General features: G+C 45.9%; 1 protein-coding gene across 2 annotated transcripts; it reads left to right on the plus strand.

Moving 5' to 3' along the window:
* The first annotated feature begins 9,284 nt into the window (after positions 1-9,284).
* On the plus strand, positions 9,285-50,859 carry tet3 (tet methylcytosine dioxygenase 3). Of its 2 annotated transcripts, none has more exons than XM_056295485.1 (10): positions 9,285-9,553; positions 19,024-21,985; positions 26,480-26,570; positions 30,036-30,129; positions 38,412-38,620; positions 39,537-39,687; positions 39,901-39,990; positions 42,855-42,992; positions 43,484-43,835; positions 44,321-50,859. In XM_056295485.1, exons 1-10 carry the CDS (start codon positions 9,530-9,532, stop codon positions 46,114-46,116), a joined length of 5,907 nt encoding a protein of 1,968 aa, XP_056151460.1. In that variant the 5' UTR covers positions 9,285-9,529; the 3' UTR covers positions 46,117-50,859. The 2 variants fall into 2 exon arrangements, with proteins under 2 accessions (XP_056151460.1, XP_056151470.1); XM_056295495.1 differs by lacking the exon at positions 9,285-9,553 and adding an exon at positions 15,266-15,644.
* Positions 50,860-72,089: the final 21,230 nt, after the last annotated feature.

The following is a 72,089-nucleotide window of genomic DNA, read 5'->3' on the forward strand; positions in this document are numbered from 1 at the left end:
CTCACTGTCCCACTGTCTACAAACACATCCCTGCTCACACACACGCGCGCACGCGCACACACACGCATACATAGTCACACACACGTGGCTCGGCTGACGTCACAAGAGGGGATTTCCCAGGCCACACCAGAGGCTCAGACAGACACTACAAATGCTGTGTCACCGCTTGGCTGCCTCATCACGCCATTCTGCAGACCCACAACCCTGCACTTTACGTTCTGTTTTTTTTTTCCTGGGTTGTTTTTTTTTTTTTACCCAGTCTCTCATTTTGTCACCAGCCTGAACTCTCGCCAACTCCAACTTCTCGTCCAGTGGTGATTTAGCGGTCTCTCTGCTTCTGAAGCGCTTATTCCTTTTTTAATAGTTTTGTTTCCTCTTTGTTATGCTTTGTTCAACATCTTCCATAAATGGTTGAAAAGTGACATAGTTTTGGAAGCACATTTTTTTCAGACAAGAGGAGCGTATCTGGGCCGGGCTGCTGAGAGTGGCTGTTGTGGTTAGGCCTTGACCTTTCAGCTTGTGCACTGCCAAACATTTTGGACAAAATGAATTCCTGTTACTCATCATGTTAATGTTTAGCACCGTCACCGAACTGGGGGCACGGTTCTAGTTTGAACAGTTACAAGCTGAGGATATCTGCTCAGCTTTTGCAGTATGGGCAGAATGAGTACAATGAGTACATAGTTTTTCCCTTGAGTTATGGACGGAGGCCATATGCGCCGTTTCCCTCTGTTTTTCCGAAAGGTTTGCAGTTAGTTGGCTGTTGTCCTCCACCTGACTATTACCAGTTTACCCAAACACACACTTGAGTGAATTACTTTTCACGTAGGCTGCATTTCAAAATTGGTCTCTCTAAACAGTATTGTTGTGATAGCGACAAAACCGATGGGTATTGCTGGACCAACACCTTGAGGTGTATGGCAGATACAGTAAATTATAATCACTCTTGTTCACAAGCCTAATTCTAGAGCTTAACAGCGTAAAACCTTTGTTTTGAATACTATATTAGGATGTAATGTCTGGACATTGATGCCCATGTAGCATGAATGACCAATACAACAATGGGAGTGTCACTGTGCATTCCAAAGTTCACACTTATTGGAGTAACAGACTGATTTCTAAGTCAGCACTGATCACTTGCTTGGAGTCAGCGTGTCAAATAACCGGCTCTGCAGCATAATTGTTTGCTTTCTCTGTCATGAGGAGAGTGTGTGTGTGTGTGTGTGTGTGTGTGTGTGTGTGCACTGTGCAGTCCAGTCCAGTTATTGCAGGCAGCCCTGACACAGATGGTGCTTAGCGATACCACATACCAGAGGCATTGTTTAGGGAAAGAGAGCTCGAGGAGATAATTGACAGGCAAAGAGAGAACCCATCCCCCTCGTCCACCTTCCCTCTGTCTTTCTTTATGTCAGCTACTCTTTTATGGTGCTTCACGCACGCACGCACACACATATTGTGGCACACACACAGACACACATAAACCCGTTTTTTACTATTATCCTCTCAATTATTTTACCGGCTCCCATGTCTTTCCCCTTCTACTTTTCCTCACCCTCTTCTTCTTCTTCTTCTCGCCTCTATATCCCTACCTTACTCTGTCACTCTCATGCTTCTCATTACTCACTTACCCTCTATATTTCTCTCTCTCTCATGCTTCTTGTTACTCACTTACCCTCTATATTTCTTCCTCTCTCGCTCTCTCTCTCTCTCTCGCCCTCCCTCTCCCTTCCCCCCCTTTCTTCCTCTATTTCGCCCTAGCAGCAGAGCCCAGCCTGGCTTCTGATTGGTGGAATGGCTGTCTTTGTGCACTATCTATGGAGTGATGTCTCGCCGGCAAGCAGCGTGTGTATTATCGTGTATTTGTTCATGAGTATACATGTTTAGGTATGGGGAGGGGCATTCACATCACATATGCAGTCAGTTTGGCTGAGAGAGTGAGAGAAGTCAGTGTAAGGAGTTAAAAATGAGCGAGTGGGTGGGAGGTTCCGTATAGTGCAGCAGTGATAGCGATCACAGAGGCTGGCTTTGAGGAAGAAAAAAAATCCCTATCATGTGTGCGTGTATGTGTAGATGAGCGCGTGTGTACGGTGGACCTATTGATGTACTGGCAGGAGAGAGAGAGAGAGAGAGAGAGAGAGAGAGAGAGAGAGAGAGAGAGAGAGAGAGAGAGAGAGAGAGAGAGAGAGAGAGGGAGGAAAGAGAGAGCGAGAGGGGGAGAAAGAGAGAGAGAGAGGGAGAACGTGTGTACTAGGGCTCATGTAAAACAGGATTAAAAACACAAGATGGCTTCCTGAATGGGTCTGAATACAGACAACAGAGAGAGAGGGACAGAAGAGAGAGAGAGACGGGAGAGAGAGGGATAGACAGGAGCAAGAGATAGAACAGAAAGGGATAGAGGGATAGAGGTGAGACGAAAGGGAACTGGAGTCTTCTGATGGGGATACGCTCAGCGGATGCACCAAGGCAGCTCAGAGGCTTGGAGGGTAAATATTAAACACTAAACCTGGATGAATAGCCAGGCGAGGAGCACAGACACACAGCCTAGAGAGAGACTAAGAGAGAGAGGGGGGGGGGACTATTTTGGGATTGATGGGGGGTTGGCGGACCAAGAATCAGCTTGAGACAAAACACAGCCGGCACGTTCACCATCTAGACAAGGAAAGCCAGAGCCAAGGGGGGGGCATGCTGAACTAGATAAAGACAAGCTATTTTTTTACCAATATAATAATCAGACCTGATTTGAATGCCCTATTGAGCTTCTGTCTGTTCCCCTCCTGTTAGTGCCGTTAACATCTACCAGTTGTCTGTTACATTTGCATTTTTCTTCTGTCATAACCATAAACTGGGTTATAGGCTTGTGCCATGCATACATTGGGGAAGGCAGCACCAAAATGTGTTCAGAGGCATTACATAACTCCATAATTGAAATTGAATCTTTGCTGGCTGTCTGATTCTTTTCCCCGGCAGTAGAGGGAAGTGCTGGTTCGCTGTTTGAGGAAAAAAAAACAAATCGAAGAAAAAAAAAAGCTAGAGAATTTTTGGTTGCTATTCCACAGGATGACAAAAACGATAAGGGCTTTGTGTTGTGAACGTTACGCATGTTTGCAGAATAGTCCTGCTGTTTGGTTTTTGGTGAGGCTTTTGAAAGGACTCTTGTCGCATTATTCTATTGATTGTCATTCTCTCCCCCTCCTGTCTGTCTGTCTGTATGTCTGTCTGTCCCTCTCTCTCTCCCACTGCCTCCCTCTCTCACTTTCTCCTTCATATCTTTCCTTTAATTGGCTGTTAAGGCGGGATATTTTAAGGACAACAGTAAAAGCTGCTTGTTAAGGCCAGAACTGTCAGTTGAGGTAAGAGAAGGCAAGAGATTTTTGCCAAACTGTGTTTGCATGCTTTTGTTGTGCACGTGTTTGTTTGCATTTGTTTGCATAAGCGTATATAAAAGACTGTATTGTTATCTGTCATATGTGTGTGATCCATCATCTGTGTCCGTCTTTTCTCTCTGAGACCCAGCTATTGGTTGATTACACTGGAAATACTAAGTAATTTTGCAGTTGGTGGTATGGAGCTGGTGGTACTCATTCATTGACTGTAAGTTTGTGCGTGTGTGTGCATTCTGTGCAGTAACATGGGTGTGTTTATGTGCACGTGCCTCTGTGCGTCGGTTTATTCATATATACAGATCAGTGTGTATTCCATATTCCAAGAAAAAAAAATGCAACTGCAACCAACGACACTAGACACCCCATTCCAGTCACCATTAATGTCATTTGACTGTTTGTGGTTTTCAGCGGCGTGTGCGGGCCGTTGTGTTTTTACTCTAAATTCCTTATTTGAAACTTGCTGTTACTGAGCAGAAGAGCGATAGCGGGCAGCACAAGTATCTTCCCAACAGAGCTGCCTTGATCTGAGGTGACAAGACCATGTATTTAAGCTTCATCTCCAAGTTCTGCTCAGATGAGATGAGTTGAGATGAAGTGGCGGCGGCATCCTCGGTTTAAAGCGTCCCACGCTGCCCGCTGATTGGCGCCAGAGCCAGGCAAGTGTTGAGCAAGCAGAGGGAGGGAGTTGGAGGAGGAGGAGGAACCCTACGCTCTGGATCAGGAGCCAGGGGGCTGTCCTTCCTTTCTCAAATTCTGGAGTCAAATGAGGTAAAGAGAGTAAAAGTTAGTGGGTCACGCATGCGTTATGTGCGATGTGTGTGCAGGAGCGTACGTTTGTAGACTGTAGTAACCTGTGGCGCGTGGCCGTGAAGCGTTGCTGTTCCCTGGCTGGCCGAGTCGGGGCACACTTGTGTGTTTATATGAAAGGGAACTTCTGCCGCATGTGCTCGTACAGGAATATTTTATGTTGGTGCCAAACAAGCCACTGCCAGTTACAGTGTACTGCATAACAGGCTTGTGGCGTGTTCTCTGGGAACTAGAAAGAAAACTTGTATTTAACATACTATCAGATGCACTTACCACCTGAAGCTTGGGGCTAAATATTAAAATGCAATTACTGTATTAAACACAGGTGTGAGGAAATGACCATGTAAATTTAACCCGCGAGTTATTCCGTTGTAGTTCACGTTTTCAGTCATGCATCGTTCAGCCAACAGTTGGTTATATAGATTAATCAATCGGTTTTAGACCTCGAGACCTAGATTAGCTCAGACTTGCTGACAAATAATTTACTTCTTGGATAGTTCTAGTCCCCAACCATGCGTAGACTGGCTCTTTATCTGCAAGGTTTACCCTTTACCTACCATCTGGTCTATGGGTAAATAATTGCTGAAGACAACCCTCTGTTCATGAGAGGTCCTTTGCGTTGTATTTGACTTGACTGTGCTTCCTGGTTTTGTGGCTTTTCTAAGCTATTATTTGTCAGATGGAAAGGTTGGTGTGGTTGTTCTCAGTGGAGCAGCCTTTGTATGTTCCGATGATCTACTTCCCTTTCAGACAGTTCCCTGCTCACAGCATAAACACAAACACTGTCTATAGCCAGGAGGAGGAGTCCCATGACATTAGAGCACAATTATAGAAGGTTGTACTGGTAAGCCTACAATTAAGTATATTTATTTAAGATCAACACTGTCCCTTTGGACCAGACAGCTTAGAATATGTGTTGTGTTGACAGTATGCTTGATTAAAGTCATCAGCCATTTATTTTATTACAGTTTTACAGCAGTCCCCGGGCTGTGTCTGGTAGGTTTCCTTGCTGTTTGGGAAAAAAGAGTGAGGTGGAAGACTACCCGAATAGGATACAAGACACACCGCTTTACCGGCATCTTTTTTTTCGCACTCAGGATTTCCACTTCTTGTATGAAATTAAGTGAACACAGTAAACAGGTAGGTGGAAATACACTGAAATAGAACATAAATGCCGTCAAGTTACTGATCGCGTAACGACAGATGGAAAGTTGGATGATTATATATTTAGCCCTGCGCCGAAAAGGTTAACAATGACCTAGTGTCTGTGGCAACAATGAATGACTCATGACGTTATTGTTGTAATTTAAGCACAGGCCCAGTCTCCAACATCGGTCACATGACGAGCTAGCCCGTGTGCTGTGTATAGTAAATTGCAAGACGTATGTCACACAGGAAGTGGATAGTTTGACATCACCTTTTCCATTTAGTGTTTGCTTTCACCAAGCCACAGTGACTGCGCTGTAGTAAAGTGGATTTCCAGTAAGTTGGTAACGTAGTGGTAAATCTGCAGTGCTGTTTATCCACGTGTCAAGACGTCTTACCCACAGAGTGAGCTTGACTACAGCACATCATGTCCTCTGGATGTGGCTGTGGCTGCCACTCAGGTTTTCTTTTGTGTCTAAATGAAGCCATCCTTTCCTTTCAAATGACACCCCGAGTGACTTGAGTATGTTAAAAATCCAAGAAAAAAAAGGACCCTTGCCCCCTCGAGGGGTCCCAAATGATATTTCTATGTTTGCTTTCACAAACAATGACCTTCCATGCCGGGGCCAGAGCTTTCAATTAAATATCAAGGTGGGTCTTAATAAGGTCTGCAGCGGTGTCATGGTTTTACTTGTAATTAACGGCACCAAGCAGACATTTGTCTCTACACCGTCAGCCCCGCCTCACTATTCTTGTCCTGCACCAATTCCATTGGCATGGCACAGTTTAAGAACCGATCTGGATCGATGCCCATTGTGGCACAGTGAGCCGTGGGTGGTCAGACGTGGGTTGGTGTCCATGGCAGTGTCTGCGTTAGATGACAGAGAGTGGCTGTCAGCCGCCCGGTGCCGCAGTTAATAAAAAATGAATGGACGGAGAGATGGGGGAGAAAAGGGGGAGGCTCCCTCAGCTGTTGTGTGAGTTGTTTAACTCTCACCTTGCTGGTAGCTGCTCTGCTCCTGCTGCTGGAAACTCCAGCTTTCACACAGTCCAGAATCCCACCCTCAAAACGGGCATGCCAGATTTTATATAATACAGTGCTACAGCTGTTGGAAGTTCACAATATATAACTGACATATCAAATATCAATTTACAAAGAGGCAAAAGCATTTTTTTGTGTCAGTTGTTGCTGTGGCAGGTTGACCTCAATCCAACTGAAAATTTCAGAGTTTTACAGCACCAACTATATTTGTGATTTACTTAATATGAATCATGAGGAATGGCTTTCTAGTTGGTAGTTAACAGTTTTTTTTTCTGTGTTGCTACAGGAAAGCACTGGCCCTTTAAGATGGGCTACGCCTGACTTGAACATATGGGGAGCTAATCTTAGCCCATCTCCTGAGAGAGACAGGGCTGGCAATGCGCCACTGTGTAGGACCACGAAGGATTTCTCTTGGTTCTCTGTCTCTGTGTCTTTCTCTGTCTCCATCTCTCTTTCTTTTAGGCTGCAATTTCCTCACTCCAATCCCAACAGCTATTTTTGTTAACTCTCGTATATATATTTCCTTGACTACCATTACTATTCTGTAAAAAATTGTGCTATTGTTGAAACGATAATCTTTTATTCCTTTGTGGTTACATCATCCAGTCAGTCTTTGCCTCTCAGGTTTTTTCATGACCAGGCACACAATTGCCAGGCAATGGTACAAAATGTTCCAGTTCATCAAAGCTGCACTCTGTTCCTTGTCTTTTCCTTGTCTCTTCCTCTTCCATCCATATATGTCTCGCCTTCTTTTCTTCCTCACTATCCTCTTCGTCCCAGCCACTCTACAAGACTCTCAAACCAGATTTTTTTAAGTGCACAGAGCAGCCTCTTAAAAACGGCGAGCCCCCTCTTTTCATGTGTCGCTGGAGTGTTTTTTGGTATTTCTACTCTCCCCAAACGCATAAACCCCCCCCCCACTCCAGTTTTCCCTGCCTCTCCCTCCTTCACTCCTCCCCTCCTCTCCATCGCTCAGGTTCTCTTTGTGAAGAGCTGTTAAGTTGAAAAAAAAAGGGGGCTGGCCTTCCCAGCGAGGCAGTGCGTGCTGACTTGCACGTGCCGAGTGTCAGGAGGGGCATAGTCAGGAGTAGTGACTCAGAGAAGACACCCTACACTACTACTACATGCTCCACACCCAGATACATCCGTAACTGCATGACACCCTGGCCAAAGGTGGAGGCACACAGTAATGTGTTGGTTGAGAGAGAGAGAGAGAGAGAGAGAGAGAGAGAGAGAGAGAGAGAGAGAGAGAGAGAGAGAGAGAGAGAGAGAGAGAGAGAGAGAGAGAGAAACAAGCGTCACACACAGAGATGCAATCATAATGCTGTGCAGTTGTCACAGTGGTGTTTGTACATAAAACACAAAAGGAATCCATCTGCAGGCAACCAATAATATCTCTTATACATGCACACAGTAAAACTCAAAATGCAACATGTAAGTCAAACACAAGCTAGTAACACATATTTAAATCTTAATATAGATCTGTCAGTGTCTAATTGGTGCTTAATGATGGTCTTTTTTTAAGTCAAGCTAGAATGCTGTTGTTGCTACTAACCTGGTGTAATAGTATGTGTTCCCTCCTATTCTGCAACAAAGTCCCTCCCTCCAATAAACCCACTGACCCTCCGTGACTGCGTGAGCATGAGCGAACAATCCAACACTGTACATAGGACTCGTCAGAGTAAAATTGTCCGAGTCTGCCTCCATCTGTATTCTCCTGTTTTGATGTAATGGAGCGTCAGTGTGTTTGGCTGTCTTACCCCTACTTTCCTCTATGTGTGTGTGTGTGTGTGTGTGTGTGTGTGTGTGTGCGTGTGCGTGCGCGTGCGTGTGTGCGTCTGACAGAGAGAGAGAGCAGAAAAGCTGAAGAAAAAAAGGGAGATGGTTAAAGATCACGCAAGGGAGAGACAGGAAGAGCAAGAGCTAGTGAGATGAGATGATAAAATGAAAGAGGCGAGAGAGAGAAAAAGAGAACTAGCTGAAGGGTTTGGGTATAGAGGGATAAAGAGACAGAGAGAGAGAGAGAGCAAAAAAAAATTTTTTTTTTTTAAAAATGGAGGTAGCAGAAATGAAGACAGCCAGTGGAGTCAGAGCGAGCTTTAGCATGAGATCAGATGACCTTGATGTCATTAGACTGCAGGGTAATATGGGTCGCGGTGAGGGGGGTGGTTGTAATAGGGGGAGGGTAAGCATATGACAGGAAGAGATGAGAGGTGGGGGAAGGGCTCTCTCTTCCCTGTCAGGACCACGATGCTCTTCTTTACTCTGGGTCATGTGAGTTGTTTCAAAGCTGCCAGATGTGGTATGCATTGCTCCCATGACTGCTTTGTGTGTTTAGGAAAAAAAAAAAGAAGAAAAAGAAGAAGAAAAAAAACAGGACTTTGGAGTAAGAGGTGTTTTCTCACTGAGTAGCACAAATCCTCCTCCACAGCAGATGAAGTGATTGTGTGAGTTCGGTCCCATCAGGTTTACATGAAACCCATTTCCTCGATTCTTAGAAAGATTCTGCTTCAATTACAGAATTACAAAATAAAACAGTACACAGTAAAAATGATAAAAACACATAGTAGACCACAGTAAAATTAGTATAAAAGCTAGTAAGAATGATTGATAAACAACAGCATATGGCACATGGGATTAGCACAAGCCCACAACTCTTACATAATGGCAACAAAGTCCATTGCTTCATACTGTTTAAAAGGTTAAAAGATGGTATCCCCCATCTGTGCCCATGAGGCAGAACAATCCGTTCCTCATTGTGGGGGGTTTTTGTGCGTTACCTTACAACCCTCCCACTGCCTGTGTTTTTGGAATGCATGTGTCGGCGTGCGAGGTTGTGTTTGTATGCTTCAAGAAGAAAAGAGAAAGATGACTCAGGCTTAGTCATAAGCGCGAGAACTGAGCACACTAGCGATGATGGTCTTCTGTTGTCAGTCATCCCTCCTACATCTGAAGCATTTCTGTGTGTTGCTGTGAAAAGCAGCATAGGAGATGGACAGAAGTGAAATAGATGGTGAGAGGAGACAGAGAGGTAGTTGAGGGAGTGAAAGTAACTCATTTGGATTGTATCTTGCTTAAGTTTGTGAACTGGAGTGACTGAGCGTGTGCCAAGTGCTGAGCGAGCTGGAGTCTGTGTGATGCGTCTCTCCTGATGCCGGGCTACGTCAGGTATACAGTAAGTGCTCAAACATACTTTACCCTCTAGCTCTGCCCAGCTGATTTTCACGGCGTATTTCAAAATACATGGGTTGTTTTAGGGATTCATTTCAATGTCCATGAATCAGATTCACAATTCTCATTGCTTGTTGCCATGGAAACTCCTCAATGGATTTTCAGCTCAAGTTATGTCTTCAGGGAGGCAGGGCCTATGTATGTCTTCTGAAGTTATACAGAAATATGTCGTGCTATGTCAGAATTTGGTCAAAAAATAGGATAATGTATTATTCTGGTATTGGTACATAAGATATTTCTGAAGGGGGGGTGGTGGCTGATTCACGAGAAAAATATCTTTGGGAATACTGCTGAAGTTGGGTTGTAATTTATTCTTCCTTTGGGTTATTGTATGGGCACATGGAAACCATTCACAATTTCGCCACCTTCTTAAAATAATGGCCTAAGTCATATTTTCAAGTTTTTCAAAAAACAGAATAAACTGAAACAAATATAGAAAATATGATATTTCTTAATCATTTCACACAAAAAGGTTATGACAATATATGACTATTGACATACAAATAACACTGTCTGTCAATTAATAATATATTTGTTTAAGTTTATTCTGCTTTTTGAAAAACTTGAAAATATGACATAGGCCATTATTTTAAGAAGGTGAGGATTTGTTCAAAATGACATGTGCTTATGCTAATTGTCTTTTATACTGATTGAACTATGATGTTTTGCAGTCATGTCTTCAAAGTTATTTTTTACTTCATTATTCTGCACTGTATTTTAGTTTTATTTTGCTACTAACAGCCATTCACATACATCCATGGAATATATCCATCATCTTTATTATTTGTGCCATTTCACTTCTATGCTGGAGAGAGGACATTGTTGTGGCAAGGTTGTCGATAAAAATCATAAATGTAAAAAAAAAAAGGTACAGCAAATAATACATCGATGAGCAGCTGGACTTGGCCCTAGCTTCAGTTGTGCTGAAGTCAATGAAAAGAAAAATACTTAGGACTAATTTAATTGAAGTTTGAGCAAAATCTGAAATAACAATGCAATAATATCCACAGGACATCAAAATTTCTTCCCCCAAGACTTCTAAAGTGACAGTTGAGTGAGTCAATTCATTTTTTACCACCACCCTTGGTGTCAGCCCCTTCCACTGTTTGTTCCATGGGTCTGTTCTGTTGAGGTCAGGTGTTCACAATTGTTTTCAAGTCATAGACCTTTACATGGGACACAGAGCTTCATTTGATAAGAATTTGTCCCTGTGACCCTCAAATGAAAAAGACATTTGCCATTGCTGATTTAATACAGAACTGTCTTCCTTTCTACATTGTACATAGTGAGATGATAGTGGTGAGAGTGAAACTTCTGACTTGGATCATCCATATCTATAAATTCTGGATATTTGATGGTTTCTGGTGAATTAAATCACAGTAAGATGAAACTATTCCCCATTTTGCTAGGGACCCTTTAAGAACCCTGGATGTCTGTAGATCCCACTTTGAGAGGCACTGCTATAGGACATATACACTAATCAGCCAAAACATTAAAACCACTGACAGGTAGGTGAATAACATTGATTATCTCATTACAATGGCACCTGTCAAGGGTTGGGATAGATTAGGCAGCAAGTGAACAGTCAGTTCTTGAAATTGATGTGTTGGAAACAGGAAAAATGATGGGCAAGCATAAGGATCTGAGCGACTTTGACAAGGGCCAAATTGTGATGGCCAGACAACTTGGTCAGAGCATCTCCAAAACAGCAGGTCTTGTGAGGTGTTCCCCGTATGCAGTGGTCAGTACCTACCAAAAATGGTTCAAGGAAGGACAACCGCTGAACCGGCAACAGGGTCATAGGCGCCCAAGACTCATTGATGCGCATGGGGAGCGAAGGCTAACCTGTCTGGTCCGATCTCACAGAAGAGCTACTGTAGCTCATATTGCTTAAAATTTTAATGCTGGCTATGATAGACAGGTGTCAGAACACAGTGCGTCGCAGCTTGTTGCATATTGGGCTGTGTAGCCGCAGACCGGTCACAGTGCCCATGATGACCCGTCCCCCTCTGAAAGCACCGACAATGGGCACGTGAGCATCAGAACTGGACCTTGGAGCAATGGAACAAGGGGGCCTGGTCTGATGAATCACATCTTCTTTTGTATCATGTGGACGGCCAGGTGCATGTGCGTCAATTACCTGGGGAAATGATGGCACCAGGATGCACTATGGGAATAAAGCAAGCCAGCGGAGACAGTCCTGTGATGCTCTGGGCAAAGTCCTGCTGGGAAACCTTGGGTCCTGGCTATCATGTGGATGTTACTTTGACATGTACCACCTACCTAAACATTGTTGCAGACCAAGTACACCCCTTCATGGCAACAGTAATCCCTGGTGGCAGTGGCTTCTTTCAGCAGCATAATGCGGCCTGCCACACTGCAAAAATTGTTCAGGAATGGTTTGAGGAACATGACAAGAGTTCAAGTTGTTGCCTTGGCCTCATAATTCCCTAGATCTCAATCTAATCGAGCATCTGTGGGATGTGCTGGAAAAAACAAGTCCGATCCATAGCTGCCCCACCTCGTAACTTACAGGACATATAGGATCTGCTGCTAACGTCTTGGTGCCAGATACCAGAGGACACCTCCAGAGGTCTTGTGGAGTCCATGCCTTGATAAGTCAGAGCTGTTTTGGCAGCAGAGGGAGACCTACACAATATTAGGCAGGTGGTTTTAACGTTTTGGCTGATCGGTGTATGTTCAGTTCACATGTGAGGTCATTTCTCTGTTTACTTTATCTGATGTTTTGATGTCAACTGAAAACCAGTAGAGATTCCATAGACACCAACTGCGCCTCAACAGTATTGACACATAGACCTGGGCCTAATTAATCAAAGGGTTTACTTGAATGTAATCCGAGCTGTCTGGCTCCCTAGTTCCGTTCAGATGTCTTAATCCCTTCTCTTGAGAATCATGTAGCATAAGTGTACTTAGCTTGCTAGTTAACATCAGCAAGTATTACATACTCTTGTCCGAGTGTAAATATATAAGTATGCTAGTGAACTTGTATTTTAATCTACTGGTTGTAGCAACAAACAACAACAAACAATAAAGAATCTGTCTGTCTATTTGTAGAGTGTGCCATCATTGCTGGTCTTTGAGTACTGGTCTCACTTGACCTAAAAAGGAACTATACTGAACATTCTCAGTAATCACACAGTTAATGAGCTTTATGTGCTATAATATCAAATGTTTATCGGTAGCAAAGCGGTCAGTTTAACCAGGAAAGTCCACAATTCTGTCCATGAATAGCTACAACTGCTTGGATCAAAGTCAGTCATTACGCTTGGGGAAAAAGTTATATTTTATTAATTCTCCTATTTCAGTGTATTTTCTTAAGAGTTTGGAAGTGTGCGTTTATCTAGCAATTCAGGGGTTAAGCTAAGTCTTGAAAAGAAATGCTGTGTCACTCCAGCGGGGGAGAAAGTGAGGGCTAGTCAGGAGGGTGAATGAATGAGTGTATGTGACGGTTGTGGTGATGGTAGAAGGTGGGGGTTGGCAACTCCACGCTATGTCTTGTAACACATGTGCCCACCCTTTGCTAGCAGGCGGTAGTGGGAGACTCTGTGATGTAGCAGCTACGTCATCACCACATGCTTTCTCTACCTGTCTTGCTCACGCCTACTTCTCTCATTGGCACTTCCTGGTCATGTGACTTAACTCGCCTTTCATTGCCTTAGTCAGCTGGAGCTATGCTGTGTTTGTCTTTGGAGCTGAAGCTTGTGTATTGTTTATAGCAGTGTGTGTGAAATGAGGCCCAGTATGCGATTTACAGCACCAGAGATCGAGAATATCAGAAGGTGTTGGAATGGAAGAGCAATAAACCTGGCTCAAAGGACAAAAAGGGATAGAAACCAAGACAGAGAGAAAAATCGAAAAAATGGGGGGAGCGAGGGAAATTGAGAAAGAGAGAGAAGAAGCCTGAGAGAGTGTGCGAGATTAGAAGAGACGGAGTGAGACCGAGAAAGCTGAAGAGAGAGAGAGATAGAGAGATGTTCTCTAAATTAATCCAGCCATAGCGCAGCGTAGACGGCACATGCTCAGTCATAAAAAAATAAACTAACACTGCGCAGGAGCTGACGAGGAACTGTATGGGCAAGACGGTCATGTTTTTGCCCTCCTCTTCCTGCGCAAATCTGGTCCAAAACTCCGGCAATTTCAGAGACCCGAGAGAATGCAAAAGGCCATTCAGCAAATGGAAAAGTGGGAACATCCAGCAAGTGGGACGAAGATGATTCAAAGGCAGAGCGATGGTGTGGCAACAGCAGCAGCAATAATTTAAGAGGGGTCGGCAAGAGAGGCAAAGAGGAAAGGCGAGCAGAAGGAGAGACGACAGCGTGTTCTGTCCTCGGCGAATGACAGCGCCTTAACACATCGCCTTTGGTTCCATGTGGCAGCCGTGTCCGCCTAGCAGAAATCTGCCAATCCTCCATGTGTTTATGTCCTTTTCTTCTTCCTCTTCTTCCTACTCCCCACTACAGAACCAATGTCATATGAATAAGCGAGCGACTTGTCTGCCTTCCCCTTTTACTGTTTTTCTACAGTGATCCCCTGCTTCCCTTTTTATCTCTGCTGTCCCCATGGTGTTGCTGTTTCCCTTTCTCCCTATTCCTCTGGCTTGCTGTTGTGAAACTGTCATCCGTTGCTCGCCCTGCTTAGTCCTTAGTAGCTTAGTCCTCCTGCTTATCCCTGTGTCGTAATCATATTGCCATCTTTCCATACTCTTCCCCCTCCTAGGCGAATGAATATGGAAATAAAAGACTGTTTAAGGATGTTGAATATAGAACATCTTTGCACCCTTGGTCTGCTTGAGCCAGAACCCTCACCCTCGTCTGCATCCTCCGGCTTCTCGAAGCAGTAATGACAGCAAGGGGAAACAACAGGCGATTGCGTCCCTTCTTTCCTCTGCAAACTCTTCTCTTCCCTCTCCATTCAACATGACCAGCAATGGCACATTGTCAGCCACAGGTGTAGAGATGAAAGCTTTTTGCTTTAACTGAGAGATGGGCAAGTGGCATGGGCAAGAACGACCAGGAGGTGGAGGGACCATCAGTTGGATTCCTCTGGCCCTAGGCTCAGTCAAAACCAAATGCTCGAACATGGAAGGAGACCTAGGTGAGGAAGATCAGGCGCTTGGTGCAGATGGACAATCTAATGTCGCTTTCTTTCCTCTTTTTCGTTTCCAGTTGATGTTGTCGCAAGTCAAGATTGTATTCACCCGGCGGTTTCAGTCGCTGCTGTGCTCGAAACCAGAGCAGCTCCCCATCTGAAGTTACCAGGCTTTTCTGATCATATTTAACGTGTAATATATTGTTAGGCATGATATAATCTATTCCAGAAAAACACTTTAATGGCCGAAGAATGAGTGCAGTTGACAGAGAGAGATTTGCTCATTGGTAATAGCTTTGCTGCAATGTGCTGTTTCCTAGGCTGCCGCTAGCGTCCATCCCCCAGCGTACTCTCTCTCTTCCTCTCTCTCTCTCTCTCTCTCTCTCTCTCGCGCTCTCTCTGCTCAGTGAACATTCCTCCATTCCATCGTACGTGCCCACTGTGGCTCAGATAATGGCCTCTCGCTCTGCACACACAGAAGAGAAAGGGGGAGGGAGGGAGAGACTGAGCTAGAGGGAGGGGAGCAGAAGGAGGTAGAGCAACTGAAAGAGAGAGAGCACAAGCGAGAGGGAGAGAAAGAAGGAAAGGTGGGGGCTCAGTGGAGAGGCAGACTGCAAGCATAAGAGAAAGAAAGGGGATATTGAAAAGGGAAGGGAGGAGCAGAGAGAGATAATGAGAGAGGAAAAAGGAGAGAACAGAAAGCGACGGCCGTAAGAAGAGGCAGGGGACGACAACGCGTGTGGTGGGGGGAGGTGGACGTGTGTGTGTATGCGTGTGTTTCAGTGCTCGCTGTGTCTGTGTGCCGCACAGACGGGGAAAAATAATAAAAAAGATAACGCTTCACCGGAACGCTTGTGGCTGCTCTCCCGGCAAGGGAATCTCATGCTCCCCTCTGTCTGTGCCTCTTTCTGGACCTCTGGTACCGTGTAAGTAGCCATCGTTCTCCCTCGCCACCAGCCTCATATTATCACGGGCTCTCCTTCACGTCTCTCCTCTCTGCATGGCAGGAAAGGAAGGGGTGGGGGAGGAGGGTGGGGGCATTGTGTATCTGTGTGCGTGTTGATTTAGGTTTCAGCTACTTCCAGGCTCACGCCAACCCCCCACCCCCACCCCCACCAACAACCATCATTTCATACCCCCTTTTTTGTTCATTTGGGCTGTCAATCTTGATGCCGTCTGTTATTCAGAGGTAAAGGGTTGTCGGCATGACTTGTTGGCTTGTTGGCCTGTTTTGTGAGCAGGGTTGTTTAAAGGGACTGCCAGGCTGAAGTGTCTGCCCTAACAGGTTCCGCAGTCTCTTCTAGTCAGGCGTGTTGATAGTGTGAAGGCGCTGTGTGTACATGTGTGTGTTTGTGTGTGAGAAAGAGTAAGAGAGAGTGAGTCTTGGCTTTAGAGTAGGTTCTGGCACTTTGTAAATATTTGTCGTAGCACGTGGTCTGCACTGTCAGTGGTACCCGGCTAGGTGCCTGCAGGTGTTAGCACGGCATTTATATGGAGCAAGAGAATCAGTACTCCAATGCTGCTCCATCATGTCTGTATACATGTCCAAGTTCACACTAAAAGCCTTGATGAAAGTGTCATTATGGTATTTTGCGGTGTGATAACGGTCGCATCTGCAACATTTATTTTACAGTGTGTCAAAAAGTGTGTCAGCTTGAGCTGTATTTCACTTTAATTGTGCTATTTTTCTGGTTGTGTCTGTGACATGATTTTAATGACACAGTATGTAACTCAGAGGAAAAAAAAAAGAGGAAAAGAGAATGACGCGACTGATAATGTGTGATTGTGTCAGGCTGTGCAGGCTGTTACAGCCACACTGTTTCAACACCGCAGTTCTCATAAATGCTGCACCTAACTCCCCCTCTCTTCCTCCTTGTCTGATCCCACCAATAGTGCAATCGTGGGGCCTCTCACGTATTGCATGCCGGCTGTTCACTGTCCCCCGCCACCCCCTGGGACCCCCACCAGACACCGTGCACAGAAGGTGGATTCAAAGGGCTTGTTCGTGCTGCCCGTCCAGTAATTAGCCACTTCAAAGGCTCATTTCAATATATTCAAATGATGAGGAAGCTGGACGTCTAGCCCACTTCTACTGTCAACTGCTGATGAAACTGCAAACAGCAGCTTTCTTTTTATCTCTGGTATAGAGATAGCACACTGGATGAAACAGGTTTACATCTATTGGGGCCAAAGAAAACTTCAGATATGTGACAGGGTGTAAGAATGTTGGCTAGCATTTTCTTTGAGACAGACTGTGGCTGGGCTCAAGGTTTGTTTGTGTAAATCTTACTTCAGTCAATTTACTATGTTCTGTTTGGATGAGACTGTTTTTAACCTTAATTGTGGTGAATGTTTGGCAGTAACCTCTCTAGTTTTTTTTGCGCGGTTTGTAGCATTTAAGACGTCCTCAGTCTTGTTTTTTGGTTGAGTGTCCTCATTCAGTGCTGCTGAAAGACAAAAATGCATTCAAATAAGATGAGTGCTTTAGTTAAATACCAACCAGAACTATTCAACGTGTTGAAATACACTGCAAAGCAATAATGTGAGCTCTGTCAATGATTTCTATGTATGGCCTTGAATGAGCCTTACTTGGTGTCCCTCAGACTCCTTTAACAAGAATCTAAAAGGAGCAGACCAGGATGAAATATATCTAGAAATACATATTATTTATTTATTTACTTGCGCTAATCAGACCAGTTTGATGGGTTTAAAAAAATCCTGGACAATATACAATATGACAGTTGAGCATTTTCACAGCGAGATACTATTGAAACGTAAAAGTATACTTGAGGCAGGCTAAAATAAATACTTATTAGAAGTATTTGACTTTCACGTGGTCGTTCTCACAATGTACCGACTCTCCCCATTTAAAGCTGAGGAATTGAGCTATAACAGCTATCAAAGCTTGCTTAATGCCAGGAAAAATGTGTAAACTTTCTAGTGTGCTGAAAAAGATAGAGGCAATGTAAAATCTACAGTCTGAAAGAATCACTTGAAACTTTGCATGGGGCACCAGCACTGACTATTCGATCTCTTTGCTGGTAGGTCTGGAACTTATCCCTTCTATATTTGCTTAGGGATTTTAACATTTCTGCCTTTGTTACCCTACTGTACTGAAGGCAGCCTCCGCTAATGCTCCTTGACTCTCCTATTATTATATTCAACATCTTATTATCATTTATCACATTGAACAAAAGGATGAAGCCATCATGAAAATGCAGACTACCATCATGAAACCATATATGATCCCAATTTCCCAGATAAATCTGGCAGAGGGGAATGTATATGAAAATAATGTAAAAAGTGTCTTGGAACTGTTTTCAGCTATAATGTAGTATTGATAGGTGTTGTCAGTGTGTAGTTGAACTTGAACTTGGGTGACTGCAAAAGCTTGGAATCTTGTTAGGTAGCTAGGTCCTTTTGTAACTTTTGTTTCACACTCTGAGCTGTTATCATCATCATCATCATCAGCTTCTTTAATAACTGTACATCTCTAAAAGTCATTCATTACTATCTCTTATAGGAACAACTCCCCACAAAAGTGGGGCTCCAGCATGCAGCAGGTGACACAGGCTGGGGAAGTACAGCTGGGCCATTATAAAATGGTTATAATCAGTTGTTGTTCTTATTTCGCCTTTGAAAGCACTGATTTGGTTGCAGGGCTCAGCAGAACATTTTCTGATTGTGTGTGAGATCACGAGAGGGAGATTTGTGAAGGAGCCCCTCAGAGAGCAATATACTAAATGATTACTTAAGAACTATTACCTTTATCATACACTGAGCCCCTACAATCCATGGAACATATTTTGTATACTCCATTTTGTGTCCATTTTCTGTAGCCCAATTGATCTGTAGCTGATCCGAAAGTTATATTTATGTATGACAGTGAAACTACATCACGACCTGTGACTTCAACTATTTGGTGTTGTAAAATCACTGTTAGAATAACAGTTAGTTCAGATCCCTAGCCCCACTGTCCTAGAAGTGCAGCATTATATATTTTGTATGTGTGAAAAGTGATGGAGAAAGAAACCCTGGCTTAGACCAGGGAATGGTCTCCATCCTTTTTTCATAGCTGTTTGTTTATCTCTGTGGGTAAATGTTGATATGTTCTTGGAACATGATGTATAGTAATGAAAATAGAATATTTTTTCATGTGTTGACATTGATTACTTGATGAGATTATACAGGAGTTGTAACTGGAACTTCAACTTCATGTTTTACACTTTAGCAATAAAACTTTACATATCTGCTCTTGTCTGTGTCCTCACAAACCTCTCCTATTCTTCCTTATCTCTCTTTCAGACTGTTTTGGAAGTGGGTTCGGTGGATGGCCCCAGAAGAGAAGGCCAGATGGAAATTGGGTCACATGACTGCCTCCAGGAAGGCACGTTGAACCTGGAACTGACCAATGGGGTGAGTTGCCTCTCAAATGATGGGGAGGTGTCCATGGAAACAGAGCAACAGCAAGCAGGGACCATGCCCCCTGCGCAGGGCAAGATCAAGCAGGGCAAGATCAGTGACCCTCAACAACAGCTGCCGTGCATGAACAGCAATGGTGGCACAGCTCCTGGTGAGCCTGTCCATCATGCAAACATGGAGGATGCCCACAATCTAATGGCATTCTCTACCAGTACTGCCTCACTGCGTCCCTTCTCCCCTACCATGCTCCACCAGGCGAAGCCCAACACAGCCCAGCTGTATGAGAGGTTCACTCAGGAGATGGACTCTGTGGGGGCTGAGACCAGGCCTTCTACAGGGACTCATGAGAGAGGATGCCAGCCCACAGAAGACCTCCGCACCCTACAGGCAGCGCTGAGTCAAGCCAAGCATGGACACAAGCCCCCCAACTGTAACTGTGATGGGCCTGACTGTCCAGACTATCTGGAATGGCTAGAAAAAAAGATCAAGCTGGCATCCAGTGATGATAATGGGTTGTGTAAAATGACTGACTCACCTCCACATTCACAGCCTGGTCTACAGCAGCCCCACTCACATCATCATCCCCAGTCCTCCGCCCAGGTGAATGGGAGCCATCACCCATCTGCTCCATATCCCCAGCAACAACAGGGACCTCGAGGTGCAGACCCAGAACCAGTGCCCTTTTCCCCAGCCCCCATCCCCTGCTCTCCCCAGGTTCTCTCCATAGCCAAGGAAAAGAACATTAGTCTGCAGACAGCCATTGCCATAGAGGCCTTGACCCAACTCTCTGGCACTGGTACCCAGGCTGTCGGCCCAGCCGCCTCCAGCAATCAACTCCATCAGCATCACCAACATGGTCAGAACCAGCCCCAGAATGGCACTTGCCTGACCCCGTCCTCACCTGGTCTTCTCTCGTCTTCCTCACGCTCACAATCCGTCCCCCCAGGACTACATACCAGCCAGCAGGCCTCCATATCCTGGGAGCAGCACAGGCCCCAGTCCCAGGGCCAGCCACCCCACACCTCCCCTTTCCCATCCTCTACCTCACCTTTCCCAGGTCAGGGAAAGCCCACAGGCATCGGCCCCCATCCCCAGCAATGGAAGCAAGATTCCTCTGATGAGTCTGGCCAGAGGAAGCAGTGGATTTCTCTGAACTCTGAGGGTCAGCCCCACTACTCTGCACTGCCCCACAGTAGCTCAGATCCCATGTCAGAGCTCAAACAGCTGCTTGGGGACAAGAGTGGGAAGTTTAATAGTGCTCCCTTCAGGCTCCCAGTACCCCACCAATACAGCTTGAATGAGACTGGAGGTGTCCCGATCCAGGCCCACACTCAGCCAGGTATGGTCAGGATAAAAAAAGAGCCAGACTCTGATGAGTTCTACCACCAATTTGCCCCCACGGGACATTATGGCATGGTGAATGGCCAGCAGCGGGGCCAGCACTATCCCGACTCTCCCTTGTCTCCTGGCCAAGCCACCATACGCCATTCCACTCAGGCAGCTCTGCAACAGCACCTTCACTATAAGAGGAACCTCTTCTCCAATCACCCACCTGGCTATGGAGCTGCAGGCCAACGGATGCCTCAGGCTTGCCAAAACCTGAAGAAGTGGTGGCCACAGGGGAGGGCTGAAGGTCTGTCCTCTCTATCCATCAAACAGGAGCCCAAAGAACCCAAGAAGAAGAGAAGCAGTCAAAGCTCTCCTGCTATCAAAGCAACAAGTGGGATGCTAGCAGGCCCTCCCCTGCCCAAGCCCAAACAAATAGTCATCAAAAAGACCAAGCAGAAAACATCAATGCCAATCTTCCTGCCTCAGACACAGATCACCATACAGAAACCATCACCCCTCATTCTGGACAGATCCCCAGCCCCAGCCAGCCAGCACCCAGGTTCTCTCCCTTCTCTACCCCTCCTCAGTAATTCCACTCAGGCTGCTGCTGCTGCAGGCCCCCCTGCCCAAGCCCAATCTCAGGTATCCATTTCCAATGCCTCAATAACTCCCTTTTCCTCTGCTCCTGCCTTGTCAGAAAATATTCCATCCTTCATAGGTCCTCATCCCCAGCTTGTGGGCCCTATTGCCCATGCTAGCTCGGCGGGAGAGGGCAGTCTGGCCCCCAGTGATACCAGCAGCACCACACCTTTGACCTCCAAATCTCCATCCATCACCTCACAGATAACAGGCCTCACCAATGTGGATCCTAAATATGAAGAGCTGATCCGCCAGTTTGAGGCAGAATTTGGAGACTCAGTCCAAGAAACAGCTGCAAGCCAACCAACGGAACAGGCTTGGACACCCTCTCAGCTAGTGGTGGCTAGTGAGTCCCAGCCTTGTGCTAACTCAGGACCAGACAGGCCCTTGTCACCAGTCACTACCCAGTCTGCCCCCTTCATTCTCTCTGCTCCACCCAGCTCTTCACCTCTTCCATCTGACCATAAGATGGACATTGACAAGGACAAAGAGTCATGGAGCCAAAGAGGAGCCTTGAACCAGGCCCCAACTGATAACCCCATGGAGGAGCAGCATGAGGCCATGCCTCGGGCTGTGTATCAGGTGGCCCCCTCGGACCAGCAGCAGCTCCAGCCCAGTGTGCTGCAGGAATCTTTCAGCATGCCATGCTCACCGCTGCCCAAACGTATGAAAATTGAGGCTTCAGGGGGAGTAGCAGTAGTCTCCACTACGTGCTACTCTGAGGAGGACACACCAACCAAGGACAGTCTTCCCTGCTCTCCCTCACTTCGAGGATTCCTGGAGTCACCTCTCCGCTATCTAGACACTCCCACCAAGAGCTTGTTGGGCACCCCTGCCAAGGACCTGCAGGCAGAGTTCCCCACCTGTGACTGTGTTGGTGAGTGAGTTAGGGTGTTTGTATGTGTGTGTGCTAGTATGCAAGTGTGTGTTTGTACATAAGTATGTCAGTATTTGTCCCATAAGCAGTATAGCAAATGGCAGTAACACTGACATCCCATATTCATTGGTTCCTTACCAAATACCACACCACTCTAAACATATCACATTTATAATCCAATCCCAGACCAATATGGAGACTCAAGTATTTAACATAGCATATAGAATTTAGTGAATTATTTTCCCCAAATCGCTTAACACTATTGTGTGTACAGTTGTTTCTAGATGTGTTAGCCCCAGTGGTCAAACAAATCTCTGACTCCCAAACCTAGCAGTGTTAGCACAATTTTCTTCAAAAGAGCTACAGAGGGAATAGAACTCACAAGCTGGACAGCATTAGGGCCATGCTCCACCAATCATCCTACATGAGAATTGGGCATAATCCTGGCAGCATTACAGTTGTGCTTTACCTATTGAGCTACATGGGAACCACGTCAGGGGATTCAGACCCCTTATGCTTCAACTCCTCTGTCTGGACACTTGGTAAGTGTGTCTGAGAATGTGTGTGTTGCCAGGGTGTGTGGCTGGGCGCCGGGCTACAGTGCAGACCATACAGTCTGCTACAGTGTGAGGCGTTGAGGGAGGCAAGCAGGAACAAAAGGAATGGCAGAAGGAGCCTATTGTGTTGGTTTGGGTCTGGCAAGCAAGCAGAACAGAACTGGGCACTCAGTCAACCCTTTGTCAGATGGAGAGGGGCAGAGTCTGACAGCCTGGACAGGACACTTTTGAAGTTACTAGCTCACAGATAAGTAGCTATATCTACAGTAAAAGTTTTAATTTTGCTTAGACATACAGTCATACATTTAGCCACAGAACCAAAACAAAAAAGGTGTAACTTGCATGGAGAAATCGTGAAATACCAAAAATTGCAGATGAAACTTCCTAGTTAGGTGCTTTATGAAACAAATGCTGCACATGTCACCAGTAGTTATGTTCCAAATATATACATTTTGTTGAAACAGTTAAACAATTTGATTATATGCGTAATATGATATAGTGTGAGATAGTAAAATATTAACATTTAACCATACCCTGTCTATCCCATGAAACCTCACCTCACTGTCTAACAACAGTAATCCATTAGTAATACATAACCTAGTAGAACAGCCAAATTGTAGTTGGCCTTAGCGAAAATGTACCAGAGTCCTTCTACAATAAATCTCCGTTATTTAACAAATAACTCACACTCATCTCAGTCAACAAATTAAAATAGCTGACTGGCTATTTTATTGTTGTTAGTTATTATTAAAGAGTTAAGTTTGTGATTGGGTCTTTGGTTTGATATATAGCATTGTAGACATTGGTCAACTACACTGTAAATTTTTTTTGTTTTTACGGTAAACAAAACTGGCAGCTGTGATTGCCAGAACTTTACTGTAATAAAAACGGTGGAACTTTTTCTACTATTACAGTAAAAGGCTATTAGCACTGCTGAGTTTATGGTTAAGGTTGGAGTTTGACTCCATATGTCACCATATAAATACAGGACTTTACCGTCTACAGTAATATATTTAACATAATACTGTTAATTATATGACAAAAGAGCTTTTCTTTCTATGGTAAAAACTTTTTATATAGTAAAATATGAAATCAAACCCCAACCTTAACTGTAAAATCTGCAGTACTAATATCTTTTTACCGTAATAATAGAAAAAGTTCTTCTGTATTTATTACGGTAACGTTCTGGCAATCACAGCTGCCAGTTTTTTTTTACTGTAAAAACAACAGTTTTTTACAGTGTAATCCGGATATGTCTGCCATAGAGTAAGAAACAATATTTTTTCAATAATGAGTAAAGGATGATTCTTTTAAGCTACGTTTACATTTTTCTGAGACATGGTTACTGGTAAGAGTGAACTGTAGGATATTTAAGTGTCAGGGCCTGGTAAATAGACCCATGCCTTCCCTCAGTGAAGGGGTGGGTTTGCAATCAAGAGGCAATAGGTATGTGTTTGTGTATGTGTATATGAGTGGGGAGGGGTTGAGCAGCTGCAGAGAACACTTGGCTTGCTGTGTGCTGTTACCAAGAGTAAGGCTGCTAGATAATAGTGAAGCTGAGTTACACACTGCCCTGTCAACACCCTACACTGACATTATACTCTTTCCTCAAAAGTGCACAAATTGTGCATGTACACACGTGCGCTCACACACACACACACACACACACACACACACACACACACACACACACACACGTCTATCTATCTATAAAATCACTTACTTGAATTAAATCACTCATTCACACTGCTTCTCATTCTTCATTCTCTGCTGTCTGAGAATCAAATTTAACCCCCAACGCCACCACCCTCCTCAGTGTGTGTACACATACACACACACACACACACACACACACACACACACACACACACACACACACACACGCTCACTATCTTGACACAACAATTTAGGGTACCTCCTCCATTTCCTGCATTGGGCCACTCCCTGTCTCCTCCCTACACCATCTCAAGAGGAATGTGATCTCAAACTGTCTTTGACTCAGAGACACCAAGCACTGACTAAGAATACACCACTTATATTTTAGCTGACACCCCAGAGCATTTCACTGTACATTGTTTGTTGTGTAGCGGATATGTACCTAATGCGAATAACTTAGAATAAGTGTAACTCTAGAATTTATAAAAAATATATATATATATATATATATATATATATATATATATATATATATATATATATATATATATATATATATGCAGAGTAAAGCGCCGGACAAAGGTCTAATAGATATAGATCAAATTCTGATTTCCCTTTTATACATTTTTATATTACTGTGCCAGGTTGGTTAAACTACTCAACACTAGTGAAAGATCTCATTTTACAACACACACATTTCTGTTTGAGTGAATGTAAACATAACAAATGGGATGCGCGTGCGCACACACACACATAAATATACACATACTGTATCCACAGACACTTTTACACTTGCTTTTTACTCATACACTCTGAGTCATCATCATCATTATCATCTTCTTCAGTTTCTGTTTCATGTAGAATCACAGATATACACTCACTGGCCACTTTATTAGGTACACCTTGCTAGTACCGGGTTGGACCCCCTTTTGCCTTCAGAACTGCCTTAATCCTTCGTGGCATAGATTCAACAAGGTACTGGAAACATTCCTCAGAGAGTTTGGTCCATATTGACATGATAGCATCACGCAGTTGCTGCAGATTTGTCGGCTGCACATCCATGATGCGAATCTCCCGGTCCACCACATCCCAAAGGTGCTCTATTGGATTGAGATCTGGTGACTGTGGAGGCCATTTGAGTACAGTGAACTCATTGTCATGTTCAAGAAACCAGTCTGAGATGATTCGAGCTTTATGACATGGCGCATTATCCTGCTGGAAGTAGCCAACAGAAGATGGGAACACTGTGGTCATAAAGGGATGGACATGGTCAGCAACAATACTCAGGTAGGCTGTGGCGTTGACACGATGCTCAATTGGTACTAAGGGGCCCAAAGTGTGCAAAGAAAATATCCCCCACACCATTACACCACCACCACCAGCCTGAACCGTTGATACAAGGCAGTATGGATCCATGCTTTCATGTTGTTGACGCCAAATTCTGACCCTACCATCCGAATGTCACAGCAGAAATCGAGACTCATCAGACCAGGCAACGTTTTTCCAATCTTCTATTGTCCAATTTTGGTGAGCCTGTGCGAATTGTAGCCTCAGTTTCCTGTTCTTAGCTGACAGGAGTGGCACCCGGTGTGGTCTTCTGCCGCTGTAGCCCATCTGCCTCAAGGTTCGACGTGTTGTGCGTTCAGAGATGCTCTTCTGCATACCTCGGTTGTAATGAGTGGTTATTTGACTTACTGTTGCCTTTCTATCAGCTCGAACCAGTCTGGCCATTCTCCTCTGACCTCTGGCATCAACAAGGCATTTTCGCCCACAGAACTGCCGCTCACTGGATATTTTCTCTTTTTCGGACCATTCTCTGTAAACCCTAGAGATGGTTGTGCGTGAAAATCCCAGTAGATCAGCAGTTTCTGAAATACTCAGACCTGCCTGTCTGGCACCAACAACCATGCCACGTTCAAAGTCACTTAAATCAACTTTCTTCCCCCATTCTGATGCTCGGTTTGAACTGTAGCAGATCGTCTTGACCATGTCTACATGCCTAAATGCATTGAGTTGCTGCCATGTGATTGGCTGATAAGAAATTTGCATTAACGAGCAGTTGGACAGGTGTGCCTAATAAAGTGGCCGGTGAGTGTATCTCAATATATTTGCTTTTCTACTGTCAAGGCCCAGATCAATTGTGTGTGTGTGTGTGTGTGTGTGTGTGTGTGTGTGTGTGTGTGTGTTTTATCCATGTCTGTGATCTCTGTACTAAGTCGTGTAAAACACACTTTCTGGTTGTGGTCTGTTGTCTCCTGATTCTTTTTGGTGTCTCTCACAGATCAAATTGTAGAGAAGGATGAAGGGCCCTATTACAATCACCTGGGATCTGGACCTACTGTTGCCTCTATAAGAGAACTGATGGAGTCTAGGTGAGAGTCCTCTCTTCTCTTTTCCTCACCCCCCTTCTCCCCTCACCCCGCCAGAGGAACAGCGACCCCAACATATTGCATTGCATGGCTCCCAACTTGGTGTCCACATCTCTTTGTCACTGTCAACTATTTTTCCCAGGAGCCACCTCTTAACCCTGCCTCCCTTTTCTTTCCCCCTCCCCCTGTATGAGATTGGGTAAAGCTTTGACAGCAAATTTACAGCTGTCAGCTATGCATCAGCTGAGCATGGCCTAACACATCAGCATCCTTCCTTTGTCTTCCTCTCCTGCACATAATTATTTTCTTTACCTGGGATCTCTCCCTTCTACTTCCTTCTTAATTCACGGTTGCTCTTTCTGCCCTCCTGCTGCACTCAGTCTTTCATTCTCTTCCACTTGGTTGCTGGCTTTCTTCTTCTTCTCTCCTGTAGCTCTGTCCTTCCACTCTTCTTGCCCCCCTCCCCTCCTCACTGCTCTGATTCTGTCCCGAGGGAAACTTTGACCCAGAATCTGATTGGAGGAAAGGAAATATAAGTATCATCAGCAGATCGCAGGCAGCTAGAAACACTGAGGTAGCCGTAGAACATAGCAAGAAGATGACAGAATGAGTGGCGTGTGGAACTGAGAAAGAAAAAGGGGAAACGTGAAAGAGTGTTTGGCAGAAATTAAAAATGAAAGTGACAGAGAAAAGAAAGCAACATTGAAAAAATGGATGAGAAATTGTGACAAAAAGATGGCTGGTAAACTGTGTGAACAGAGGATAGTTTGAGAGAAAGCACACGTACATTGTGCACCAAAAGATAAAATTTCCGTTATTTCTATTAATAGGACCCTGGATCTGTTTTTGTTTTAAAGGCTGCACTTGGTTCACTCGGTCGTTTTTTAAATCAGCCTTCCATTGGCTAGTTGAAGTCAGAAATTATTTATGAAGCAGATGAAACCCGAGCAGGCAACGTTTTCATAAAAGATGCACCAAATGGGTATCAACTGCTAGTTCATAATACATCTGTCTGGATCGATAAATCTAACCTATAGATTATGCCACATTGGCGATGGTCAGAAGATTTGATTTTGTTACTTAGCCTGCAGTGTTTTCATGTTGGTGGTGGTGTTTAGGTGTTGAGAGTCTTTATAGTCATTCAAATTAGGAATGCTAGCTAGCCCCCGATCAAATTGTTGATGAGATGAATGAACTCCCTTGAATTTATTGTCATGTAGGTTGGCTTTACCATTCTCATTAGTATTCTCTTACTATATTATTTACTATACCATTAGTATTCTCAACTGAGCGAAAATCCGGAAAAAAAAACCCCTCTACTTAGTACAGTAGTTTTGTATGACTACTCTTCATGATATATGATCTCTAACAAACAACACTGTTAAGAATTTTGTGGCATCAGCTGTGCATTGACTGATGACCCATGTCTGTTCTATTTTGGCACCAAACATTAGGCATGCAGTGGAACTGGCTATTATTCATTTGCAGGCTGTGTTTTAGTAGGACCAATGAGGCAACTATCCTCAAGAAAGGGCACCCTGAGTGGGGGGTTTTCTGCCTAGAGACCCCTTCTGTTTGTTTGAGATGTGACGCAAGACCTAAAGCCCTCCATAGTCTCTGGCTGACCATTGACTCACCCCTAACCCCAGCAGTACCCCCCCCCGAGACAGAGACAGCCTTCTCCCCTCTCCAACTTCCCCAGCCATACCAGGCAGAACTCCTACACAGCGGAAACCCCATTTGCTCACTATCTTGCAAAAGCTGCTCAGGGCTGATGCTTTCCCAATGACTTTTATCAAACAGGCTGGTGAAACGTTTGAGCCATGAGTGAACATCTGACAAACTCTGAACCTCCCCTGTGCTCTGCACGCGCGCGCGCACGCACGCACGCACGCACGCACGCACGCACGCACGCACGCACGCACGCACGCACGCACACACACACACACACACACACACACACACATACACACACCATCCCTGCCTCTGCTTAACACAGCTCCCCACTCTACAAACAGTTGTGTAATGATACACGTCTTTGTGTACAGATGGAACATAAATTATCTGCAAATGCACAGTAATTTGCTCAGTCACAAGTACCTACTTGTGACTGAGCAAGTACATGGAAAAAAATGTAAACACATGTTGTACACAATAGAACGTCCTGCTTGTATATGTGAGCCGAGCCATAGGGTTGAAAATACCCCCAGGTTAAAGCCCATTCGGCTGAGGTTGCATCTGTCATATCTCTGTGAATGTCAGTGGAGTCATGTGAATGCTCCTCCTTGCCAGCCATGATCCCTGAGGTTGTCCCTTCTATGTTGAAGTTCAAAGTTTTAGTAATTGATAATTTGGTTTTAGTAGGTAGTATTTAAACTCCAAATTTAACATGAAATCTGTTTAAATCTCTTTGAATCAAATGCCCCCCCTCCCAAAAAAAAAAAACAAGAAAAGAATCTAAGCTAGGTGTTAATGATAAAAAAAATTCTGCATGTATTTTGTACCTCCTATAAAGCTGTTGAAGATGCTAAGATTTTCACTGGGGGTGACGAAGAAGGACAGGATTAGGAATGATTATATTAGAGGGATTGCTCAAGTTGGACGGTTTGGAGACAAAGCAAGAGAGGCAAGATTGAGATGGCTTGGACATGTGTGGAGGAGAGATGCTGGGTATATTGGGAGAAGGATGCTGAAAATGGAACTGCCAGGGAAGAGGAAAAAAGGAAGGCCAAAGAGGAGGTTTATGGATGTGGTGAGAGAGGACATGCAGGTGGCTGGTGTGACAGAGGAAGATGCAGAGGACAGGAAGAAAGGAAACGGATGATCCGCTGTGGCGACCCCTAACGGGAGCAGCCAAAAGTAGTAGTAGTAGTAGTAGTATAAAGCTGTTCCAAGACCGATTGTATCTTTCTGTTCCCAAGTCTTCCTTGTTGTTGTGCAAAATAAATGCCATATAGAATGCTTTTAATTGGGCATCGGGGTGGTGTAGCGGTCTATTCCGTTGCCTGCCAACACGAGGATTGCTGGTTCGAATCCCTGTGTTACCTCCGGCTTGGTCAGGCATCCCTACTGACACATTTGGCTGTGTCTGCAGGTGGGAAGCCGGATGTGGGTATGTTTCCTGGTCACTGCACTAGCGCCTCCTCTGGTCGGTTGGGGCACCTGTTCGGGGGGGACTGGGGCGTGATCCTCCCACGTGCTACGTCCCCCTGGCGAAAGTCCTCACTGTCAGGTGACTCCACATGTATCGGAGGAGACATATGGTAGTCTGCAGCCCTCCCCGGATCAGCAGAGGGGGTGCAGCAGCGACCGGGATGGCTTGGAAGAGTTGGGTAATTGGCCAAGTACAATTGGGAGGGAAAAAGTAGGGGGGGAATAAAAAAAAAGAATGATTGTAATTAAAATGCTTGCTGGAAGGGGTAGGGGAGGCCTTGGGTCACTTACATGTGTTGTTCTATCCCTCTTTAGGTATGGAGAGAAGGGGGATGCTATACGTATTGAAAAGGTGGTGTACACTGGCAAAGAGGGAAAGAGCTCTCGAGGATGTCCTATTGCTAAGTGGGTGAGTAATGCAGTGCAACACATCACAACGCAGCACAACACGAAACAATGCAACACAACACAACGAAGCACTGCGCAAACTTTTCATACAAAGTACCTTATGACCATGAATCCATATATTTTTACCACTGGCGGCCCAAGCTAAGTGGTAAGCCTAGCTCTGGCAGTCTTAGTGCTTTACTCTACCTATTGCTCTATGAAGTACAATAAGGAATAATTATATACAAATGTACACAATTTTTATGTAATTTTTGTGGCCTTTCTGCTTTACTGGATAGTGTGCATAAGAGAAGCACTTAATGGCATGCAACAAAGTTGATAAATCAGATTTAACTAAGAAATTTAACTACGAGGACAGACAGTCCATCCAACACGTGTCAAGTATGTTTGTGTAAGTACAGTTGCTTCATTTTAGTAATGTCCTGCTTCATGTCAATACATTTACACACATTTATATCTGGCAACCACGCTATGGTGGCACCAAGTGCCACTACAAGTCTTGCACTTTTGAACACTGAAAAGCTCTGCTGAAGCAGTTGCTCATTTGTAGCTTGCCAAAGGGCTCCTCAACAGTAGGTTTTGGAAAGAAGATTGCTGTTCCCTACCAAGACTTTAACAGTCAATGTGGGACTTGAACCAGTAAAAAAACACTGCTCTGTAGGGACGATCGCCTGACTATCATTATAGGTGAACCTGCTATCACGGGTGAGAAATTAATATAACGCATGCAGAGGAAAAGCTGAGTGCCATCAGATCATCACATTAAAAGAAATTGACCTTTTTGTTTTGAATATCATTATGGAATTAAATGTTTCACAAGTTGAGATTTAAATATATGAGCTTTGTCTATACATACACCATGTTTGTCAAAGCTGTTGTTTTGACAGTCCACAACTCATTTTAAATATCTTAATGATCAGGAAATGAAAGAGTAATGTGCCACTGGGCTTTTGTCCCCATTAAAAACACTGACAGCTAATTAAGGACAGATATATGCAGTGTTTGTGTGTATGTGTATGTGTAGGGGGGAGTTAACTGTTTGTTTGTATGTGTGCACGTGCATGTGTGTGTGTGTGTGTGTACTGAGGGGGCTTGAGGAAACCCCCTAGCAAACATTACCACCCCCAGACAGTAAAACAGCAGGAGGCCCCTCTTTGTAACAACTGGGAAGCCTTCCATTCCATCCTAGTCCTTAGATCTCCCACTAATGGATCCAGAACTGTAAGACCATTAGTAAGGTATGTGTGCGTGTGTGTGTGTGTGTGTGTGCGTGCGTGTGTGTGAGAGAGAGAGAGACAGACAGAGAGAGAGAGAGAGACAGACAGAGAGAGAGACAGAGAGTGAAAGTGAGAGAACAAGTGAAAATAGGCATATGAGTCCAATGAAGATGTTTGGCCCAGTGATATTTTACAGAATCGGAAGGTTATTAAAGATATTAAGGGCTTCAAAATATCATTTTTGATCTATCTATCTATCTGTAACCCCTTTTTACCTGGTGTTATAATGCACACAGGAGTCACACTCATATATTAAACAAAACAGGATCCTAGGTTCTCAGCGGTCGATGGTGAGATGGCTGAAATTCCTGTCTACCCCTAAATGTCAAGTCAAATTCAAATTTGCTTTTATTAGCATGAGAAATATACATTGGTATTGCAAAGCATTTTCACATAAAGGACAATGACAGTGCACGAATACACAACACATATACATTAACACATGCAATGTCACTAGGCTAGTGTTATTATTAGAATAGGTAACTATTACATGTAACTGAAAAGTATAACGAGAAAACTTGAATGGAAATGTAACACATCAAGTAGCGCGGTGCCTCCACTGCGGGAATACTGCACTCACAATTAAGCTAGTATACTATGTATTTCCCCAGAATTTAAGTTAGAAATATTCTCACACTGGTAATTGATACCTTTTACCTTATAGGTGTGTGCGCAATTGCTGATCAAGCCTGTGATGCCTCTAACAAAAGGTCCAACGCACCAGTGGTGTTCTATATTACTAAGTGATATAGTGATTATTAAGTTTAGAAATCACGTCAGGACACAGCGCTGTCGCTCGACACAACCTCTCCGTGGCATTCTTTATTTAGACTGACACAGCATCAAAGGCAGACCCGATCAAACAACCCAGAGCCCGCAGGCATCACCAATCGATCCCAGCACAATAGAACAGCACCAAATCAAATGCAGCACTGTCGATGTGTGCATACATAACATTCCCCCCCCCCCCCCCCCCCGGCAGGATTTCAAACATGAAAGGTTGACACAAAGTCCTCTAGGTGGCCAGGGCGTAAACGTGTGCGAACAGGTCGCGGGGCGGCCTGAGGCTGGGCAGGCCGAGGTGGGGAGGGAGAAGGCAGGGGAAGCTGAGGCCCAGGAATGTCTGGGGCCCGTGTAGGAGCTGCATGAAGCCCCGGGGCGTCTCGCCATGCTGAGGGAATGGCTATGGTTCTGTCACCAGCTGTGTGTGGCGGAGCTGACACCTTCCGTAGACGACTGGAGTGCCACCGAGTGCCATCGCTGAGGAGGTAAGTGGCTGGGCCCAGCTGACGGGTGACTTGGAGAGGAGAGGACCAGTATGAAGCCATTTTATTGTCCCTGTGGGGCCTGCGGACCCTGACCCAGTCTGACACATTGATGTCTGGCACCCTGGTTCGTTTTGACTGGTCAAACCGTTGCTTCATCCGCGTCTGCTGATGAGGGACTGAGGCTCTGACCCCAGAGGGAGGTGCCTGAGGTGTGGAGGGGCGGAGCCTGTCAAGGGGCATGCACAGTTCCCGGCCTAGCATGAGAGAGGCTGGGGAGACGCCTGTGGTCGAGTGCTGTGTGGCCCGATAGTGCAGCAGAGTGTGACGGATGGCCTGCGTGAAAGAGCACCCTTGGGCCATGTGTGCTCTGAGGCCGTTCTTCAGTGACTGGTGAAAACGTTCAACGCCGCCATTGGCCTGGGGGTGGTAGTACGCAGTGCGTATATGACGGATGCCCTTGCTTTCGAGATAAGCAGTGAACTCAGCAGAGACCAGCTGAGGGCCGTTGTCAGTGGTGATGGCCTTTGGGAGGCCCCAGCGAGAGAAAAGAGAGTCCAGGAAGTCGATGATGATCTGTGAGGTCACAGTGCCGGAAGTGGTGAGTTCAGGCCATTTTGAGTGTAGATCGTAGGCGACCACCATGAAGCGTTGGTGGTGGGGAACTCCATGGATCTCACCACAAATGTCCAACTGCAGGTGTTCCCAGGGCTGAGAGGGCCAGGCGAGAGGTTGCAGGGGTGGGGGAGCCTGGTGGCCAGTCTTGCCACTCACAAGGCAGGCAGAACAGTCCTTCACCAGAGCCTCAATATCTCTGTCTATCCCCGGCCACCACACCAGGTCTCGGCAGCGCTGTTTCAGTTTCACAATGCCCAGGTGGCCTTCATGCGCCGTATTCAAAACACGTGCACGGAGAGCAGCTGGGACCGCTGTGCAAAACCCACGTGCCACGCAGGTGTCGTTCCAGCAGGAGAGCTCCTGTCTGACTCGGGCGAACGCAGCCAGCTCCTCTGGGACCTTGTGAGGCCAGCCGTTCTGGATGTAGGTGCGGAGCTGGGAGAGGACAGGGTCCTGTTCGGAGGCTGCCCTCAGCTCCTGCAGAGAGACAGTGGCCTGGAGGGGTGTGTGTAGCATTTGGACAATGTCCTTTTCCACACAGTCAGTGTCCGTCTGTGGAGCTGGGGTGGAGACAGAGCGAGAGAGCAGGTCGGCGACAACATTGTCTCTGCCTGGGGTGAACTGCAGGCTGAAGTTGTACTGGCGGAGGCGGTCAGACCAGCGGTGCAGCCTCAGGGGTTTGTGGCCTGTCCCAGATGTGGACAGCAGCGCTGTCAGGGCCTGGTGATCTGTCCTGAGGGTGAAGGAGCGGCCATAGAGGTAGAGGTGCCACCTTTCACAAGCCCAGATGCAGGCTAACTCCTCACGCTCACCCACGGAGTACAGCTGCTCGGTCAGGTTGAGGGCACGGGAGGCGAAGGCAATGGGCTTCTCCACCCCGTTCTGGGTTTGAGACAGCACGGCCCCTATCGCTGTGGCTGATGCGTCACAGGTCACAAAGGTGGAGCTGGAGATGTTGAAGTGAGCCAACACTGGTGGTGAAGTCAGTTGAGTCTTGAGATCACGCACAGCGTCACTGCATGCCTTTGACCACACCCATGGCTCGTCCTTACGCAGCAGCTGGCGCAGGGGGGCTGTGGTCGCAGAGTACTGGGGAAGAAACCTCAGGTAGTAACTTGTCATACCCAGGAAGGAGGCGACCTGGGCGGCCGAGCTGGGCTCAGGGATGGCCTGAATGGCGTCCACGTTGGATTGTAGTGGAGTTACACCGCTCGCTGACAGCCGGAACCCCACGAAGTCGATGGCTGGCACAGAGAGGACACATTTCTCAGCATTGAGAGTTAGCTTGTGCTTGGACAGGGCTGCGAAGACCATGTTAAGGCGCTTGTCGTGGATTTCACTGGTGGGCCCGTGTACCACTATATCGTCCAGATAAATGGCCACGCCCAGTATGCCAGCCAGCACGGAGATCATGATTTTCTGGAGAGAAAACCGAAAGGCATCCTGGTGTAGCGAAACACTCCTGCATGTGTCACAAAGGCTGTGAGGTTTCGGCTGCTGGGGTGGAGGGGCACCTGTAAGTACCCCTGTCTGAGGTCGAGCTTGGAGAACACCTCAGAGCCATAGAACTGAGCAGTGAGTTCTTCTGAGGTGGGCAGTGGATACTTATCAGGGACCACTGCCTTATTTACTGCACGTAGATCGACGCAGACACGCAGGCCCCCCGACTTCTTCTTAGCCACCACGAGGTTTGAGACCCAAGGTGACGCGTCCACCGGTTCAATGATGCCAGCTTCCAGCAGTTGTTGCAGCTCGGCGGAGAGCCAACGGGATGCGGCGCAGTGGTTGGATGACAGATTTCACAGCAGGGTTGAGGAGAGGTTGATGGGTGAAGGCGGAGAGGCAGCCCAGCCCCATAAACAGCGATGGCCACTTCTGCTGCCAAGGTGTGGCGACAGTCAGGATTGCTGCCCCCCTTGTGTCTAAGAGGGAGAACCCCAGAGCGGAGAACAGGTCCAGGCCCATCAGGTTGGCCCCACGGCGTGCCACATGAAAAACTGCATTAGGCACCAGCTTGGTTCCATAGCGGACAGTCAGTTGGAGAGAGCCAACCAGATCGATTTTGGAGTCACCATACCCACAGAGGACAGCTGAGGGTGCGGACAGTGGCAGTGAACCGAAAAATTGACTGTAGGTATCAACATTCAGGAGAGACACACTTGCACCGGTGTCCAACAGCAGGGGGATGCACACATCATTAATGTTGACTGTGCATGATTTGAATGACACTGGCGCAGAGCTCACCTTGTGAATGACGGCGGTTGAAGACTGGGGGGTGTGGCCCTCTGACCCAGCCGGGGAAGATCGACAGACGTTGGCAAAGTGATTGTGCTTACCGCAGCTACGGCATGTCTGGCCACGGGCAGGGCAGTTCTGAGCCCTTGAAACATGAGACCGAGATCCACAGTTACCACAGGACTGTTGAGGGCGGGGCCGAGAACGCCGTCGTTGCAGTTGCAAGACGTCCCCAGTGGAGTCGGCGCCCGCCTCGCTCTGGCTGGGTTGCGTCCCGAGGGGCAGCCGTGAGTAGAGGGAGGAGTCGTTGGCAGCTTGACTGGAGGTGGCCACTTGCTGTGTATTTAGCATAGCAGCACACTCAGCTGCTACCTCAACCTGTAGTGCGATGGTAATTGCTCTGGACAGCAGCAGATCATCTTTTTCCAGCAGGAGAGTCTCACGCACCTTTGCGTTGTTGGTGTGTTCGATTAGCTGGTCGCGAACCATCTCGTCCTGAAGCGCACCAAACTTGCATGAGCTAGCAAGCCCTCGCAAATTAGCTACGTACTGCCGCACAGACTCACCAGGCAGTTGGTGTCGCTGACGGAATATAAATCGCCGAAGGAGGGCACTCTGTGGAGCAGCGAAATGGGTGCTCATAAGGCCCACAGCTTCGGCAAAGCTTGTGACGTTCCCCAGAGACCCGAGTACACGATGACCCTCTGCTCCCAAGCAGTGTAGCAACAGAGCCGTCTTCCTAGCCTGGCTCACGTCGTCGAGCCCTGAGGCGATGATGTAATTTTCAAAACTATGTAGCCAGCGAGTCCATGGTACCGGAGGCTCACCAGGTAATGCCAGGAAGGGGGCAGGTGGTGGGAGGGAGATATCAGCCATCCTCGTCGCCAATATTAAGTTTAGAAATCACGTCAGGACACAGCGCTGTCGCTCGACACAACCTCTCCGTGGCATTCTTTATTTAGACTGACACAGCATCAAAGGCAGACCCGATCAAACAACCCAGAGCCCGCAGGCATCACCAATCGATCCCAGCACAATAGAACAGCACCAAATCAAATGCAGCACTGTCGATGTGTGCATACATAACAGATATAAAATAAAACTGACGAAAACAAACAACTCCCTTATTGTACTTGACTTCAGTCATCCCCCAAACAAAATCTTAACCCTTATCTGGCTGCAGCCTACAACCATTAACCGGTGTGATTAAACAAATAAAATGTATAAAGCTCATAAAAAATACATTAATCAAGGTTGATTTACAGTGTATATAAACAGTTGCAACAATCACGTCAGCAAAACCACAAAGTACTGTAGTTAATATAAACCAAGCTCTTGCCGTTGGGGCCCGTTGGTGCACCGAGGCAGCTTCAACCACTCGCTCCTCGGACCGATGTCAGCTGCCTGAGCCGAGCACACGTAGCAATCGCCGGAGCTCAGGGCACAAACCGTGTGTGTCTGTCAGTGCAAGTGTAGGTTACTTACACGCGCTTTCACTCGGTCCACCAGCATGGGAACCGTTACCCCCCAGGTTCCCAGCTGCCTCCTGGTTAGCAGCTGTCCAGTGAAGGAGGCGATCTAAGGCCACTAAGGAGGCGATCAAGCCCGTCACAGTCCGCTCCTCCTCAAGAAATTAGAAGATCCCTCTGAAGGGAAACAGAGCTAGCTCACAGCGGCTAGCAACCTTGTCAGGGACCAGCAGTCGCTAACTTGTAGCGTCAGCTAGCCAGTTAGCTAACACAGCTAACACCAGTAGCTAGCTAACTAACGTTACTCAAATAAACACTGCTAAACTCATTATCACGAAACAAGAAAACGCACGAGCGGTAAGGATGACCCAAATGACTAACGCTGTTTTACACTCGTGGGCTTATGTACACGAATATACTGTAGCGAATTCGGGGGGCAGCCCGGGAACCGCCACAGCTGGGTCGCGAACCCGTATCTTCCCACTCCGCAAGCGACAACGTTAACCAGTCGACTAAAAGTTCCGACCCGTTAGTCAAGGACCAACGTGTCTACTTATCCATGCACGTTACAATACTTTACACGTGGTCTCCACAAAACCAGCGGCGACACACTGAGCAACACGGGACGTAACCGCTCTCCTCAGAGTGCAGACTCCGACTGACTACGTTTCGCTGCGATTTCGCGGCTAGTGGATTAACAAATTATGATTGACTCTTTACAAAATTCAAATAAAAACACATTAAATGATTGGCTCATTACACATGTCAACAGCGGGAATCTTTACAAAGCATTCTGGTAAATGTAGTAACAGCAGAAACAAGATACAGCATACAGTAGAAAAAATACATATATATATATATATAGTGTGCATTAACCATATTTTACAGGTCCTTACATATCCATCCATCCCTCCCTCCCTCCCTCCCTCCCTCCCTCCCTCCCTCCCTCTCTCTCTCTCTCTCTCTCTCTCTCTCTCTCTCTCTCTCTCTCTCTCTCTCTCTCTCTCTCTCTCTCTCTCTCTCTCTCTCTCTTTGTTCAGTTTTATTTCAAGAGTGTCTAGTTCATTTTGGAATCCCTTCATTTCCAAAGTTAGCTATGTACCTGTTCAATTCAATTCTACTGCGCTTAATTGCCATGACAAAAGCAGCATTTGTGTCACCAAAGTACAATCACAGACTCTTACAACAACAACAGGAATATGATAAATGTAACACAGTGAGAGTAGTAAAGAGTTGATGTGTAAATGATACCGTGTCACTTGGAACATGGAAATAAACATAATTATAATGATGTGTAATATGGAGATACACAAACATGTGGGTGTGTGTGGAGAATTATGTGTGTTTCTGTGTTTGTGGAGAGTGATGCCCTGTTCTCGTATATGATGAACATCCCTCACCTTCCCCTCTGTCACCCAGGTGATCCGTCGCAACAGTGAGACAGAGAAACTGCTCTGTCTGGTGCGTCACCGGGCAGGTCACCACTGTGCCAACGCCGTCATCATCATCCTCATTTTGGCCTGGGAAGGCGTGCCAAAGGCCCTGGGTGATAAGTTGTATCGCGAGCTATCCGACACTCTTACTAAGTATGGCAACCCCACCAGCCGACGCTGTGGCCTCAATGATGAGTAAGTCCATTGGGTAGCAGAAGGAGGTGGTCAGGGTTCAGTAAGGGAGGTAGTGAGGGGATAGTGTACCTACAACCTCAGTTCACTCATTCTATTTAACAAGTACAGTTTACTCACATTTGCCTACTAAACTCAGGCTGACAAAATAGACATGAGATTCCTGAAAGATTGTAAAATGATAGCAAAAATGTCATTTTCTTAATACTAGCTGATGGCTACCTAACTTTTACAAGCATTTTATTTACTGATCAGGATTACGGGATCAGGCAGCATGGTGGCACACAGTCGCCTCACAGCAAGAAGGTCCTGGGTTCGAGCCCTGGGGTTGTCCAAACTTGGGGGTCGTCCCAGGTCATCCTCTGCATGGCATTTAGATGTTCTTCTCATATCCGCATGGGTTTCCTCCAGGTGCTCTGGTTTCCTCCCAGAGTCCAAAGACATGTAGGTTAGGTGAATCGGCCATACTAACATTGTCCCTAGGTATGAATGTGTAAGCCCTGTGATGGACTGGTGGCCTGTCCAGGGTTTCTCCCCACCTGCCGTCCAATGACTGCTGGGATAGGCTCAAGCATCCTGCGACCCTGAGCAGGATAAGCGGTTTGGATAATAGATGGGAGGGTGGATGGATGGATTACTGGATCAAATAGCCTTGTATCAGTGAGAGTAAAGATTTGAAAGGCCTATACATATCTTACTAATGACACATGGTGACCAATAATTTATCACAGTCAGCCATACATTACATTAAGTGTTAGCTTGCAGATTGTTCCATGATCTGTTCACTTTGAATATCCCAAAAACTGAAACTGTTCTGAAACTAGTTCTTGATGTATTTGAGGGACACATTTGGGATTCTACTCGGATCAAGACAAACTGAGTGGTGCTGAGTGCATGTGCTCTCTGTCTCCCCCTGCAGTCGTACGTGCGCATGCCAGGGCAAGGACCCTGACACCTGCGGCGCTTCCTTCTCCTTTGGCTGTTCCTGGAGTATGTACTTCAATGGATGCAAGTATGCCCGCAGCAAGACACCTCGCAAGTTCCGGCTACAGGGAGACCGCCCCGAAGAGGTACTGCATCAGACCATGCTTTCTGTAGTATGGTGCCTGTTTTGTGTTGCTTCAAACAAAATCTGTTCATTGGTTATGATTGTGTACTTTTTATTTTTTTCATTTGTGACATTCATTTGGTAACTGAGATGACAGACCCTTGTTAACTTGTGTGAAATGAGATTACTGATGTGCAACTCAATACTAAATTGCAATTAATTCTATATTCTTCAGGAGGCTAAACTCAGGGATAACTTACAGCAACTGGCAACCAGGGTGGCTCCCTTGTACAAGCAAATGGCACCACAGGCTTACACTAACCAGGTCAGTATCACATAGACTGTCTTTCTATATAAACATCGTGTGTGTGTGTGTGTGTGTATGTGTGTGTGTGTGTGTGTGTGTGTGTGTGTGTGTGGTGTGTGTGTATGTGTTTCCATGTCTCTGCGTCTAACACAAACGTGCACACACACACACACACACCCATCACTGAGGCGTGTAGCCTGGCTATGAAACTGTTAGCTATAACTCAGTAGCTTGTGGTCCAGTTTTTGACCTCATCCTCCTTGGCTGCTCAGGTTCTAGGGAGTGGGTTTAGACTGTCTTGTTACGGTGTACAGACCATGGAGACATACTGGACGTCAGTATGAAAAATTACTGACTCTGTACATCAGTGAGCTGAGCAAAAATTTCTTGCAGCCATAGAAATGGCTAAAACCTTTCCTCTTCCAGGCCTACCTTATTCAATAAATGGTCTTTATTAGCACTTTGTAGCTAAAATGAATCATCTAACTAACATCCGCGATTGTGGCTAACACCATTATTTTTGGTGTTGACTACGTATTGTACCCTTCTTTTACCGACACTTGGCATTTATGCTCTTATGACAATAGTATGTCTGTTATACTGGTTTGTGGCAATATAAATCTACTTTGTACTTTGATTCTCCTATTCTCCATCTCTTGGTGATCTATGGGACACTTACACAAAATGCACTTGTGCATTTAGCCAAGAGTGCATGTGATGTACATGCACTCTTGGGTTGTCAGCGTTTAAAATATTGATGACTTGGAATCCTTAAGACTCCAAAATTTTTTATTTTGTATCGCAGAAAGTTGAATCAGTTCATCTGGACACGTTTATTGAGCCAATAAACGTTGTGTCCAGATGAACTGATTCAACTTTCTGTGATTTTCTTACCTGGATTATTGAGCATGCATAAAGTCCAGTATGTTGTGTGATAAAAAGATGAAGACCTTTTCCCCCAGACATTTAGTTAACGAATTGTTTTGTATAGTACTTGCTGCTGTATTGTATATATAAAAAAAATAATAGACCCTCCAAGGAACTCAGTGTGTTCATCACACTGTCCCAAAGGCTCACGTAGAAGGCTTCAGTTGTAAATTATATTTAAAAAAAAAGTGACTTTGGTGGACTTAAAGCTTAAGAAGCCTTTTTAAGTAAAAAAAAAAAAAGAGTCTTAAATAGGACTGATATCCTGATATTGACCATGATTTATATTTTAAATACAATCTATCCCTAACCTTCTCCTGCTGCAAGTGAACAATTGTGAATGAAAATAGTTCAGTTACAAATGCCTTTTTTTGGATACATTTCACTTATTACTGACAGACAGTGATAAAGTTATATTTCAGCAAATGAAACCACTTTCAACTATGAACTATTAGACATACTGGTCAGTTAAAAGCAGCATTTCCATCATCTCTGGCCACATAGAATTGAAAATATAAAGCAAATATACTTGAAAATATGAAAACATGTATACTAATGATGGCAAAATCCATGTTGACCTGCTCATTTCTGATAAATCTTCTCTCTAAAAATGTCACTTGTATAAACAACTACCAAAATTCAACACCAGATGTTGTTAAGCAAGTGTTATGCACTGAGGTAGCCAGCACTGGAGTCAGAAAACAGTCTCCAAGAGGAAAAAAGTTGGGGAAAAGTAAAGTTTCCCATGAATAATTATTGTCGACACTTAGCACAATAACAATAATAATTGAAAACCAACATAAAAACCTTTTTCTTTTGCTGAACGGGATTTAAAAAAAAAATTATTTCTTGAACTGGAATTTAGAATGTTTTTCTGTTGGAATTTTAGAATTTAGAATGGAACTACAAGTCACAGATACTTTTGTTGAGGCTGTTATGATGGGTCTTTAATACATGTAATATTTCTCCATGGCAATTCCACACAGTGTGTTTTCCTATCTTGACCAGATGCAAAAAAAATTCTTCCAAAGCTTGTCAAGGCTCCTGCGTTTGGCAAGAGTTTCATTAAAAATTGTCAACATCTGTTGCAAATCTTATCACAGTGAGAATATTCACCGCAAAAAACACTACAGTTTTTGTTGTCAGTATTGTGCAGCCCTATAAACAGTCAAACTTTTACTCAGAATAGGTACACCAGAAGATTATCTCAAATGTCATATGCTTGCTCCCTGCCTCTTCTCTCTAACTTGCTGGTTGCCTGCTTCTTGTGTTGAATTGCACTCTGCCTGTTTGTCTGCACCCGGGTCTGAGTCCTGAGTTGTCACAATATGCTACAGCTTTAAGCTGCTAAGAGGAGTTTTCTACTGTTCAGTCACAGTTCGATTGTAGTGCCTCCATAACTGTCATAAGCAATTGAGATGATAAGCAACAAGATTAGATAATGCTATTTAATGATTCCAAATACTTGACTTTGGATCATATTCCCTGTGAAATCTCACAAAACGAGTTACAGCACACAGATGGGATACACAGCCACAAGTACAGAAATATCAACTCATTGCTGTATATCATGCAAACACCTGTTTTTCCAAAACACCCCTACATCGCTCACTCTTCTCTTCAAAACAAATGCAAACTACCTCGAGGAGATTTAGATCTTTGCGACAAGAGGCAATGCTTATGCCAAATGAAGTCATCCTTCTGTAAAACACTACAGCTTTTTAATTGTGTTGCAGTGAGCTGCCCGCTGTACAGTAGGTGTTTCATCTATCGATTGTTTTTGTGAGAAAGTCCCTCAGTTGGACAAGAAATCCTGTACAACTGACCAGTGTGAAGAAATGTAAATATATAGGGGCTGCGGATGCGGCTCTAGGAGGGATATGAAATATACAAATTCTCTTTTCCTTTTGTAAATTAGCTGTATTAATCTGGTCCTAATGTGTCCTATCCCCCAGTGTCAGACTGAGATCACAGCTCCAGACTGTAGACTGGGGCTGAAGGAAGGCAGGCCATTCTCTGGAGTCACTGCTTGCATGGATTTCTGTGCCCACGCCCACAAAGACCAGCACAACCTCTACAACGGCTGCACTGTGGTAAGCTGACCCCTCCCTTTAAAGTGGCACAACTTTTTTGAGAACGACACAATTGCCATTCAAATCAGTCCCCTAGAAGTCTTAGCATTTTGTCCGCCACCGGACACCAAACCTCCAGTAAATTTAAGGAATGCTCTATGGCAGTTATCTGTTTCTGAATTCAGTAAATAACAAATATCAAATTATAGCAATTTTACTTTACCTCGTCTATGAACATAGCTCCTCTTTTTGTGCGATAGTCTTTTGAGCAATAGTTTGTAAATAAATGCATGTGTCTTGTTGCTGCATTATAAAAAAAGAAAAAAAAACCATCTTGGTTATTTTTTACAACAGTGATGTAAAAAGACCCTGCTGTTATCCAAAAAGTTATTTGGTGTTTCTTTAACTTTAAAAAGAATAAAAAATTATCTTATCTTTGTGATACTGCAGACTACCAGTAGACCCCAAATAAGCTCCTCCTGGTCTGCTCTCCTTCTCTTTCCCTCTCTCAGGTGTGCACTCTCACCAAGGAGGACAACCGTGTGATGGGGCAAATCCCTGAGGACGAGCAGCTCCATGTGCTGCCTCTCTACAAGATCTCCCTCACCGATGAGTTTGGCAGTGAAGAGGGTCAACGCCTCAAGATGCAGTCAGGGGGCATCCAGGTGCTTCAGGCTTTCCGGCGAGAGGTGCGCAAGTTGCCTGAGCCAGCTAAGTCCTGCCGACAGCGCCGTCTGGAAGCCAAAAAGGCAGCCTCAGAGAAGAAGAAAACCAAACTACACCAGGCAGGAGAGACGCCAGAGAAAACAGTGGTTAAGGCTGAGGTCTGCGTCAGAGGCTCCCCACACCCTAATAACAATAAAGGTTGTCCGTCTCACTTAACCATTTATCTCTATGTTATATCTCTATGAATGCTGGTGTGAAATGTTTTATCATTCACTAAGTCGACAGTCGTTAATATTAGTCCTCAACAGAACTGTATCAAATATGATTTGTAGTCATGATCGAAAGTGGAAACACTAGAATTACTAAAGATATGACGTATCACATTAGGATAATTAAAATGTTGATCATTGAAAAATTAATCAAATTGTCTTTGAAATACTAAACTGATTGGTTGAGCTGATTTTTTTAATTCAATGTGGCAAACCCTACCAATCCAGTACTAAAGTAAACTAAAAGAGGGTTTAACATGCAGTTTAGTATACTGTTGGACTAAGGTCTAACATTCAGCATTGGATTGCAAAATTCAAGAGCCAAACAACAAATTCAGACTATAATCTCAATCAAGAAAATGTCCAATGAAGTTTTGTGTTTAACTTGATTTCTTTTCTCTTTTAAATACTCAGCAATTGTAGAGCAAGAGTTGAAGCCCACCATTAAGAAGGAGCCAGTCAACGGATCCATGGATGGCTACCCTGCACCAGCAGGAGACCCTTACAATGGTTATCCCCACCCCGCCTGCTATGCAAGGGGAGGCCTCCATCCCAATGGTCAACCCTCTGCACAAGGCCCAGTCAATGGCTACCACCCCAATGTTCCTGCACTTCCATACGGCTACTACAGTTTTCCCCCTAACGCACTTTTCCCACCTCAGCTGAGGACTTATGAGGGTAGAAATAGCTCTTGGTCTAAAATGGGCTGCAAGTCTCTTCAGGCTGACAAAAAGCCTGACCTGCAGAGCCTCCAAGTTAAACAAGCCCAGCCCTACCCCAGCCATCTGAAGCAACAGCAGCCAGAGTTAGGCAATCAATGCTGTGCCTACACGTTGCAGCCAGATTACAGCCAGTCCCGTTCCTCCTCTGTCTCCTCTGAGCACTCCAATCGAGGCACCCCAGTCATCAAACAGGAGCCAATGGATGTGCCAGGTTACGACCGCACAGTGCTGGGAAAGAGTGGGGCCAGCACCCCAAGCACCACTCCACAGCCTAGTGATGGGCTGTGGCTGGGGCAAAGGCCTAATGGCAGCATTGCGCCAGCCAGTTGGGATGAGCATGTAAAGCCTGAACCATCCCCTGCAGCCTCACCCTTTACCCCAGACATGCAGCAGTTCCACCAGCAGCCTCCACAGCAGCCTTCTCCTCACCTACAACAGTGGACTTCCTACTCAAATACCCCGATAGTGTCCCCTGCCCCCTCCCCATCACCCTCACTTAAGGTACCCCTTTCCCCATCTCCTTCCCTGCACCCCAGCACTCCACATCCTAGCACCCCACGCTCTGCCACCCTACATCGAAACACTCCTCATCTAGCTATAACACAATCCAGCATTTCTCATCCAGGCAGCTCCCAACCTGGCACTCCGTCCCCTGGTACCCCTAGTCACTGTGCCAGCCCTGCTCCCAATCCCCAACCCAATGCCTGGGCCATGGGCCCTGCAGGGTACATCCCTAGTTTTAAGCACAGCAACCCTGCTGGAGCCTACCCTGACAAGATATGGCCTAAAGCTGGGGAGAGTCGGTGCTCTACGCCACTGGGAATCCAGGAGAAGGCCTGGAAGTCCTGTGGAGGTTCAGTGGCTGGCAGCACCCCATCACCTACCCCTGAGGGCCGCCTCTTCCCTGACGCACTGCAGCAGTCAGACCAGAACTGCTGGGATCCTGGCCGAGCCGAGGGCAGCATAAAGAGTATGAGGGGCCACGATGACGAGGATGAGGTGTGGTCTGACAGTGAGCACAATTTCTTGGACCCCAACATCGGTGGCGTTGCAGTGGCACCAGCGCACGGCTCCATCCTGATTGAGTGTGCACGGCGAGAGCTCCATGCCACCACTCCACTCAAGAAACCAGACCGCTCCCACCCCACCCGCATCTCCCTTGTCTTCTACCAGCACAAGAACCTCAGTCAACCCATGCATGGCCTTGCGGTATGGGAGGCCAAGATGAAGCTGCTGGCAGAGCGGGCCCTTCAGAGGCAGCAGGAGGCCGCTCTCCTCGGTCTCTCCCAGGATGACATCAAGGCCCTCGGGAAGAAACGCAAATGGGGGTCTCTGGCAGCCGGGACCAGCCCAGGACCTGGACAGTCCAAGGACAAGAGGGAGGGACCAGTGACACGGCTGGCCCCAACGCTCCACTCCACCTCCACTGTCACTGTGTCCCCCTACGCCTTCACCCAACTCACTGGGCCCTATAGCCACTTTGTCTGAAGTCTCCCGGTTACACACAGACTGGTGCAGTGGAGGGCTGAAGAGAAGGCTTGGATCTCCAGCTTGCCCCTACGATCCACTCAGTGGAGGGGGAGGTTTTTATTGGTTTTTTTTACCTCATGTCAGGCAGCAGTTTGGGCCTCCAGCCAACAGACACACTGCCTGTGGTGCTCTTCCTTTCTCTTCCCTTGAGAGGAACCCCATTGCTTCATCTTGTTTATAGAATTTTAATGATCCTAATTATTGCTATTATTATCAATATAATTATGATTGCTATTGTTACTGTCAATGTTGTTATTACAAGTATTGTTATTATTATGAAGACAGTCTTTTGCTTCTGTTATTGTTGTTTTCATTAATGTTATTGATGATGTGATTGTTTTGGTTATAAATATATATTATTTTTTATTTTTTTATTTTATTTTATTTTTTTTCTAAATTGGGAGTCAATCAGACTCAAACAATTGCTTTTTCCATGTTTGGAAAACCTGAACGCTATTTTTCTTTTTCTTTTTTTTCAATCAGTTGTGGTTAGAGGAGGCTGGAGCCATTCTCTGCACCGAATGACAACTCCATTTTAATGATACACGACAAAGCCTCTCAGATAGGCGTTCCATAGATATCTAATTTCATGTTGTCTTTTTAAGCTGGAATGTCCCTTTTCTTGATATGGAGAGCTATGTTCGTCTCCTCCTATGACCCTCCTGCTCTCCACTGGTGCTCCACACCCACCTCTGCCCCTTCTCCGGAATATATTTTCATTTTTCTATTCCTCATGGCACTTGATGCTATCAACGGGTGCTCCTGCCCAGATCTGGGTCAAACAGCATTTGCAGCATCTGTTCTCTCCTATGCTTCGATTTATTTCATTAGGACACTTTGTAAAGTGTCAGGAAAGTTATCACTCCTAGAAAAAAAAAGTCAACTTAATTGGCTTTTAAATACTTTCCTGTTCTCATTGTATTGTTCCATGTGACAGAGTTCACCCCTCTGGTACTGGAGGCAGATTACATCAAGTGGTGAGTATTTTTAAATACTCTGCTACACAACACAACCCAGTTCTCCTACCACACAGTGAGTAGGAACTGGCAACCGTCATCTTTCTAAGGTGTTTCATAGGACCGAGTGCTTCCCACTGCAACCTCTTCAGGACAGCACTTGCCTCCATCTCAAAATGGTGCACGCATAAACATACAAGCACTTGAATTCCATTCACACTTTTCAACCAGCCTTGCCTTACTGCTTTAACCATACATGGCCACTAGAGGGCGAGCTAACCCCCAGTTTACTGACGATGGCAAGTGTTTTTCTCAAAGCATCTGGAGACCAAGTTGATCAATTTTTTTCTTTACGATTGAAGGGAAAAACGACCAACTTGAATCTGAACATGTTTTGCAGCATTCCAAGTCACGCTCGAGCAGCACAAAATAATAGTGTTCAAACTGCGGTGTTCTTGGTGCTTCTACAACACACACACACACACACACACACACACACACACACACACACACACACACACACACACACACACACACACACACACTGGTGCTCTCTCTAAACACTTGACTTGCAGTAAAAAGGGCCCGGCCCTCCTCTGTGGTGCTGTCATGAACAGAGCGAGGTGTGTCCTCAAGACAGGGCCAGTCAAAACACATTGACAACCTAGGGCTTTAGTGACCTCACTGCGGCAACTGCAGCTATAATTGTTTAAGCAGTCGGTGCAGGCAGTCGTTTTCTTTTAATCACTGTACAGGGCTTTGCCGAGAGAGCTCCCCTCCCACATCCCCTTCGTCCCAGCAGGTGATGAATGGATTGCGGTGCTGCTGTCAGTTGCTTGAGGGAGGCATCAAGCATTGACATTCAAAGACAGTGGGTCTCTCATTGTGTGCATGTATGACTGTGTGGGTGTAAGAGGGAAAGGGAGAGAGTGAAGGACAAACAGACATCTCGAAGAAGCCAGTCACGTGAATTGCCTCTTTTCTCTTATACTTATTTGTGAACCTTGCGACCACTTGAATAAGAATACCAGCGAAAAAGGAAAACGGGCACTTTGTGGGGCTGGATCTAGGGTGATTACTTCCTTTTTGGGGTAGCCAACAGGTGGTTGTTTGGGTCGAGTCCCTGGTCATCTGTGGAAGACCCTGGTGCTTTTTCAGAGGGGGTCTGGAGCTCTCTACCTCAAGCTGTAGAGACACTGGTCACAATCACAACTCATCACTGTGGGCAGAGGATTGTACACTCGCCCCCTTCGTATGCGCTCAAACTCCACATTCATTTTACTTTTTTTTTTTTTTTTGGTTTGGTATTTTTTACTCTTATTTATTACCTGATGATGATAATGATGATTGTTGTTGCTGTTATTGTTTCTGTGTCATTTTTTTGATATAGTTAATACAAATTGTACATAGAGAAGAAAAGATTTTATAAAAGCACTTTTAATCTTGAATTTAATGACAAAAAGAAAGAGCCGATTATTGACAACTTGAAGCTTAGGGTTTGTTTGTTTTTTTTTCTTTGTTTTGTTTTGATATTTTGAATTTTCTCGAGCAAGAGAGAGATAAAAATGTAAATATTGAAATATTTAGGTAAGATTATTTAACTGGTGCGGGAAATTATGACTAGATCATGAATGATTGTGCGTGGGGGGGGTATTTCGAAGTTCAGTCTTCTGTCAGCCCCTAACAACAGTAAACAACACTTAGTCCCAATGTGTTGTGTGTAAACGTGTACTTAGTAACACTGTTATTTTGCTTTAATAAGTACTGTACCCCGTCAGCAAATACCTCTGATATTAACCTGTCCCCCGCTCAAACAATCCAGAACCCCCCATCGCTCTACCTGGAGCCTCTCTAGAAATGCCCACCGATAACTGCAATCGTCCATGAAGAAAAGGTCTGCGAGCGTCATCAATGGTGCTATTGTTTTAAGTAATCAAGGTTTTTTTTTTTATTTTCTTACAAACAACCTGATTTTTAGGATTTGGAAAATAGTCTTTTCGCTTCCCTTGTTCAAATTTTAAAGTAACACGGTGGAGGTATCCGGGCCCCAAGGGAAACTCAATCATTATATCAAAGACGTACACTTCGAAAATGTAAATTTAAAGAAAAGTACCAAAGTTGCAGTTGTGTGGGTTTCTTTTTGGCGGCAGTCCGCTTTTAATAAGCTATGGACAAATCCAAAAGCTATCCATTAATTGTGTGATGTATGCTAGTGTAAATCAGTACAGCTGATCTTGACAACTTGGCCGACTATTGATCATGGATAAAGACCACATCCAATGAGGATCTTTCAAAAACGTGTTGTTGGGTACAGAATCTGTCTGAGGTGTGTTGGTGGGCATAGTTTAGTGAAGAATAATAGCCCAGCAGTCTTTATCGATTGTGCTAGACTATCAGTAAGAGATTGCTCCCCTATTTGTTTAAATGTGTCTTTTATCAACGATAGATGTAACAGTGGTAAGGATGTACTTTGAAAGCAAAAATCATGACACCCGATACCACATAGTTAGAGTGTAATGATCATTTGTTGTTTGACGCAGACATTGTAGCCTGGCAATACTTTGGCTGGTGTAAAGGTCTGAAATTGGTGGATGACAATTCCATGGTCTAGTTCCTTGGCTTGTTGGACAGTCACAGATCCAGTGTGAGCCCCTTTTTATAAAACCTAATGCATGGTGTACATCCCACACGCAGTATATATGATCTACGTAAGGATGGGGTGCTGAACGCATAACTGTACATGATTTTGTTGTTATCTTTGTGAAGTTTTACATAAGTGTGAAGCGAGTTAGGTGGATGCTTCTCATCAGAGATGTCCATCTCCCGAGCACGCACTGAAAAGGGGGGTTTGGGTAAGCAGGTGCTATGATGCTACACCTTGATGAGGACAATATGAGAGAGAGGTGATTACTGATCATATTTTTCTGAGCTTTTAGAATGTTAAGATGACTTTACTTTGGATCGAAGCGGTTTCACTGGAAGCTGCCCTGGTGCTGTCCTCATACAAAGTCTTCATTCACAAGTAGACTGTAAAACCCATAAACACACTTATATTTCACTCACACAGTTGAACACATTCTCTTTCTATGTGGTACTTGAAATGGCATTTTGCTCTCATTTCAACAGGGATGAGTTAAAAGTCCTACAGTAAGACGTTTATCTGGGTTGAATATGTGGTACAGTGTATGTACCAAAGGCAGTTAAAGATTCTCTGTTGCGTATGTTATACATTGTCATTTTAAGAGAATGCCAACATATTAGAAAAGTACAAGAATACCAGTTGCGTTCTCAACACCGGTTCTTCTCCCGAGTTGTGCACTTCTTTTCACAATCCTTCCACACTTTGTATATTTGGTCCCTCACTTACACATGCATTTTGGTGAGACATACATATCTCACTGATATATGCCCCACTTTCAGACTGAGTTCTAATTGAACACTTTACTTACATGTCCCTTTTCCTAAACTGGGATAGAAACTTAGAGCCTAGCCCTACAAAATGAAAACATGCAGACACAACTGGCAGCTACATTCCTTTTTTCATTTTAGGCTTGTTCCTGTTTTTTTTTTTTCAATGTCAGATATGCAGTATGTAAAAAGTGTTTTTGTTCAGTCTCTCTCTTTGTAGCTGTATGGTGTATTATGTGAATACATAGTGTATGTGGTAAAAACCCACAATATTGTTTTATGTTGCGAGATAATAAAATAAAAACATGGCAGTTACAACCTTGGTGTATATATTTATTAATTTATTTTGCCTTTTAAGTCAAAATTTTTAATGGTATTGAATGGAAAAGAACAGACTCTATGATTGGTCAAACAGTGAGGGCAATTTGTGTAATTAGGAGGGGAGATGAAAATGCAAGCCGGCTAACGCGGTCGCCTCACGGCAAGAAGGTCCTTGGTTCGAGTCCCAGGGTAGTCCAACCTTGGGGGTTGTCCCGGGTCATCCTCCGTGTGGAGTTTGCATGTTCTCCCCGTGTCTGCGTGTATTTCCTCCGGGTGTTCCGGTTTCATCCCACAGTCCAAAGACATGTAGGTTAGGTGAATCGGCCGTACTAAATTGTCCCTAGGTGTGAATGTGTGTGTGTGAATTAGCCCTACAGCATGGCAGAACATTCAGTGATGGTGCGAGGAACAGTGACAAAGAAAACACCACAGTAGCCAGTGTCTAGACGGACACAGAAACAGAGAGCAAGGGAGGCAAAACGGCAAAAAGATTCAGAGACTTTTCATTGTAAAAGATTTGGTACGTGACTTGCGCCAAAACAATGCCCAGCCTACGGCAAAGTCTGCAACAAGTGTAAAGGACAGAATCAATTCACCCTTTGCAGACACGTCACAATTATCACGCGACGAGGGAGACTGCGCCATGACGGACGGCAGTAAGCGATAGATCGGGAAATTCAAAAACAAACAAAGTATTGCGACGGATGAGTAGCTATTATAGTTTAAATTTAAGTGATGGCTACCAATAGTCAGAGTAATGTTGTGGAGTTTGTAATGAATGAAAGGTCACGTGTTTAACTTGACCTACTCACGGATGTACGTGCAGTGCGTGTGACGTATACAGGAAGTTAGAAGCGCATGTTATGAAGGTTGTATGTTGGATGAACGCTAGTAAAAGCTACACAGTTAAGAACCTACGAAGTCGGCTCGTTCTTGAATTATTCTTATGTCAGTAAGACAAGGCGTCTACGGACATTACATGGTGTCAGAATAGTCTGTGTATCTGAACACGAGCGGTCATGCCGAAGTTTAATCCGCCGAGTGAATTCAAGTTTGACTGCCCCGTTGAATGGCCGGAGTGGAAACAACGGTTTTCGCGCTTCAGGCTCGCGACAAAGCTGGATAAAGACGACGGGGAGATTCAAGTGAGTTCGCTGATTTATGCAATGGGAAGCGAGGCTGAAAAGATATTCAGCTCGTTTGACTTCGCGGCGGAGGGTGATAAAGTGGACTATGATATCGTACTGAAAAGGTTCGACGACTACTTTATTCCCCGCCGTAACATCATACATGAGAGGGCGTGCTTCTATCAACGTAGCCAGCAGCCAGGAGAGACAGCGGAGATGTACATCCGGACATTGTATGAGCTGTCTGAACACTGTGAGTTTGGGGACAAGAGGGATGAACATATCAGAGATCGTCTGGTAGTGGGCATAAAAGATAAGGTGCTCTCCCGTCAGTTCCAGCTCACAGCGGACCTTACTCTGGTGAAAGTCATTGAACAAGTGCGCCAGGCGGAGGCAATAACAAAGCAGCTCAGCCTCCAAGCTAACCAACCAGAGGCCCAGCTGGCTAACGTCAATGTTGTCCGATGGCGGGACGAACGCCAAAACAAAAAGGGCGGACAGCGTCATGGTGGCAGCAGACCTGCAACCAACAAAGTAGATGAATGCGGGAGGTGCGGCAAGACGCAGCACACCGATGAGCGGAAGTGTCCTGCAACGAACAGTAAGTGCAACAAGTGTCATAAAAAGGGACATTGGGAGCGTGTATGTCACGCTAAAGCGATGAGAGAAGTCACTGAAGAGGTTAAACAGCTGTACTTTCTGGGAGAAGTTGGCAAAGAGAGCAGTCAGGAAGATTGGACTGTTAGTTTAACAATAAGTGATGTACCAATAACCTTTAAAATTGACACGGGGGCTGACGCTACTGTTATCAACCAAGGGACATTTAAAAAGCTGAAGCCAAACATAAAACTGGGACCTCCTGACACATGCTTCATAAGCCCAGGTGGAAACATCAGCAGCATAGGACAGTTTCAAGCCACAACCAACTACAAGGAGAAACAATACTCCTTTCCAGTGTATGTGATCAAGGGGAGAGGCAGCTGTCTGCTGAGTCGTCCAGAGGCAGTGGAGATGGGTCTAGTGAAGCGGATGAATGAGGTCAGTGGAGTTTTCGGTTCAAGTGGACTGCTGAAAACAGACCCAGTGAAAATAGCTCTGGTGGAGGGTGCCCAGCCATACGCGGTGCATACAGCCAGACGGATACCGCTGCCACTTGTACCACTGGTTAAGAAAGAACTGCAGCGCATGGAAAATGAGGGCATTATTGAAAAAGTGACTCAGCCCACAGAATGGTGCGCCGCTATGGTGCCGGTGCTGAAACCGAACAAGAAAGAGGTTCGCTGCTGCGCTGACCTCAGGAGGCTGAATCGAGCGGTGAAACGTGAGAAATACGTGCTGCCCACTATGGAGGAAATAATGCCAAGGCTCGCAGGGTCAAAGTTCTTCACAACGTTGGATGCAGCAAGTGGGTTTTACCAGATCCCCTTGCATGAAGACAGCAGGGGGCTCACCACTTTCATCACCCCATTTGGGAGGTATGCTTTCTGCCGCCTTCCATTTGGTATAACGAGTGCTCCAGAGATTTTCCAGAGAAAGATGGCGGAAACTCTGACCGGGCTAGAGGGCACAGAGGTGTACATGGATGACATCCTTATACATGGAGAGACTGAGGAAATCCATGACCGGCGCCTAGCAGAAGCGCTGGGGGTCATTGAAACAGCAGGTCTCAAACTGAACCAAGCGAAATGCAAGTTCAAACAGAAACAAGTCCGCTTCCTTGGTCATATCATCAACGAGGCAGGCATCAGACCTGACCCGGACAAAGTGGCCGGAATAGAGAACTTTCCTCAGCCCCAGAACGTGACGGAACTCAAGAGGTTCCTCGGGATGGTGAACTATTTGGCAAAATATGTCCCAGAGCTGTCCACTGTAGGTCAGCCGCTTTATGGACTGCTTAAAGCAACGACAGAGTGGCAGTGGGGACCTGCACAGAACACAGCATTCCAAGACCTTAAAGCAGCACTCGCCACCGCCCCGGTACTCACCTTTTATGACGTCACTAAGGCTACGGTGGTGTCAGCAGATGCCAGCAGCTACGGGCTGGGAGGCGTTCTGCTCCAGCAGCACGGGGAACACTGGAAGCCTGTGGCCTACTGCTCCCGACGGCTGAGTGACGCAGAGACAAGGTACGCACAGATCGAGAAAGAGTGCTTAGCCAGCGTCTGGGCATGTGAAAGGTTCGAGAAGTACTTGTTTGGGCTTGACAATTTCAGACTTGTCACCGATCATAAACCACTAGTGCCCCTCATGAACAGCAAAGACTTGGATAATGTGCCCATTAGGTGCCAGAGACTGTTAATGAGGCTGATGCGTTTCAATGCAGTGGCTGAATACGCACCAGGCAAAACTTTAGCTGTGGCTGATGCACTCTCCAGAGGCCCAGAGCAGTGCTACGGAGATGGTGCTTCTCATGATGATGTTGCAGCGCACATTGATGCCATCGTGTGCCAGGTGCCTGCCACACCTCAAAGGATGCAGGAGATAAAACAGAGCACGGATGGGGATCTGCAGCTTCAGACAGTGTTGGGCTTCATCAGACACGGCTGGCCTGAGTATGTCGATAAAGTGCCGGAGACAGTCAGAGACTTTTATCAGGTGAGAGGGGAGTTATCTGAGGTAGATGGTTTAGTCATCAGAGGCAGTCGTATCGTCATTCCCACAGAGATGAGGGAGGTGATCTTAGACAGAATACACGACGGGCACCAGGGGATAGCTAAGTGCAGAGAGAGAGCTAGCCAGTCAGTGTGGTGGCCCAAAATGACAGAGCACATTACAACAAAGATACAGCAATGTCAATTCTGCAGAGAACACAAGAACACACAGAGAAAAGAGCCTTTAATGTCAAGTGAGCTTCCATCCAGACCATGGCAGAAAGTTGGCATAGACCTGTGTGAGTACAAAAAGCAAAACTACTTGATAGTGTCTGACTATTATTCCAGGTTTTTGGAGATCCTAAATCTACCAACAACTACTAGCAGTCAGGTTGTAGCTAGGCTGAAGGCTACATTTGCACGTTTTGGTATCCCTGAAATTGTAGTTAGCGATAATGGGCCACAGCTAGTTTCAGAAGAGATGAGGAGGTTCAGTGAGGATTATGATTTCATCCATGTGACTTCAAGCCCACACTACCCCCAGAGTAATGGACAGGCAGAGAGGGCTGTTCAGATAGCCAAAAGCATATTAAGGCAGGAAGACCCTCTCCTCGCCCTGTTGACATACAGAGCTACACCCTCTTCTTCCACTGGAGCCAGTCCAGCGGAATTGCTCATGGGTAGGAGACTCAGAACCACCTTACCCACATTGCAGCATAACCTGAAACCGGCCTGGCCTAAAGAGGAACTGATCAAAACCGCTGACACCGCAGCCAAATCGAGGCAGGCTTTCTACTACAACCGCAGGAACGGCGTGCGGACACTGCGCCCACTGAACTCGGGTGACGCAGTACTCACCAAACCTGATGGACAGAAAACATGGACAATGCCAGCAGTTGTTCACAGTCAGAGCTCCACTCCCAGATCCTACATAGTGGAGACAGCTCAAGGTGAACATTACAGAAGGAACAGGCGCCACCTGTTGGCCACACCTAAAACACTCACCTTTGTCAGCAGGGATCCTGACCATGTCACTCCAGGGGAGAGTGGAAACACGGATGAGTCCCGAGCAGCAGAAATGCCAACTTCCACACCATATGTTACTCGCTCTGGCAGGGTGAGCAAGCCTGCAATCCGGCTGGATTTGTGAGGCGTATGGACTTGTGTATTGCGGGGGATTTTTTATTTTTTGTGAAAAGGGGGGTGATATACAGGTTAAAATTGTTGGCAGTAAATGTTCAGAGAAATGTTTAGAAAATAATCTTAGAGGGGGAGATGTAATGAATGAAAGGTCACGTGTTTAACTTGACCTACTCACGGATGTACGTGCAGTGCGTGTGACGTATACAGGAAGTTAGAAGCGCATGTTATGAAGGTTGTATGTTGGATGAACGCTAGTAAAAGCTACACAGTTAAGAACCTACGAAGTCGGCTCGTTCTTGAATTATTCTTATGTCAGTAAGACAAGGCGTCTACGGACATTACAGAGTTGTTCTGTGAAGTGAGTCACCTTGTAGGACGGCACAAAGAGCGATATGTGGAGAAGCTAGCGATAGCAGGGTTAGCTACCGACCCGTACCTTCTTCCTACCGATGTGTTCATGGATCTAGCAAAATCGTCCAGTCTGCCCAAGTTCAATCCATACGATCTGTACCACTATGTTACCAACGGAGTGTCCCCATACACAGGCGCTGACCTAAAAGCATACAAAAATCTGGATGCTTACCAGTTCTTTGTAGCTGGATGGGTTACAGAATCGCAGTGCTATGTTCACAGCAGGGGGATGTACCTCATAATGGCAAAGGTAAGATATAGCTAGCCAGCTGTGTATGTTTTTTAACCCGTTTCCCCTAGGATGCCATCAAGACTCAAATCGACTGTAACCAAAAGCAGCTCATGGTTTCCTTGCCATTTCATAGTAGGTTACACAGTCTTGTCATCTAGCTGGCATTTGGGTCATTCCATAGAAAGTATTAAGTTTGAGTCCACAACATTCAAAGGGGCCAAGGAAGCATAATAAAACTGTCAGTAATGTTTTCAATGTCTGAAGCCACTGATTCAAGTGTACTGGTTAGCATGAAGCAAAATACAATTAAATAATGAATATACAATTTGAATATTTTTAGCTGTTTTTGTTAAATTACAATCATTTTCTCATGTCCACTCTGACCATTTCTCAAATTCATGTAAGGTAACACTTAAAAAATATCACATAAATCTCAGACCTTTATTGTTTTTATGAGCAAAAATACTTCCCTGTTCATATGAAATGTGTTAATGAAATTAAAAATGCATAATTTTTGGTAAAAAAAATAAAATAAATATATATATATATACACAGATATCTATACACACACACACACACATATATATATATATATATATATATAATTATATATATATAATATTTGGTTATGATCAAAAACCTCAAACTTCCAAAGTCCAATCTTAACACTTTCCATGGAATGAGCCGCCTGCACTATCTGTAATTTCAGGTCCATCATAGTCAGGCTCTGTCTGCGACCCAGCTGAAACCATGGGTGTCTGTGAAGAAGGATGGAACCGTTGTGTGCGGCCACTGCACATGTAAAGCAGGCCTTGGAGAGGTCTGCTCCCACATCACGGCTCTGCTGTATGCACTAGACTCCGCCGTGAAACACCTGGAAGACAGAAGCTGCACTGATGGGCCACGACAGTGGGGACAGCCTCCCTTGAAACCAGGCAAAGCTCTGTTCGAGGAGGCGAAATCGATTGATTTCTCAAATCCTGCTAAGAAGCACTGCGGTGTACAGTACAAATGGGTCAGTTCAGATTCAGGTCCATCTGGGAAAAAAGTAGGTGTGTCAACAGCAGCCATAGAAAAATTCTACAAGGATCTGGACAATGCAACCCCAAACCCTTCGGAGAAGAGTGGTCTCCTACGCATATTACCGCAGTACAGTCACCAGTTCCAACCAAAGATGGTGTCTCTGGGTCTACCACAGCCTCTACCTGAGTTGTACAGCGCTCAGAATCGTAAGTCTTCTGCCGTCCGTCATGGCATTCATATTCCCCGCGAGTGGGACGTGACGTCACGTGCAAAGGGTGAATACACGAAGCAATCCTTTTCCAAGGGGAAACAAAGCTGAGCTGAATGTGCGCATGCCATGGAAGAAACTGCTCCCTGTGATTCATTCATTGTGGGCACACGAAGATTTCATGCCTACAGGGACTGAAGAGTCAAGTCTGAAGAGAGTTGAGCAGGACAAGTGTACGGCGCCATTGCATATAAACGAAGCTGTCATTCCTCTTAAGCTGGACACAGGAGCAAAGGCCAATTTGATGAATGAGCCTGACATCAGAGCCATGAAGGTAAAGCCACACATTCATCCAAATTCTATCCTGCTCAAGGCCTACAATGGAGAGCTCACCAGCACCAAAGGCATATACAGACTCAAGGTGAGAATTCAAGGAAAAGAACACTACCTCATGTTTGTAATAGTTGCAGATGGACATAACTCACTGCTAGGTGACAAAGCATGTGAAGATTTACGCCTAGTCAAGAGGGTGTACTGCATCAACGCCAATGTATAGAATGCCATGGAGTCAATAGTGGATCAGTATCCAGACATCTTCAAAGGGTTTGGTGTCTTATCATTCAGCTAAAAGATACAGCTAAAAGATGATGCACAGCCAGTCGTCCATGCTCCTAGGTGGGTTCCAGAGCCTCTAAGGGACAAGCTGAAGAAAGAACACCACCGAATGATGTTACTGGGAGTCAAAGAAAGTGGGGGAGCCCACAGAGTGGGTGAAATTGATGCTATGTGTCAAGAAACACACTGGTGACCTACATGTGTGCATGGATTAGAAAGACCTAAATGCCAACATAAAGAGGGAACATTACCAGATTCCAACCAGAGATGAAATAACAAGTGAGATGGCTGGTGCAAAGTTCTTCCAAAAGTTGGATGCGTCCCAGGGCTTTTGGCAGTTGAAACTGCAATAAGACAGCACAAAGTACCGTATATTCAATACACCATTTGGCCACTATTCTTTCCAACAGATGCCTTTTATAGTCTCTGCTCCTGAACTGTTCCACAGGACTATGGAGCACATAATGTAAGGCATTGATGGGGTATGTGTGTATAATGTATGTGAATGACATCGTGCTATTCAACACTCGAGTAGCACAATGAGAGGCTCATCCAAGTGCTACAAAGCATTCAGAAATATGGAATGAAGTTGAACAGAGCAAAATTTCAGTTTGGTGTGAACAACAACACTTTTCTGGAAGACGTGTAGCGCCCACACCCTATTCTGTGTCTATAGACGCTGTGAAAGGGAATAAACTAGGAAGGTGAGGCTATGGGTTCGTATACAAATACTATTCTGAATAAGATATAACTATATACCCAGCAAAATGATGCGTAATGAACTCAACTTATTATTCAGAATGAAATAACTGGACCAGACAACCTCCTTATATAAACAGGTAATGCACTGAATTTAGGAATGCGAATAAAGTTGTGACAGCAGCAAATGCAAACAGGTGCACAATTCTCAATTATGTCAAATACCTCAAAAAAGAAAATGGAAATAAAGAAGTTGACTCCAGTCAATAGTTGCACAACCAATACCTTTGTGCATCCCAAGTATACTAGTGCTTTTGAGATGGGAAAATTATCTAATATATATATATATATATAATTCTAAATGTAAATAGAATAGAGTGGGAAAGAATTTGTATAAAGCGAGACCAGGATTATGATAATAGCATTATATCTATTTAGTGGACATTAGTATAATAGGGAAAAAATGTAATTAGTATGCTGCTAGGTACCACTCTAATAATAATACTCGGAATATATCTACATCTATTTAGTGGACAATATGACACTAGCTGTGAGTATACCTCAAATAAAGCTAACTATCTATAGCTTTTAAATAGATTGGGCCTAATTACTTTGACTGTAAGCAGTACTATAGCAGATACTCTACTTTAAATTGACCCCTAGGAATGTATTGGCTATACTGTAACAGAGTAATTCACCTTGTGCTTTAAACCAAGTGCACGTACCTTTGCAGTACAATAATATACCAAGTAAGAACAAAACACATAATACCTGTTGCTCAATATTGTCGCGGTTTTTCTATAGCCCGGGTAACTATGGATGGAGGCGGGGACTTTTAGGTGCGACAAACCGGGCTTCACCACCGTTAGCTAGATAGCTGCGCCAATGCTAGGGTTAGCCTGCTAGTTAGCTAGTTAGCCGTGTGCTAATGGGTTAGCAAGCTCACCTTGGGACCAGGGCTGGTGATGGAACAGGGCGGCTGAGCTCTAGGCGGGGCGGGAGATGGATGGCTGCTCTCCGGGGTGCGTGTCTCTCTCTCTCTCTGTACTCTGGCTCCGGTGTGACCGGGTGAATGTCTCTCTCAGTCTCTCTGGGGAAGCTCTCGGGGGTAGTCAGCTAGCTACAGGTACCGAGGCAGTCTGCTGCTAACACTACCACTGCTAGCCACCGTATCTACTGTCTAGCCCAGGATACGCTAGGTTTCCCTGCTCTATCCCACGCTAAGGTGACAGTCTACGATATGGTTACTAAACAGTTCTGGCGCTTTGTCTCTCCCGCGGTGTCTAATATAGTTGCGTCTGTGACAGCGCGAGCTAACCTGTGATTGGTCCTCTAGCTGCACGAGCCCAGTGCAACATTCCAAGTACATCCCCAGGCATTTCCCACTACACTGCCCCCCTCCAGCACTGTTGAGTCCCTTCAACATAAATGAACAACAGACTACAAAGATCAGTCTGATTAATCTAACATGATAAACGGGACAGAACACCCGCGAAATGAACTAGGCCCGGAACAAAGGGCGTCAAACAAATGTGGGTGGTCGCTATCCATACTGGACTCTTGTGACTAGCCTAGTAACCCCCAAGTCAACTAGTCACGTCCGTCAAAGTTAGTCTAGGAGCCAGGCGGGCCTCCGGACTGGCCGGCCCCGTCTGGTGGTGTACGGGAGATGGGACTCAGCGGCGTCGGCTTCGTCTCCTTCTGGATCAGGGGCGTTGGACTGCCCGCCCGGAGCACAGGCTGCTGTCCCACGACGTTGGGTGATTGTCAACTCGCCTGAAGAGTAGCTGGCAGCAGTGTGTTGGAGCGGCTGGAACCGAGCCGGGGAGCCTGGTGTGCTGGGTCCTCCATCGTTGTTTGCGTGGAACAGGTCCTCCAGCCGGAGATCAAGGTCTTCATCGATCTCCTCCTGCTCTGTCATTCCTTCGTACTCCTCTGTTCTCTGCGCCCCCGGCTCCTCCATGTCAGCAGCGGGAGGACCTCCTTCAGGTGTTTCCTGCGGCCCTATGGCTGGTGCTGGAGCAGACAACAGAGCATGGCGCCTCCGCTGAATCCAGACCGGCACGTCGTCTGAGAGGTAGGGTAGCAGTCGATCGTGGTGGAGGACTCTCTCCTTACGACCTTCCTGGACTCTGTACAAGACGTCTCCCATCTTCTCTGTGATGAGGCCGGGACCTCTCCACCGTGGCTTCAACTTTGGAGATTGACCCTTCTTCCTGGTGTCGTCCCGGACATACACTAGATCTCCAGGGTGAAATGTGCGTTGTCGAGCACGTAGGTCGTGGTCCTTCTTTCTAACTAACACCACTGGAGAGGCCCATTCCGAAGTGGATGGTGTAATCACTCCGGCCTCTAGCATGCTCTTCAGGTGCCGCTCCTCTTCCTGTTGAAAGCCCAGGGGCGTGCGCCGAGCCGGTTGTCGGACAGGTTGGCCTTCGCTAGTGTTGATTCGGTGCTGGACCACATCGAAGCGCCCCAGGTCCGCGTCACTGGCCGCGAACACGCCATGGTGTTCAATCAGGAGTTGTTGCAGGGCCCTCCGCTGATCCTCATCCAACCCTTCACTGGCGGACTCATACAGGGACGACAGATGGTCGGGCAGACCCATAGTTGGTGACGACTCCATCCGTCGGACTGTGGCTGGTTCATTTTTTCGGCTCATGTCGTCCTCTTGTGGGGCCTGAAGCTCCTCTTCCGCCTCCACTAGCACGCCGAGGCAGGCTCCTTTCTTCAGCCTAACTTCTTTCGGCATCAGGTTACACAGTCGCACAGGGACGTGTGGGGCAACGTTGACCAACACACTGCCAGATGAAACTCCCTCGGTGAGGCCAGCAGGCTCCAGGACGTCGGAGATACCTGCCTTGGGGCTTTCCACCACACCCCAGACGTCCTGCTCGCTCTCCGCTGATAGTGTCAAAGAGTCCTGCAGCAGTACGCGAGAGACGGCGTACTCCCCCACGGACGTACCCACGATAACTGTGGCCACTGGCTCCCCTTCGACGTAGACCTGGCCTCCCCCGGATACAGTGACATGAGCGGCCAACATGAGATCTAGGCCCAGGAGGAAGGGGTCGCGGATGGGCGCGACGAACACATCCCATTCGATGGTCTTGGGGCCCAAGCGGATGGTCACCCTATACTTCGGGGTTTCAGCCATGTCTTTACCCTCTTCAGCGTTACGCAGAATGGCGATTCCGACGCTCGGCTGGTCGGCCAGATTTAATCGTTGGAATGTGTCTCGGGACATCACCGTGGCTTCGGCCCCTGTGTCAACGATGCACTTCAGCTGCAGGCTGTTCACGGTGATGGGAATGACGAGACTGGGTCCATTCCCCGAGGCTCGGCCGAGATTGACTGATGGCTGCTCGCTGACCTTCCTCGGAGCCCTCGGGCTTGGTGACCGTGAGTTACACTCTCGCTTGAAATGGCCCTCCTCTCCACACTGGTAACAGGTCCCTTTGGTGCGGGAACTTGGGCTCGGGGACCGCTGCGCGCGTTGCCCCGTGTGCGCGTAGGTAGCCCGCTCAAGCGTCCTTCCCCGTTCCACTCCTACTTGTTCTTTGGCCATGTACCGCTCGATGTTTAAGAGCACCTTGTTAATGTTGTCGATGCCACTGGCCAGGGTCCTGAGCTCGGGGGTGCTCATGCTGTCTCCTACCGGCGGAGGACTTGGAGAGCTATCGCGACGCCGCTCGTCTTCCCATGCTACTCGCCGTATTCTCCCTTTTCCTTCAACCTCTCGCCCCAGCGTCGCTTTAAAGTCATACTCGCGTGCCTCAACCTTCCTGATTGCTTCAGCTAGTGTTTTGGGTTCTGCCCCCAGGACTTCATACGCGATGTTTTGGCTCTTCAGCCCGCGCAGAAAGGCTTCTGCAGCGTAGGCCTCCTGCAGTGTAACACCAACCTGCGGGTATGCCAGTGTGACAAGTCTCCTCACTTCCTCGCCAAACTCATAGAGGGTCATCTCTCTGGCCTGCTTAACCTCGCTGAGTTTACGGCGCGCAGTTCCCTCAGGCAGCTCTTTACCGTAGCGGCGGCGTAACTGGGTGATGAGCGCGTGGTAGTCATCTTTTATCGGAGCCGGCTGCGCGATGACAAAAGACATGGCGTTGTCCCTCAGTCGGAGATACAAGGCGTCCAAACAGGTCTTGTCGGTCCAGCCCCTCTTTCTCGCCATCCGTTCGAATGGTCCAACGAAACTATCCCAGTCGCCCTTACCATCAAAAGTGGCGAGGAGCTTGATGTCATTTTCGTGTCCTCGGTCGGGACCTTGTGAGCTTCGGTTGCCGCTCCGACTTTGAAGGTCTCCTGTCTGGCTCTGTTGACCTCTAGAGGAACCTGCCTGCCCTCCAACGCTGTCATCCAGCAGGTTTCGGCCGCCGTTGCTGTCCAGGGACATTTGGCCACCCTGCATCCCGTCGGGGGGTGGTACTGCAGTCGCTCCATTTTTTCCACCATGACCGATCGGAGTGCTGGTAAGTGGTGCGGGCTCACTGGGTCCATTTCCTGTATAGCGCAGGGCTGCTGGGGCCGCTTTGCTGCTCGGCCTGGCTGGCGTCTCCTCGTTGCGCCGGTCGCTCAAGTTAGCCACTGCGGCCATAGCTGCTGGCAACAGGTGATCAGCGCCGTCTCGCTGTCTGGCCCCTGGGTTCTCCCGGGCCGGGGTGAACTGCGAGAGTAGGCTCATGTCTTGCACCGTTCTGCTAGTTCGTTCTCCGAGCACAGCCCCTGCCGACCCTACACCACTATCGCTTTGAGGGCTACTAGGAGAAACCCCTTGCTTCACTACTTGAGCGATGGGCGACAAACCGGGAGGCTCACCTTGGATATCTGAACGATGACGGGCCCAATCGGTGCGCTGAATGGGAGGTGTGGGGGGACGAGATCGCTTAGCCACCGCTTCCGCTAGTCCATCGATATGCGCTGTGAGGGCCTCCATCTGCATCTCTATCTGGCGTTGCATCTTAACCTGGGTCTGGCGTTCCATGTTTTCCATCTGGCGTTGCATCTGAACCTGGGTCTGGTTCATGGTTTCCATCTGCGCCAGGAGGAGCTTCATCCAGGCGTGCTCTCCGGGGTCTTCTGTCCCCACACCAGCACCATCCAGACTCAACTCAGACTGTTCTTTTACATTTTCTTTGTCCTGTGACATTTTTATTTTTCCACTGATTTACGTGACTACTGAAGAAATTACAGTGCTTCACAAAATGGCTGACTCACTCAGTTGCTAGCTAGCTATAGCGATGCCGCCAAAAAGCTGCTAAATGCTGCTTTGAAATGCTGCAGAATGTCAATGCTAATTAGCTAGCGCCACTGGACGTCCTTTTGTGCACTTTCAGGGTGAAACTCGGTGAAAAACAATATCCTCACAGTGTGAATGGCGTTGAGAAACTAATGAGTCTTTTTATTCACTTTTTCGTTTGGGTTCCACTTCATAAAGAAGTTTCTTATTCACTTTTTTCGTTGGGGTTCTACTTCACGAAGAAGTACAAAATGGCTTCTTGCTAGCTGGGTTAGCTCACAGTGTGCAGGCTGAATTATGCCGCCATGTGACCGGGGCAGGATCCTCCGGTGTTGAGATTATGGCGAATCCCAACCTTTTATCCCACTTCTGACACCACTTGTCGCGGTTTTTCTATAGCCCGGGTAACTATGGATGGAGGCGGGGACTTTTAGGTGCGACAAACCGGGCTTCACCACCGTTAGCTAGATAGCTGCGCCAATGCTAGGGCTAGCCTGCTAGTTAGCTAGTTAGCCGTGTGCTAATGGGTTAGCAAGCTCACCTTGGGACCAGGGCTGGTGATGGAACAGGGCGGCTGAGCTCTAGGCGGGGCGGGAGATGGATGGCTGCTCTCCGGGGTGCGTGTCTCTCTCTCTCTCTGTACTCTGGCTCCGGTGTGACCGGGTGAATGTCTCTCTCAGTCTCTCTGGGGAAGCTCTCGGGGGTAGTCAGCTAGCTACAGGTACCGAGGCAGTCTGCTGCTAACACTACCACTGCTAGCCACCGTATCTACTGTCTAGCCCAGGATACGCTAGGTTTCCCTGCTCTATCCCACGCTAAGGTGACAGTCTACGATATGGTTACTAAACAGTTCTGGCGCTTTGTCTCTCCCGCGGTGTCTAATATAGTTGCGTCTGTGACAGCGCGAGCTAACCTGTGATTGGTCCTCTAGTTGCACGAGCCCAGTGCAACATTCCAAGTACATCCCCAGGCATTTCCCACTACAATATCACAAATGTAACAATAGCGGTGGGCCCGGACACTTTATAACACAAATAAAATAACCCAAAAGTCGGCATAAACAAATAAACGTTGCAGGTCTAGTCGTTGCTTGGGCGCGTGGTGACCCGCACACTACTTAGAATGGGCCCCTTCACTCAATAGAACAGAACGAGACAGTACTTGACGAATGTCTGCGGGTGGTCGTGTGGAACAAGTAGCGCTGCCTTGTGGCCAGGAGAGCTCTGTTCGTGTCCGGGAGAGCTCTGTACGCGCCCACGTAGCACAGAGCAGGAACGATGACCAAAATCCAATGATGAACTGCCGTATACGAAACTTAATGCGTGGTGCGCGTGACCGGATTGATGTACTGCCGAATACTATGGCTCAGTCCCATGAGCTACAGGCTACCCGGAACAAGGCAGAGTATAAACGATACAGATAAGCTAACTTGCCAGCATATTTGACTAGCAAGACACTCGTAAAGAACACAGGTCGTACAGAAAATAAAACACGTCTTACAAACGTGCTATAAAACCGAGTCGACTCCTATATGTTGTCAGTAAAAGACCGTATTTCGAATGACAGCTGCCGTCATTAAAGTATAAGTTAGATTAGCCTAACTACCCAAGCTAATCGTGGGCAATCAGCTAACGTATGATGACTGAGCTAGCAAATGAAGTTAACAGTGAGAATTTATGTACACAATCTCAAACTTCCGAATATAATCTGACTCAACATACCTTGCAATTTACACGTTTGATCAACGTATAAGAGTCGACTCTAACAGTATATAATTAAAGCCGAATACATGATAATGCTGAGACTGAAGGCAGTGAAATGCCATTTGACTTGAGACCTTCACTCGCTAACTCTAGAACGCCTTCTTCTTCGTCCCTAAAGTTTTCTCTACTCCCACCCCATCCAATCACTATAAAGATTTGCCCTTATTGACATTAACCAATAAATCACTCATATACCATACAGAATAGGTTGTACACTCGCTTTGCCGCGCGTGTGCCTGTGTACATTCCAATTAAACTTGCTTGGTTTTTTCTTTTTTTTGTTAGGCAGATGGGATGCGAACCTCAGACATTAGCAAATCCCCACTGACACAGTTAAACTACATGCATTTAACAACTGTACTAAACCCAGCCTTTTCTCACCTGGGCTACACATGCTGTCCGGGGCAGGTATGGAGCCAAACCAGAGCAAGATGAAAGCAATACTTGCGATACCCTGGCCTGAAAATAAAAGAGGTGTGTTAAGAGTGTTGGGAATAATCAATTTCATTGGAAAATTCATACCGAACCTGTCCTTAAAAACAGTGCACATGAGACAGCTGTTGTATGACTGTTACGGGACACTCAGGAAGGACTCAGGCGCAGACACAAAACTTGCTTCCATCTGACTTCAGAGTTTATTACAGGGGGCCAGCTAAGGCGACAACAACCAGTGGAGGGAATTGGGCTGGGGAAACAGGATTGGGGGCAGAGACCGTGGTTGGTGGAGAGGGACAGGCAGAGCAGGGATCCGGAGCAGGTGAAAGTCCAAAGAACAGGAATTGGAGGCAGAGCAGTATGAGGACCGGGGGCAGAGCAGGAGGAACTGACGGATCAGAGGCAACGATCTGGCAGGGTGGAAGTGGCAGTGCTGGTCTTTTATAGCAGGTTGGCTTGATTATGGAATGGGTTGCAGCTGGTGAGGCTCTGCTCACCTATCTCCACTCACACTCACACAGAGAGAGAGAGAGAGAGAGAGAGAGAGAGAGAGAGAGAGACAGACAGACAGACAGACAGACAGACAGACAGAGAGACAGACACACACACACACACTCGGGGAGTGGCTCAGGTTAAGCAGCTTTTGAGGTGGAGGGTGTGGAAGGAGAGACGGATGTAACAATGACAAATGTGATGTTCAGTTCAAGTTGACTGATAATCATGAAGAGGCATGGGCACGACTGAAAACCACTCTCACAACAGAACTGGCACTGACGTTCTTCGAGGTGTCCCAAAAAAGAAAAAAGATATTCACTGATTCATCGAAAAACGGGATTGGCGCTGTGTTACTACAGGCTAATGGAGAAGATTGGTGGCCAGCCACCTAAGAACGATCACCACGGCTGAATTTCGCTTTGCACAAACTGAAAGAGCTTTTAGCACTAGTATATGGATTCGAGAAATTCCATAGCCATGTTAATGGCCTACCAACGTTCGAGGCAGAGACAGACCACAAGCCATTAATAGCCATCGTCAAGAAAAACCTCAGCGAGATATCACCACAAATTCAAATACTGATGATGAACCTACAATGCTGTTTTTGTAGTGTATGGAGATACACACGAAAGCAAATGTTTTTATTTGCAGTAATAGGTATTTTATGTTTGACCTCTGACCCTCGATGTCTATTGGTTGTGTATGTTGTATAAATGTACGCGCGCCACTCTGGTGCGTGCCCTTGGAAGAAGACAGAGCAAGAGGGTCACTCATGTGTTTTTATGCCTGCTTAACGCAGTCGTTTTGTAATGTTACTACAGTCTAGCAAATAAAAGAGGAAGACCAAGATACACCTTGATCATTGTATAATTCAGTTATCCTGTAGATACACGACAGTTAGCTTTTGTGCAATCGTTGGGTGTTCAAACAGAATTGGAAGGGACAAGAAATCTTTTTTCAGATTACCAAAAGTTATAACACATCAAAGTCCATCCATCCATCCATCCATCCATCATCCAAACCGTTGCGGGGATGCTGGAGCCTATCCCAGAAGTCATTGGGCAGCAGGTGGGGAGACACCCTGGACAGGCCGCCAGTTCATCACAGGGCACACATCAAGGTGAAGATGCAAAATTAATTTTAGAAGAAAGACGAGCTGTCTGGTTGGCTCAAATTAGCAGATCAGATTTGACCACAGAGAAGCAAACCAACACCAGAGTTTGTTCAGATCACTTTGTCTCCGGGACACCAGCTGCTCTTTTCAACAAGGCGAACATAAGACTGGGCACCCACTTTAAACTTGAGACACAAAAAATTCAGGCCTCCTGCAGATTCATCACGGAAAAGAATCATTAGCGGTCAAAAACGGAAGCAACAACAGGCAAACCAAGATGAAGGCAATCAGACTCCTGTCAAGTTACCGAACAATAAGGAGGGATACATCAAAACCACATTGGTAACAAAGGATGTATCTTGTCAAACTGATATGACTTGTGAAGAGATTTATGACTTGGAAAAAAGGTATGAAAATGCAGTAGCAAAGCTTGATAAGTTATCCCTTACTGAAGAATTATTGAAGGAAGATGACAAAAAAGTTGCAGTATACAGAGGGCTTCCAGATTTTCTCACCCTGTCTTCAGTATTTAGTCTTGTTGAGCCATATATACCTTTAACACAGAGTTCCTTATTGACAAAATTTCAGCAGTTCATGGTCCTTTTACTGCGACTGAGGCTTAATCTGTCTGTTGAAGATATAGCATACAAATTCGATTTATCCAAGTCTACCATATCAAAAATATTCCTACAGATGCTAGACATTGCCTTTGTTAGGTTTTCGTTTTTTATTAGATGGCCAGAAAGAGAAGAAATATGGAAAACAACACCACTTACATTTCGACAGCATTTTGGGACCAAAGTGACAGTAGTGATAGACTGCTTTGAAGTTTTTGTGGCGAAACCTTTGAGTTTACTTGCAAGGGCACAAACATTTTCAACATATAAGTATCACAATACCATAAAACGTTTGATTGGAATTTCTCCACAAGGAGTCATAACGAATATCTCTAAGGCATGGGGTGGAAGAGCAAGTGATAAATTCATCGCTGAAAATTGTGGACTGCTTGATAATCTACTGCCAGGTAATGTCATTCCTGTAGATCGGGGATTTAATATTGAAGAAATTGTTGCCCTTTATTATGGAGAAGTTAAAATCCCAGCATTTACCAGAGGGAAGAAACAACTTGCTGCATATGATGTGGAGAGTACAAGAAAAATTGCCTCTGTAAGGATTCACATTGAGAGAGCGATTGGACTTGTAAATAGAAAATACAGAATTCTGCAGTCTACCCTTCCAACAGACTATTTAAATACAAAAGATGTTAATGGTGTAACAACAATTGATAAAATTGCTTTGGTTGCTTGTGTCTTATCAAATATTTGGAATAGCATAGTTCTTACAGAATAAATTAGGTTTCAAACTTTCCTTGTAAAGTACTTAGCTACAAGTTCTGGTTGGCTGCAAGTCCAGCCTTACCCAAGGCAGATACACCTGGCGACACAATCAGGTGCTTGGCAGCTGAACTCGATCGCAAGAGGGTTTCCATCAATGCCCAACCCTTTAACAACCAGGAAGGGCCCCGGCGTTTTCCAGCTTTCGTTCGGGAGGGGGATAAACTGAAGGCCAACCCTTCACTTCCCAACTTAGGCTCACTAAACTCAGCCAGGGATAGGGAAATGCGAGTGGACTTAGGCCAGAAGCTCATCTTCCCGACAGAGATCGCAACAACCACCTTGCGACCAGACCTCGCCCTCTGGTCCAATTCTTGCCAGTTCGCTTACACCACTGACCTGACAGTCCCCTGGGAGGATGCAGTTGATGAAGCATACGAGCATAAGAAGCTGCGGTACGCCAACCTAGCAGCCGAAGCAGAGGACAGAGGCTGGAAGGTGAAGGTGCGCCCTGTGGAGGTGGGTTGTAGGGGCTTTGTTGCCAGCTCCACAGCAAAACTCCTGAGGGAACTAGAAGTCAGGGGGCAGGCCCACAGGAGAGTGATCAAAGAACTAGCCAACACTGCTGAGAGGACTAGCCACTGGATCTGGATCAAAAGGAGCAACGCCGTCTGGGCTGCCAGGGTGAACAGCTAACCACAGGTCACACACCCAGGACCGATCAACCTGTGGTGGGCCTGCCTCAGCGGAGGGTGTCTTGTGATAAAAGGCTGAAACACCCTGTGATGCTGAGATACACAACTGATGTGTCCTGGTGGTGGCAATGTCACCTTGGCAGACAGCTCCAGTTTAATTCCCACCGAAACTGTTGCAGTGCAAACACTAGGGAATTTAACAACCAGTCCTTTTTTTTTTTAATCTGGTAGTAGGCAGTTCTTAAAAATTGAAGATGCTTCAGCAACAGCAGTTTTCCACATCTCTTCAGGCAGGATTCTTTCAATAAATACATCTTCTCTGTCCACAAGACAAAATCTCCAAAGATGGCTTCTTTATACAGATTAATCTGCCTCTGTATCTGGTAATAATATGCATAAGAGCTTGATAATTGCATACCATCACTACACTCAATGAGGCAAAAGTTTTTCTTTTTTAGGTCAGCTTCAATGCTTGAGTCATGTATGCAAAAAGGGAACTTTATTTCTAATGAACCAATCCCACAACAAGAACAATATGTGATTCCATCTGGGGATACACTCATGAAGGGTAGATCCTTTGAAATCACAAAGCCACAGTCCTTTACTTGAAAATGTGTATGTTTTGTAGTCATTATATCTTTATATGCATCAAGTGCCACTTTTTTATGGGTGCATCCCCATCTTGTTGCCTCAGAAGTGAAACTATATAAGTGAGGGTAACAAATTCTCTGGATGAGGCTTTGAGAAGAGCACTTGATATTTGTCCTACAGCAAGCTTTTAATGTTGATGAAGAAATACGCCCTGCCTTGAATTGTTGCCAAAGCTTAGGTTTTGCCTGTTCCCGAGTTAGCTCTTCAACACATTTAATTTGCTCATCAGTTACACTCAGGTCATTCTTTCCACAATGATCAATTAATTGTTTGTATGCCATGGCATATGTTTCTTCATCATTTAGTTCTGATAAAACCTTTGGCATCGACCTATTCAATGATGCTGGGATGTAGCTATCTGAACATGGCTCAATCATTGAAAGAATAACAGGTTTCTGTTTGTTTCCACTGAGACTTTTGTAAAACTTTATAATTTCATCATGTGTCGGAGGAGGTACCGCAGTAGTGGGAGATGGCTGGGTATTTCTTTGCCTCACTTACCTTTGATCAATTGTAAGGGCCAAGTCTCATTTCTTAGATTTAGGGGCAGTGATGTCTATTTCAGACACCGTACTGTAGGGCAGTGGTTTTCAGACCTTTTCAAGTCACAATCTCAAGGCACACCTGTATTCATATCTATGCAAAATAGCCTCTATAACCCGTTATCACTCTTATCACTCTGTAAACATTTATTCTTATTCACTAATGCCGAAAAAAAATTGACAACTACATTACTCATGAAATATTAACAAAATAATTCAATAATTCAGACAGGTCACACAATTAAAACTGAAAAGAGGGAGAGAGAAAAGTGTGTGTGTGTGTGTGTGTGTGAGAGAGAGAGAGAGAGTGAGAGAGAGAGAGAGCGGGAGAGAGAGAGAGAGAGATTCCATTTGAGAGGCCACACACAAAATGAGCTCCTGAAATGTCTTCCAACTTTTCGATGAAAAAAAAAGGAAACCGATAACCTGTGAACAGCAATATAAAGGTACAGAGATCGAAAAGGAAGACAAATATCAACAAAAATATCTATTATACCACCAAAAAAAGAGAAGATCTTCAGCACAAGGAACCTGAAATACAGCAAGGAACAAACCAACCAACCCTGCTAGCCTGACACAAAACTGTGAGCTGAGGTAAGAAAAGAGGCTGAAAAAAACTGGAACAAGACAAGAAAAGAGAAAGAAGACAGACATTTCAACTGCAACATTGAAAGAAGTGAAACAAAATCAAATCCAAAAGAACTACTGGCCTAAAACGTCAAAAAAGTAGCCAATCTTGTGATTCTGACAGTTGGAGCAGAGTGTGTTACCATGGAGATGGAGCCAAACAACTACAGCAGACACGTAGCATACCCTGCTAGCTCTAGAAGTGCTAGAGCCAAGAAAAAACACAAAGAGGAAACACTCTTGCCCAATACAGAGCAACTGTTTGCTGACTATATCTTTTATAACAACAAAAAGATTAA

This window comes from Lampris incognitus, chromosome 1, assembly GCF_029633865.1.
Source record: "Lampris incognitus isolate fLamInc1 chromosome 1, fLamInc1.hap2, whole genome shotgun sequence".
NCBI lineage: Eukaryota > Metazoa > Chordata > Actinopteri > Lampriformes > Lampridae > Lampris > Lampris incognitus.

Bases quoted from the DNA above. Each gene is read 5' to 3' on its own strand.
- tet3 (XM_056295485.1), top strand. From the start codon at position 9,530: ATGCCGGGCTACGTCAGGTATACA. The intron at 39,991-42,854 runs GTCAGTATCACA...CCTATCCCCCAG, and splicing joins CACAGGCTTACACTAACCAG to TGTCAGACTGAGATCACAGC. The intron at 42,993-43,483 runs GTAAGCTGACCC...TCCCTCTCTCAG, and splicing joins TCTACAACGGCTGCACTGTG to GTGTGCACTCTCACCAAGGA.